The sequence below is a fragment of the Myotis myotis genome, unplaced genomic scaffold (assembly GCF_014108235.1).
Source record: "Myotis myotis isolate mMyoMyo1 unplaced genomic scaffold, mMyoMyo1.p scaffold_m19_p_4, whole genome shotgun sequence".
NCBI lineage: Eukaryota > Metazoa > Chordata > Mammalia > Chiroptera > Vespertilionidae > Myotis > Myotis myotis.
In genome coordinates, this window is record NW_023416346.1 from 25,938,015 (window position 1) to 26,010,103 (window position 72,089).

General features: G+C 40.4%; 1 pseudogene; it reads right to left on the reverse strand.

The window, feature by feature from the left end:
- Window positions 1-28,845: 28,845 nt before the first annotated feature.
- Window positions 28,846-37,145, reverse strand: LOC118654393 (annotated as a pseudogene).
- Between the last annotated feature and the right edge of the window lie 34,944 nt (window positions 37,146-72,089).

Here is a 72,089-nt window from a genome sequence, read left to right on the forward strand (position 1 = left end):
CAGCTGAGGCCTCAGAGCTGGAGCCGAGCCTCAGAGCTAAAGCCAGTTCTCAGCTCTAGTGACAGCCATAGAAGGTAAATAAATCCCAGAATAAAAGAAAAAAGAAAAAAAGGAGAGGTTGGGAGCTTCAGTCACCTGCCAGCCTGAAAATGGCCCTCAGCCCCTCACCCAGACCAGCCAGGTACCCCAGTGGGGACCCCCACCCTGAAGGGGGTGTGACCAGCTGCAAACAGCCATCATCCCCTCATTCAGCCTGGCCAGGCACCCCAGTGGGGACCCCCACCCTGAAGGGTGTGTGACCAGCTGAAAACAGCCATCATCCCCTCATCCAGGCTGGCCAGGCACCCAAGTGGGACCCCCACCCTGATCCAGGTCACCATTCAGGGCAAACCAGCCGGCCCCCACCCGTGCACCAGGCTTCTATCCTGTATAGTAAAAGGGTAATATGCCTCCCAGCACTGGGATCAGCAGAGCCACGAGGCCTCCTGTCACCGGGATCAGTGGAGCCTCCCAGCACCAGGATCAGCAGAGCAGTGAGGCCTCACTGCCCCGGTGTCAAGCGGAGCCGTGAGGCCTCCCAGCACTGGGATCAGCAGAGCAGTGAGGCCTCCTGGCCCCTGGAATAGCGTGACAGGGGGCAGCGCCCAAACCCCCTGATCACCCTGTGGCTCTGTGTGTGACAGGAGGTGGGGCCACAACCTCCCTATCCGCCCTGCCCTGTTCATGACAGGGGAAGGCACCCCAACCCCCTGATCGGCCCTGCTCTGTGTGTGACAGGGGGAGCTCCCCAACCCCCTGATGGGCCCTACCCTGAGCGTGACTGAGGGTGGCATCGCAACCTCCCGATCTGCTCTGCTCTGTGCATGACAGGGGGCGGCGTCCCAACTCCCCAATCGGCCCTGCTCTGAGCCCGACCAGGGGCTGCACCTAGGGATTGGGCCTTCCCTCTGCCACCCGAGAGCGGGCCTAAGCCAGCAGGTCGTTATCTCCCAAGGAGTCCCAGACTGTGAGAGGGCACAAGTGGGGCTGAGGGACACCTCCCCCCTGCCAGTGCACAAATTTTTGTGCACCAGGCCTCTAGTCTTTATTATAATTGAGAGTATTACAGATGTTCTCCTATTTTCTCCCATTGCCTCCCTCCACCCATTTCCCACCCCAGGCCGTCACCACCCTATTGTTTTTGTCCATAATGCATATATGCATATGTTCTTTGGTTAATCTCTCCCCCTGCCTTTCCCCTGAGATTCCTCAGTCTGTTCCATGTTTCCATACCTCTGGTTCTATTTTATTCATCAGTTAATTTTGTTCATTAGATTCCTTATTTGTTTATTTTTTTTGAGATTCAATTGTTGATAGATATGTCTTTATTGCCATTTTATATTCATATTTTTATTTATTTTCTTCTTCTTCTTCTTCTTCTTCTTCTTCTTCTTCTTCTTCTTCTTCTTCTTCATCTCTTCTTCTTCATCTCTTCTTCTTCTTTTCCTTGTTCTTCTTCTCTTCTTTTCTTCTTCTCCTTCTTCTTCTTCAAGAATACCCTTCCACATTTCATGTAATACTGGTTTGGTCATGATGAACTCCTTTAGCTTTTTCTTGTCTGTGAAGCTCTTTATCTGACCTTTAGTTCTAAATGATAGCTTTTATGGGTAGAGTAATCTTGGCTGTAGGTCCTTGCTTTTCATTACTTTACATATTTCCTGCCACCCCTTTCTGGCCTGCAAAGTTTCTGTTGAAAAGACAGCTGACAGTCACATGGGCACTCCCTTGTAGGTAACTAACTGCTTTTCCCTTGCTGCTTTTATGATTCTCTCTTTGTCTTAAACCTTTGGCATTTAAATTATTATGTGTCTTGGTGTGGGCCTCTTTGGGTTCATCTTGTTTGGGACTCTCTGTGCTTCCTAGACTTATAAGTCAATTTCTTTCACCAGGTAGGGGGAGTTTTCTGTCATTATTTCTTCAAATAGGTCTTCAATATCTTTCTCTCTCTCTTCTCCTTCTGGTACCCCCATGATGTGGATGTTGGTATGCTTGAAGTTGTCTGAGAAGCTTCTTACACTATATTCATATTTTTGGATTCTTTTTTCTTTTTGCCTTTCTTATTGGGTGTTTCTTGCTTCCTCAGATTCCAAATTGCTGATTTGATTCTTGGCATCCTCTACTGTTGAATCACTGTAAATTATTCTTCATTTCAGTTAGTGTATGCTTAATTTCTGACTAGTCCTTTCTCATGTATTTGATGTTCTCACTAAGATCCTTGAAATTCTCACTAAGACCCTTAAAGCTCTTATTAGGATCCTTGAGCATCCTTATAACCATTGTTTTGAACTCTGTATTTAGTAGTTTGCTTGTTTCCATTTCATTTAGGTCTTTTTCTGGAGATTTCTTCTGTTTTTCATTTGTGACATGTTTCTTTGTCTCCACATTTTGGCTGCTTCCCTGTGTTGTATCTATGTATTAGGTAGAGTTGCTGTGTCTGCTGAAATTGGTAGAATGGCTTTGTGTAGTAGGTGTTTGACACTATTATTTTGATAGATTAATTGCCTTCTCTTTGAGTGTGGGCTGTATTCAGTAACTTGTCTCGAGTAGAATATGGTGGGAGTGAGAGCCTGTAACTTCTGAAACTAGGTCATAAAAGGTCTCCTCTTTGCTCTTTCTTGGATCAGTCACTCTGAGGAAATCTAGCTGTCATGTGATGAGGTACTCAGCTCAATGGAGAGGCCCATATATTAAGGAATTAATACCTTTTGCCAATAGCCGACAATGGAACTGCGGCCTCCAGCCAATGGTTACATAAGTGAGCAAATTTGAATGCTGATGTTGTAGCTCCATTAAAGCCTTCAGATGACTACATCCTCAGCTGACACTTGGACTACAATCTCATGAGAGATTCTGACAGAACCACCCAGCTAAGCTACTCCTGGATTACTCACTTTCAGAAACTGAATGAGATAATAAGTGTTTATCATATTAAGATGCTAAGTTTCAGGGTGGTTTATTATACAGCAATAGATAAATATGAGAGTTTGATGTATATGGTAAAGGAAATGAATAAGGTAAGGATGGCTCACAAATTTCTGGCTTAAGCCACTGGGTAGTGTGATTTACTGAGAAGTGAAGAGAGGGTGAAGGGCAATTTTGAGGGATAGTGGCCAGAGAGTAAGATCAAAATTTCATTTTGCACAGGTTTTTGGACTGAATGGTGTCCCTCCTTAAAATTTATATGTTGAAGTCCTAACCCCCATGTGGCTGTATTGTGAGATAGTGTCTTTGGGGGAGTAATTAGGTTAATAAGGTCAAATGGGTAGGGCCCTATTACAGTAGGACTGCTGTCCTTACAAAAAGAGGAAGAGACACCAGATCTCTCTCTCTCTCTCTCTCTCTCTCTCTCTCTCTCTCTCTCTCTCTCTCTCTCTCTCCATGCAGAGAAGAAGCCATGTAAAGACATAGCTAGGAGGTGGTAGTCTTCAACCAAAGGAGAGAGCTTTCAGAATACACCAACCCTGCTGGCACCATGATTTTGCACTTCCAGTCTCCAGAACTGTGAGGAAATAAATTTCTGTTACTTAAGCCACTAACTCTGAAGTAGTCTGTTATGGTTGCCTGGGTTGACTAATACAGACAGGTTTAGTTCGGGAAAGCAGAACATTTATGGTATGAATATGCAGTGGTCAGGGGAAAATAGACCTGGAACTCACAAGAGACATGTAACTGCAGGAGTCATCCGATCATTAGCATTTGGAGGTGGAGGATATATATAGAGAGAAACCAGAGAGAAAAAGAACACGGAGAAGAAAAAGAATGGGGGCTAAGATGAAAGTGGGGAGTGGGGATAGCACTAGTAATTGAATGACTCAATGAGGAAGATAGAGGGAAGACTTTGACAAAGCTGTTAGAAAGATAAAAGTCAACTGTAGCAGAAGTGAAGGAAGATTTTGATGCCAGAGAAGTTTATAAGTGCCAAATGCTCAGAAAATTTATGTGATAAGAGGATCAAGACAAGCTGCTAAGTTTTCTAATTAAGAGTTTCTTGCTAATGTTTGCAAGAGGGATTTACTTGGCTTCTGAAAAGCCAACTTACAGCTGATCATGGTAGCCACTGTGCTGTAACACTCATATCTAGGTTGTTTTTCCAATTTAAATTCTTTATTGTTGAAAGTATTACATATGCCTCCCCCCAATGACCTCTTCCCACTCACTCCTGCTCCCAACACAGGCTCACACCCCCAGACTGTCTGTGCCTATGGGTTATGCTTATATGTGTGCATACAAGTCCTTTGGTTGATCTCTTATCCCCGCTCCCACCGCCACTCCCACTCTCCCTTGCCTTCCCTTTGAGGTTTGATGGTCTTTTCAATGCTTCTATGTCTCTGAATCTATTTTTGTTCATCAGTTTATGTTGTTCATTATATTCCACAAATGAGTGAGATCATGTGATATTTCTTTCTCCAACTGGCTTATTTCACTTAGCATAATGCTCTCCAGGTCCATCCATGCTGTTGCAAATGGTAAGAGTTCTTTCTTTTTTACAGCAGCGTAGTATTTCATTCTGTAGATGTACCACTGTTTTTTTAATCCACTCATCTGCTGATGGGCACTTGGACTGTTTCCAAATATTAGCTATTATAAATTGTGCTGCTATGAACGTAGGGGTGCATATATTCTTTCTAATTGGTATTTCTGATTTCTTGAGATATATTCCTAGAAGTGGGAATACTGGGTCAAATGGGAGTTCCATTTTTTATTTTTTGAGAAAACTCCATACTGATTTTCAAGGTGGCATTCCCATCAGCAGTGCACAAGAGTTCCTTTTTCTCAACATCCTCGCCAGCACTGTCATTTGTTGATTGGTTGATCATAGCCATTCTGACAGGTGTGAGATGGTACCTCATTGTTGTTTTGATTTGCATCTCTTGGATGATTAGTGACTTCAAGCATGTTTTCACATGTCTTTTGGCCTTCTGTATGCCCATTTTCAAAAAGTGTCTATTTAGGTCCTTTGTCCATTTTTTGATTGGGTTGTTTATCTTCCTTTGGTTAAGATGTATGAGTTCCCTATAAATTTTGGAGATTAAACCCTTATTGAATGTTGGAACATTGGCAAATATGTTCTCCCATGCAGTGGGTTCTCTTGTTGGGTTGTGAATGGTTTCTTTTGCTGTGCAGAAGCTTTTAATTTTGATATATTCTATTTGTTTATTTTCTTCTTAGCTTCCATTGTCCTAGGAGCTGTATCAGTAAATATATTGCTACGACATATGTCTACTACTTTGCTGCCTATAGATTCTTCTAATATTTTTATGGTTTCCCATCAAATGTGTACGTATTTTACCCATTTTTATTTTTATTTATTTATTTATTTTTTATTGCTTAAAATATTACAAAGAGTATTACGTATGTCTCCTTCCCCCCCCCCCCACCTTGACAATCCCCTGGACCCCCTACCCCCCCAGTGTCTTATGTCCATTGGCTATGCTTATATGCATGCATACAAGTCCTTTGGTTTATCTGTTACCCACACCCCTCCTGCCCTCCCACCCTCGCCGGCCTTCCTGCTGTACTTTGACAGTCTGTTCGAGGCAGCTCTGCCTCTGTATCTATTTTTGTTCATAAGTTTATAATGGTCTTTATTGTCCAGAACTGAGTGAGATCATGTGGTATTTTTCCTTCATTGACTGGCTTATTTCACTTAGCATAATGCTCTCCAGTTCCATCTATGCTGTTGCAAATGGTAAGAGCTCCTTCTTTTTTACAGCAGCATAGTATTCCACCGTGTAGATGTACCACAGTTTTCTAAACCATTCATCTATTGATGGGCACTTAGGCTGTTTCCAAATCTTAGCTATGGTGAATTGTGCTGCTATGAACATACGGGTTCATATATCCTTTCTGGTTGGTGTTTCTGGTTTCTTGGGATATATTCCTAGAAGTGGGATCACAGGGTCAAATGGGAGTTCCATTTGTAGTTTTTTAAGGAAACTCCATAATGTCTTCCATAGTGGCTGCACCAGTCTGCATTCCCACCAGCAGTGCACAAGTGTTCCTTTTTCTCCACATCCTCTCCAGCACTTGTCGTTTGTTGATTTGTTGATGATAGCCAGTGTGACAGGTGTGAGATGGTACCTCATTGTTGTTTTGATTTGCATTTCTCGGATGATTAGTGACTTTGAGCATGTTTTCATATGTCTCTTGGCTTTCTGAATGTCCTCTTTTGAAAGGTGTCTATTTAGATCCTTTGCCCATTTTTTGATTGGATTGTTTATCTTCCTTTTGTTAAGTTGTATGAGTTCCCTATAAATTTTGGAGATTAGGCCCTTTTCAGATATGACATCGGCAAATATGTTTTCCCACGCAGTGGGTTTTCTTGTTGTTTTGTTGATGGTTTCTTTTGCTGTGCAGAAGCTTTTTATTTTGATGTAGTCCCATTTGTTTATTTTCTCTTTAGTTTCCAATGCCCTAGGAGCTGTATCGGTGAAGAAATTGCTTCGGCATATGTCTGAGATTTTGTTGCCTTTGGATTCTTCTAGTATTTGTATGGTTTCCCGTCGTATATTTAAGTCCTTTATCCATTTTGAGTTTATTCTTGTGTATGGTGTAAGTTGGTGGTCTAGTTTCATTTTCTTGCATGTATCTGTCCAATTTTCTCAACACCATTTATTGAAGAGACTATCTTGACTCCATTGTATGTTCTTGCCTCCTTTGTCAAATATTAATTGAGCGTATTGGTTGGGGCTGATTTCTGAGCTCTCTATTCTATTCCATTGATCTATATGTCTGTTCTTGTGCCAGTACCAGGCAGTTTTGAGAACAGTGGCTTTGTAATACAGCTTGATATCTGGTATTGAGATCCCACCTACTTTGTTCTTTCTCAGGATCGCTGCAGCTATTTGGGGTCGTTTTTTATTCCAGGTCAATATTTGGAGAGTACGTTCTAGGTCTGTGAAATATGCCATTGGTATTTTAATGGTAAGTGCGTTAAATTTATAGATTGCTTTGGACAGTATGGACATTTTAATGATGTTGATTCTACCAATCCAAGAACATGGTATGTTCTTCCATCTCTTTATGTCTTCCTCTATCTCTTTTTTCAACGTCCTGTAGTTTTCTGAGAAGAGGTCTTTTACCTCTTTAGTTAAGTTTATTCCTAGGTAGCTTAATTTTTTTGGTGTGATGGTAAATGGGATTGCTTTTGTAGTCTCTCTTTCTGCACATTCACTATTGGTGTATAGAAATGCCATAGATTTCTTGGCGTTAATTTTGTATCCTGCTACATTGCCGAATTCTTTTATTAAGTCTAATAGTTTATTGATGGAGTCTTTAAGGTTTTTTAAGTATAATATCATGTCATCTGCAAATAAGGACAGTTTTACTTCTTCTTTTCCAATTTGGATGCCTTTTATTTCTTCTTCTTGTCTAATTGCAATGGCTAATACTTCCAGTACTATGTCGAACAGGAGTGGTGAGAGTGGGCATCCCTGTCTTGTTCTTGTTCTTAGGGAAAATGGTGTTAGTTTTTGTCCAGTGAGTATGATGTTGGCTGTGGGTTTGTCATATATGGCTTTTATTATGTTGAGGTATGATCCTTCAATTCCCACCTTGCTGAGAGTTTTTATCAAAAATGGGCATTGAATTTCGTCAAATGCTTTTTCTGCATCAATTGATATGACTGTGGTTTTTTTCTTTCAATTTGTTTATGTGATGTATCACGTTTATTGATTTGTGGATATTGTACCATCCTTGCATCCCTGGGATAAATCCTACTTGGTCGTGGTGTATGATCTTTCTGATGTACTGCTGGATCTGATTTGCTAAGATTTTGTTGAGGATTTTCGCATCTATGTTCATGAGGGATATTGGCCTGTAATTCTCTTTCATTGTGTTGTCTTTACCTGGTTTTGGTATTAGGGTGATGCTGGCTTCATAGAATTAGCTTGGAAGTGTGTCTTCCTCTTGGATTTTTTGTAGTAGTCTGAGGAGGATAGGTTTTACTTCTTCCTTGAATGTTTGGTAAAACTCCCCTTTGAAACCATCTGGCCCTGGGCTTTTGTTTTGTTTTGACTGCTTCAATTTCTTCCATAGTTATTGGCCTATTGAGATTTTTAGATTCTTCCTGATTAAGTTTTGGAATGTTGTATTTTTCTAGGAATATGTCCATTTCCTCCAGGTTGTCTAGTTTGTTGGAGTAGAGTTGTCCATAGTATTTTTTAATAATCATTTGTATTTCTGTGGGATCTGTTGTTATTTCGCCTCTATCATTTCTGATTTTGTTGATTTGGGTCCTTTCTCTTTGTTTCTTGGTGAGCCTGGCTAGAGGTTTGTCAATCTTGTTTATCCTTTCAAAGAACCAGCTCTTTGTTTCATTGATTTTCTGTATTGTTTTTTTGGTCTCTATGTCATTTATTTCTGCTCTAATCTTTATTATCTCCTTCCTTCTGCTCACTCTGGGCTTTTCTTGTTGCTCTCTTTCTAATTCTTTGAGCTGTAGATTTAGATGATTTACTACCATTTTTTCTTGTTTGTTGAGATAGGCCTGTAGAGCTATAAACTTCCCTCTCAGTACTGCTTTCATTGCGTCCCAAAGGTTTTGGATTGTTGTGTTTTCATTGTCATTAGTTTCCAGGATGTTTTTAATTCCTTCTTTGATCTCATTGGTACCCCAATCAATATTTAATAACATGCTATTCAGCTTACAAGTGTTTGAGTATTTTGAGTTGTTTTTATTGTAGTTTATTTCTAATATTATGGCCTTGTGGTCTGAAAAGATGCTTGGTATGATTTCAATCTTCTTGAATTTGGGGAGACTTTGTTTGTGACCCAATATGTGGTCTATTTTTGAAGATGTCCCATGAGCACTTGAGAAGAACATATATTTTGTGGCTTTGGGGTGAAGTCTTCTGAAGATGTCAATTAAGTCCATCTGATCTAGTGAGTCATTTAGGATTGCTATTTCTTTGCTGAGTTTTTGTCTAGCGGATTTATCCAGTGATGTCAGTGGTGTATTAAAGTCCCCTACTATGATTGTATTGTTGTCGATCTCTCCCCTGATATCTTCCAAGAGTTTTCTTATGTATGTGGGTGCTCCTGCATTGGGTGCATATATGTTTATCAGGGTTATATCCTCTTGTTGTATTGATCCCTTTAGTATTATGAAGTGGCCTTCCTTATCTCTTGTTATGGCCTTCACTTTGAGGTCTATTTTGTCCAATATAAGTATTGCTACCCCAGCTTTTTTTTCATTTCCATTTGCCTGAAAGATATTTTTCCATCCCTTCACTTTCAGTCTTTGTGAGTCCTTTCTAATGAGGTGGGTCTCTTGTAGACAGAAAATATATGGGTCATGTTTTTTATTCATTCAGCCACTCGATGTCTTTTGATTGGACCATTTAGTCCATTTACGTTTAAAGTTATCATTGAAAGGTACTTGTTTGTAGCCATTTCTATTTTTTTGTGTGTGTGTGGCTGTTTTCTTTCTGGGCTTTTTAGTTCTTCTTTTTACACCAGTCCCTTTAGCATTTCTTGCATTGCTGGCTTGGTGGTGATAAACTCCCTTAGCCTTTTTTTTGTCTGTGAAGCTTCTTATTTCCCCTTCAGTTTTGAATGATAGCCTTGCTGGATAGAGTATTCTTGGATTCAGTCCTTTGCTTTGCATCACTTTGTAAATTTCTGTCCATTATTTTCTGGCCTGATGTGTTTCTGTTGAGAAATCATTTGATAATCTGATGGGGGATCCTTTGTAGGTAACTCTGTTTCTCTCTTGCAGCCTTTAAGATTCTGTCTTTGTCTTGTACATTTGCCATCATTATTATGATGTGTCTTGGTGTGGGTCTTTTCGGGTTCATCTTGCCTGGGACTCTCTGTACTTTTCAACTTTTTTCTTCCCCATATCTGGGAAGTTTTCTGACATTATTTCTTCAAATAGATTTTCTAATCCTTGCTGCTCTTCTTGTCCTTCTTGCAGCCCTATTATGCGTATGTTACTTCGTTTCATGTTGTCCCAAAGCTCCCTTAGGCTCTCCTCCTGCTTTTTAATTTTTTTCTCCAGTTGCTGTTCAGATTGAACTTGTTTCTCTGCCTTATCTTCTAATTCACTAATTCGGTCCTCTGCTTCTTCTAGTCTGCTGTTGAAACTTTCCATGGTGTTTTTGGTTGTAGCTATATCACTTTTCATTTCTTCCTGATTCTTGCATAGGTTGTTGATTTTCTCATCCATCCGGTGAATGAATTGTACAACCATTATCTGAATTCTTTTTCTGTCATGTTGCATGCTTCAACTTCATTAATGTCCTTTCTTGGTGACTCCTCATTGTCTTTCCTCTGGGTGTTGTTATGTCTCTTCATTCTGATTATCTCCCGATGGTTCAAACGTCGAGTAGCGTGGGCCTGGGCCGTGTGCAGTTGGAACCTCCCACCACGCTAGTGTCACTAAAGGCTTTGACACTAAGATGTGTGGTTGTTGTGGGTTGGTGGAAACCATGCTCGCTTAGAGTCAGTGTTGTCAGCGCTCAATGTGGCCTCGTATGCGCCCTTAGAATCAGGGACCCTGCCTGCACAGTGCTGAAACAGAGACCCCCCTGAAGCGTGTTGAAAACCAGAGCCCCCTAGCATGTGCCAGGAGTCAGAGTTCCCCAGAATCCAGTATCAGAGTCTCTGTTGCTTCGCGCGACCTTGCCTTGAGAATCAGGGTCCCTGTGTGCCCTTGCACCAGGAATTGGAGTCACTGGCTCTTAGTATGAATGCACAGGAAATCAGGATCTCAGGCGCAGGTGAAAAGAAACACAGTCAAGTCACTGGTGCTTGGTGCTGCCTCCTGCCCAGAGAATCGAGGTCCCTGGGCCTGTGATACGCGGGACAAATTCCCGGTGTTCACGAGATTGCTCCCAGCCCAGGGCTCAGAAGCCCGCAGTGCGCCTAGGCTCAGTTCCTGGGGTTCGCGAGCTTGCTCCCAGCCCAGGACTCCTGAACCCGGCCCTATGCGGGATCAGTTCCAAGGTGCTCGCGCACTTCCAGGCTAAAGTTCCTGGAGCGCTGAGGCCCCAGCAAGGGGTGGGTCTATCAGTTAGTTACTCTGGCGCTGCCTGCAAGCCTGCGGGAAGGGGGGATGGGCTCTGTTACTCACGGATCTGCCGCGAGGATTTCTGAACTTTTGGTGTCCGCAGGTCTGTAGCTGTGGTCACAGGTCTCTGTCCCCAGTGGCTGCAGGGTCCTGGTATGCCTCTGAGATCAGACTGGGTGGTGCTGAGGCCAGGATCCTAGTCTCAAGCAGCTCTGTTTCCCAAGATGGCGTGATCACCGTGCCTGTGCTGGCAGCCCAGGAGTGTCTGCGCAGGGAGCGGGACTCCGCCGCCTAAGACTGCCGGGTTTAGCAGCCCCTTAGAAGACCTGCAGAATCTAACTGTCCTTAGCTCATACACACACACCACAGGGGTCCACACACTCCTCTATCACTTCCTTGAGCTCTCACACTCTCTCCCTCCCTACCTTCCTGCTGGTCGCCATTTTCGAAGTCTCCCATTTTTAATTTATTTTTGTGTATGGTGTAAGTTGATGGTCTAGTATCAAATTTTGCATGTATCTGTCCAATTTTCCCAACACCATTTATTGAAGAGACTGCCTTGACTCCATTGTATGCTCTTGCCTCCTTTGTCAAATATTAATTGAGCATAATGGCTTGGGTCAACTTCTGGGTTCTCTGTTCTAGTCCATTCGTCTATATATCTGTTCTTGTGCCAGTAACAGGCAGTTTTGAGAATAGTGGCTTTGTAATATAGTTTGATATCTGGTATTGTGATCCCTCCAACTTTGTTCTTCTTTCTCAGGATTGCTGCACCTATTCAGGGTCTTTTTTATTCCATATAAATTTTTGGAGAGTTTGTTCTAGGTCTGTGAAATATACCATTGGTATTTTAATGGGGATTGAATTAAATCTATAGATTGCTTTGGGTAGTATGGATATTTTAATGATGTTGGTTCTACCAATCCATGAGCATGGTATATTCTTCCATTGGTTTATGTCTTCCTCTATCTCTTTTTACAACATCCTGTAGTTTTCTGAGTACAGGTCTTTTACCTCCTTAGTTAACTTTATTCCTAGGTATCTTCTCATATCTACTTTCAATAAAAAATGTGTTGCTTGGCAGTTGGGGATACTATCTGTGCATGGTCTTTAGCAGCTAGCTCCTTCAGAGATTGACTAAGCTTCAGAAAGTCACTTTACCAAGTCCATGCTTTTTTTCCAATTTGACACATGGACTGAATGATCTGTGTGGAAGCAAAGAAGTCCCACTATATCAGCCTAATTCAGGGCTACTCTGAAGGTCCATTACCCTCTGGAGAGCACTGTATCACCTCATCTTCCTCTGCCTAATCCTGCTTCTTCTCCCTACCTTTCACAGATGTTGATCCCAACGTAAGTCAATCATAAATATCCTAAATTCTAACTTTGTCTCAGATTCTGCTCTCTAGAGAACCCAACCTGAGACATCAGTTGAAGGAAAGAAGTAGTGGCTTCAAGTACTGCTCTCCCAAGGCCTCAAAGAGCCAAAGAAAGATGTTCCATAACCTAAGGGCAAGTATTTTGTCCTCTAAGTCTCTTTCTATACCAGGCAGAAAGTTGGATACACAGTAGGTGCTTTTGCCTTATCTGTAGAACTCCAGGAGGAAGACAATATTGGCAGTTAAATGACTAAGTCTTCAGATTTTTCCTTTCAAAAATTTAAAAGAAAATATAGGAACAGAAAGATCAGATTGATTTGCATCATTGCCTTCTCTCTGTCCCTAGCCCCCCCACCCTGCCCCCACAAACACACACACACACACACACACACACACACACACACACACCCCTTTCATTTCTCCTAGAAATAACTGATTACCTTTTAACTCTTCTCTGGTCAAGGTCAAACAGGAAAAGTCATTATACTTTCTGTCTATTTCCTCTATCCAAGAAAGTTCTAGGGAAAGGAAGCAAAACAAGGGGGCATGAATGGCTGGAAGCACTTTTGATTGCTCATTACAGAAATGGCCCTGTGAGCTACAGTCAAGCCAACCACTAAGCTTCAGACTTAAACAACTTTAAACCTATTCCTTAAATGACAGGAACTAAGTCAATAGTAACAAACATATGGCTAAGTTGAAATGTCTACAGTGGTCAGCAAACTGCGGCTCGGCAAACTGCAGCTTGCTAGCCACATGCGGCTCTTTGGCCCCTTGAGTGTGTCTCTTCCACAAAATACCGACTTCTGCGCATGGGCCACGAATTTTCAATCGCACTATACATGCGCGCCCATACGTGGTATTTTGTGAAAGAGCCACACTCAAGGGGCCAAAGAGCCGCATGTGGCTCGTGAGCCGCAGTTTGCTGACCACAGGTCTAGGAGAATCATGAGGCAGGTCCAGAAGGAAGCTATACCATTCTCAGTAGTCCTCCAACATGACAGATGCCACCTAACCAAGCCTCCTTTCTGGAGAAAACCAAGCAGTAAAGACTGCTTAATGAGGTGCTTTGTGATCACCAAAGAGGGAACTTTCCCACCAAGGCCCTGACTTCTTTTTTTATGCAATGATCTGATTGGAGGTCCATGGGAGCTGTATGCTTGTGTACAATAGATATGCAGGGAGACAGGTGGAGACTATGGGTGTCATGATTACCCAGCACCAAGCTGAAAAATGCAGGTACTGTGGCATTTTAGGAAGTGCAGATGCTGACTTCATTCTGCCCAAGCTCAAAGTAAAAGGCTCTGGCAAAACACAGAATTAAAGGGATGCATGCAGGAAAGAAAACAGGAAGTATTTTCCAGGACATTTACATTACCCAGATGAAATCATCAATCTCTGGAAGCTTATTAGATGAATGATAACAGGAAAAACACTGAGATATGAAAGGCTGTAAAACTAGTGTGCATTTGGTTTAAAACAATTTCCCAGGAAATGTTAGGGAAAAGGGGGGCATACTTCAAACACTGTCCCAGTGTAAGATGTTCTCAAAAATGTATCTGATGGTGTTTTGTATTTGAGGTTAGGAGGGTGTTATTTTAGAAAATACAGATGTGCAATGGGCATAAAAAGAGATGGGAAAGAAATCACAAAAGCTATAGAAAAAGGAATTTCAACACCTATAGGAATCTAAATAGACTTAACATACATTATCAGTACAACTGAAAAAATAATGCTCAATTTCCCAACAATTACCTTTAAATAAAAAAAGCTACACGCTATTTTCAAAATATGTTTTTATTGATTTCATAGAGAGGAAGGGAGAGGGAGAGATAGAAACAACATCAATGATGAGAGAGAATCATTGATTGGCTGCCTCCTGCACATCCCCTACTGAGGATTGAGCCCACAACTTGGGCATGTGCCCTGACCAGGAATCGAACCATCACCTCCTGGTTCATGTGTTGACACTCAACCACTGAACCACACTGGCCAGGCTACACACTATTTAAAAAAACAACAACACTTAAAGCATAAAAAGGTTCAAATCAAGTATATATTTTGCAGGAAAATATTCCTATGTACTAACCTCATATGATTTAATTTCCCCACATTATTTTTGTTCAGGTTCAATGTTATTTCTCAATCTGAAGAGCAAAGGAAATTGAAGATAGATCTGAATATGGATATGCATATGGATTTAGATTCACTTGCCCCTCGTATACAATGTGTATACCACTTCTCACAACCCCAGTTACTCCATATTTGTGTTGTCTGTCTACTTGAAGGTATTGCAATCTGGACTGTGTGCTGACTTAGTTGATGAATAATTGACTTAGATTCGGACTCTATAACTGTAGCAGGAAATTTGAAAGAAGTATACTCCAAAGATCTTCTTAGATTTCTGCTTCAAATTAATACCTCCTCCAAAATCTAGAAGTTTTCCTCTGAACTACTATGTTATTGTGTTTCAAGTAACCTTAAAATGGAATGCTCAAATGAATGCAATGAGAACAGATTCTAGCATGGACCTTATGCCACCTCAGAACCAAGATGTTCTTTCTTTGGTCTTCTAGTACCCTATTGCTTTGTGTTCTACCTCAAATAGTGTAAGGTCAAATTATTATAACTTCAATATCCTTGAGTCTCATTGGTCATTTTCAAATTATAGATAGAATTGTCAATTGTTCATCAACTAAGTCAGCACACAGTCCAGATTACAAGAACTTCAAGTAGACAGGCAACACAAATATGGAATAACTGGGGTTGTGAGAAGTGGCGTACTCATTGTATAAGAGAGGCAAGTGAGTAGGTTGGGGACCCATGGAAGGCTTTCTCCAAGAAGTGATGTCTGAGCTCCACCAAAGCCCAGCTTTTGCCATTGTCAATTGTAAACTCTCTGAGAGCAAGTACTGTCTGTCATTTTACCACTGTGTCCTCAGTACCTTAGAAGAGTACCTAATACTCAACAAATGATACTCAGGATATAAGTCTTTCTTTGAGTGTTACAAGGAAAGGAGTATGCTTAAACATGTTCTCTCCCGTTTTCATAGTGGAAAACATACTTGATATGGATATGTGCTTAATAAGTAAACAAATGGGAAAAATTGAGTATTTAGGGAAGGAGCCAATTCAGTTCCATAACTGTGCAGAATTACAGTTCAGTTCAATAAACTTTGAGTGCCAGACCTGGCACTGGGTGCTGGGCTCCAAGGATGGCTAAAACACAGGCTGTGTCTTTAGGGTACTCATTGACTCCTAGGGGTGACATTGCAGGATGACAGAGGAGTAATGATTATATATTTAGGTCATTTGGATATGAATGCATCTTTTTCCCTAAGCAGATAGAAGAATACTTTAGAGAGGCAGATGTGGGTTGGCAACTTCCAACTCCATGACAGCCTGGACATATTGAGAATAATTTTTCCCATTAGAAGAAACACCTAGTTATCAAGAAGCTCATATTACATGTATATTAAATACTTGTATTTTTAAGTTTTAGGAAAAATCTGCAGAAAATTTATAATCAGATTTCCAAGGATGCAAATCTCATGAAGATTCTTTGCTTTGGTTTGAAGTTTAAACATAACTAATGCTCAAGCAACCTTTGAAAGGAATGGAGGTCCCAGGGTGGCGATGAGGAATGAAGAATAGGGGGAGGAAGGGAAGATTTGCATATGTTGATTGGAACTTAGACTTTAAATATAGACTACTAATTCTTTTTTTAAATATTTTTATTGATTTCAGAGAGGAAGGGAGAGGGAGAGAAAGAAACATCAATGATGAGAGAGAATCATTGATCAGCTGCCTTGTGCACAACCCCACTAGGGACCAAGTCCGCAACCTGGGCCTGTACCCTTGACTGGAATCAAACCTAGGACCCTTCAGTCCGCAGGTCAATGCTCTGTCCACTGAGCCAAGCCAGCTAGGGCTAAACTACTAATTATAAAGTTATTTGTCTTAATATGGCATACACTATCATGAAAGAAAATCTAGAATTTAGAAAGAATCTAGCCAGAACCTAGACAAAAATAATCTAGGCAGGAGGGTGAACTTTTAAGTATACTGTATATGAGCCAAATCCAGTCTAGAGTTGTGTTTTGTTTAGTCACCACAGCATTTTTTTTTTAAAAAAGAAGTATTTGAATGCCTTTAGCTACAACAAGCACTCTCTGGTTTGCCACGGCTTCTACCATTCTTTATTGGCTTACATTAAATCACCCCATCCATTGATGATACCTGCCTGACCTCTGAGAAAGCATTTGGGTATATGACCACTGATTTAGTGACTTGTTGTTCCCATTCAACAGCTAGATGAGCAAATGCTTTAAATTGGCACTACAGATTCCCTAACTTTAGGGGAAATGTTAAGGGCAACAATAAGTTAGCAAATGTTAGCAAGGGAAGCTGAAATTATGTGGCTGCCTTGACATGTCTGGACTGGAATCTTGCCCAGCTCCCCATTGCTCTAAATTTTAGGCCTCTCACTTGCCAACACTGTCCCTTACCACTGCCAGAATGCTAAAAGTACTGGTGGACAAGGAATCCCACTCCATTCAAAACCTGCTCTGTAGTTGCTTCAAGAATGGAAAATGTTTTTCCTTCCTCATTTTCCATCTCAAGCAACTATAGAAGCAGAGCACTACAAAATCAGGAGAGAGACAGTACTGGCATTGCTTGGGGGACAGGAAAGAGAGACATAATCAAGACCAAAGAGTGTAATGGACAAGGGTAAAATAGAAATGAGGAAAAGAAAAGCAAGCAAGAGGGAGCCAAAAGAGAATTTAAGAGAGGTGTGGTGATTCTGAATGGAATATCAGATCTTCTTAAAGGTACCCCCCACCCACATTACAGACTCATAATATCAGCACCAGAAGAAGCCTGGAGTGACTGTCTGGCCTAACCCCCTTACTATACCAAGGAAGGAAAAGAAGTTAGGAGAGAAATGACTTGCTTAAGATCACACAGCAAGTGAGTGACCTACTGATCTGAATCTTGAACTAAGGTCTCCTGCAATTTCCCAAGTTCTTTCACTCATTATCAAGCAATGGCAAGATAGAGCTTCTTGGGAAAAACATTTAATCTTATCTGCCTTTCCCAAAGTCAATGTTTCCAAGGGATGGAGTGATAGAGAGGTCATTCATTCATTCATACATTCATTCAAGAATAAGTACATTCTATGTTTCAGGTACTGTACTTGACTCTGCAAATGCAAAGAGCAAGAAAACATGATCTGTTCTAGTGCTGCACACAGAGTAGGTATTTAGGAGCACTTTCTCAACTTTCTAGAGCAGCGGTTCTCAACCTGTGGGTCGCGACCCCCTTGGGGTCAAATGACCCTTTCACAGGGGTTGCCTAAGACCATCGTAAAACACATATATAATTACATATTTTTTGTGATTAATCACTATGCTTTAATTATGTTCAATTTGTAACAATGAAATTGGGGGTCACCACAACTTGAGGAACTGTATTAAAGGGTCACAGCATTAGGAAGGTTTGAGAACCACTGTTCTAGAGAGTGCTGCTGAATAGAAACAGAATTTGAGGCACAATTATGAGCTATACGTATACATTTAATTTTCTGGTAGCCCCATTAAAATAAGTAGAAAGAAACAGCTGAAATTAATTTTAATAATATATTTAACTCATCATTTCAACATGTAAAATATAAAGCATTATTAGTGAGATATTTAGCAATTTTTTTGTGCCAGATCTTTAAAATCTGGTGTACATTGTCCACTTATAGCACACCTCAATTTGGGCTACATTTTAAGAGCTCAATGGCCACATATGGCTAGTAACCACCATACTGGATGGTAGTGGGTCTAAGGTGAATGACAGCCTTGCTCTAAAACACCTAACTTTGATGAAAACCAGGCTAGTCTCTCTGAGGCTTCATAATCTATGAGCCCGTTCTGTGGCTGAAAAGTGAAGTGAAGGCTACAGAAGTTGGCAGGTTCTAGAACACAGTAGAACTTAAGCCTTCAAGGATTCATGCTTTTGCTTATTCAGGTGTGACATGTCTTAACCCACTTAGCCAGTGAGCAAATTCACATTCACATTCATAGCTCTACATGGCTTTGCTATTATCAATTTTAGAAATTTCATGCCAAAAAAGAGTGGATTAGCAAACTCAGTGGTGGCCCTACTCTTTGTGGTAGACAGATCTACTATATACTCTAGATAGAAACAAGAAACCCCAATTAAGCAACTACTTCAGGTGTTCAAATCAGTATAAAAATTGTTCATCAGATGAAAACCAAAACTTCATTCTTGGTTAAAAAAGGCTTGAGGAATACAAATCCATCAACAGAAAGGACAGTGGCATTCTTGAATCTGAGGGTTCCCAAAGGTTTCTACACTGAGTCCAGGAGAATTTTAAGGTTCTGCTCTAACTTAAATATTCTGGCCTAGTCCTAAGACCTCAACCTTTCCATTGGGAACAATGCCTTGATCTCTGGCTATTTTCCCCTTAAGATTTTCTACTTACAACGCATCTGGGTTTAGCCTGAGAGCCTCTCAGAGTCTACTGTTTCCACCTTGAAAGATCAAGTGTTCTCCGAACTGCTCTCAGGATGGATAATGCAAAAAGTTAGCATTACAAAGTCCTCAGCATTGCTTGCTGCATCATCCCTGCCTGCATGTCACTCTTTTAGAAAACATGATTTGAGAATCCTAGAATATGAGGATTAAATTCTAAGTAGATTCAGATTTCATTTTGTTCCCCAAATCACACAGTGTGTAACAGGAAGAAAACTTAGATATGATATAGTTGCATATCTACTTCTTTTTTTTTAATTTTAATCCTTATCGAAGGATATTTTTTCCATTGATTTCTAGAGTAGAAGAGAGGGAGGAGGGGGAGAGAGAAAGACACATTGATTGGTTGGCTACTGCACACATCCCCTACCATGCCCCAACCGGGGCTGAGGAACCTGCACTTGAGGTATGTGCCCCTAAGAGGGAATCCAACCTAAGACCCTTCAGTTGGCTGGGTTATGCTCTAACCACTGAAAAAAAAACATCCAGGGCCATTTCTACTTCTTTATATTGCAAATGAAGAAACTGAAACTCAAAAAAGGGGCAGTGACTTGCCTAAGAACTCACTGGAAGGTACTAGAACCAAAGGGCTTTCAGTTTCATATCCAGTGCTTTTTACAGCATTTCCAGTTGTCCCCTGGTTCTGAGAAGTCCTAATTGTTTCAAGATATCATGGACACACAGCAAACCTCAGGTCTTCATTCAATGGATACTCTGACCTTAACCTCATACCAATCAAGTCAAGATTTTAAAAGGTCTATTTTTCTAGGCCTGAGATATTTTACTTTTGGAAATTATATGGGCGTAAAGCTTACCAACATGTCCTCTCTTGTTATCTTTGTATTTGTTTTCAAGAAATAGACATTTTAAAAATCATTTTCTAGATCTCCATTGGAATCCCATTCCAATTAGATTATGTCCACCATTTCTGCACCTACCTACCTTTGTCACCTACAAATCTAGAAATAGGGTTTGACAGTGACAAGTGTGCCCTCTGCTGACTGGATGTCTACTCTGCAGTCATGTCCCATAATTCACACTTTTACATTTGGAGCTTTAGCTACATTGAACAGAAACAAGACATGAATGAGAGTTTCCTTATTTCTTATAACGACTCTGTAAATATTTTTGTCAAATCAATATATTTGATATTCTTCTGTTCTTATAATGAGAAATTATTGTTAAAGGTCTTTCCAAGTTCTGATTTTCTACAGATTCTGCCAGAAAAGTACATTTATAGCATTTATCATCCCCCACTCTAATCAATTAAGATGTATAAAAAGCACTTTCAAAATGTGAACTATGATTCAGAACAATAACAATCTTTTAAAATGGAACCTAAAAGGTGCCCCCTTCCTGGGAGTAGTAAAAGTAATTAAGAATATACTTTGAGGCCTTCCTAGATCCCCAGCTTTCCTGGGGTATGATTTAGGAAGTGTCACTTTTCTCACAGACCTCCTCCTGCCCTCCCTTGACCAGAATTGCCTTGGGAGCCTTGAGTCACTCATTCTCAAGCCTTTTCATCTGGAGGTCTCCCAGTACTCTCTTAGTATTGCTTCCTACTGGTCTCTCTCTCCTCTCTCTCTCTCCCTTCTTTCCTCCCTCCCTCCCTCCCTCCTTCCCTCCCTCCCTCCCGCCCTCCCTAAGATCCAGGGCGGCACCTCCAAAGAAATTTGATAGAGATAGACACTGGAATGTGTTTGCTACCTGGGAAGTGTAGATACTACTGAGGAACAAATGCCAACCCATTTGGAAATCTCAAGGAGTTCAATGTTAGAACTAAGACATTGATCTAGTTGAAGGTGGGGAATTTCGTGATTATTTGTATATTTTCTTAAACCACATAGGGGTTGGCACATATAGAGGGGTTCTGATTTAGCTGTAGTTTAATTCTCCATGAAGGGTCAGAAGATGTGAGGACAGGAAAGTTATCAGAGGGAGAGGGAGTGGGCAGGGGATGCCTCAGATTTGGGCAGAAGAAGAGACAAAAGGAAACCATAAGATCAAGAAGGTTAAATAAATCCAGGAGAAAGGAAGAACATGAGAGTAGCTGCAGAATGCTGAACAAAATCTGAGTTCTGATTTAGTCCAAAAGATCTTGTGTAAAGACAAGAAAGTTAGTGTCTTCCCCAGTCACTACCCTGACCCATGACTTTGCTATTCAATGGCAAATGGTAGCCACTTTTAACTCCTAGACAAGCAGCCTGTGGTCACTGCTTCTGAATCTAGTGAGGGAGATCACAAAACCTGGTTAGAAAGGACAACTGTTAGAATTCATATTGACAATAATTCAAGGCATGGGCTCAGATTTTTGAGGGGAAGGGTGTGAATCAGGATATGTTAGGAAATGGTGGACCAACTCTTACATACGATGGCTAACTCAGATTCTCTTTCTTATTTAATTAGAAACTGGAAAATATCGTTAAGAAAAAGTTTAGTATTATGGTTCTTTTTAAAAAATTATCTTTATTGTTGAAAATATTACAGATCCCCCCCACCTTTTTTTCCTATTAGTATCGTGGTTCTTGTTGAGAAAAACTTAGTCTTGGGCTGAAGAAAAAAGCAGGAGAGAAAGAGAGAGAGAGAGAGAGAGAGAGAGAGAGAGAGAGAGAGAGAGAGAGAGAGAGAGAGAGAAGTGAAACAGAGTTGGTGGCTGCTCTTCAGTTTGGGATGAGGAGTTGGTGGAAACTTGTCCCAGCCACTGCCCAATGGTGCTCAGGGACAGGCAGAGAGGTAGCACACCCCCACACACCACCACCACGACCAGGATGTACCACTCCTAAACCATTTTACTTTTGTTCCTTTTGTTAGAGGTTTCTTGGCTTTGGCTTCAAGTGGTGATCCAGGGGTGGGGATGGGACTTAAAGGTGCACCCTGGGAATGTATGTATATGTGAGCAGTCATACCAAGCTACTAAGAGATGGGGTTTGTCTTCTCAGTTTGTGGAGATCAGCTTTAATTGTGCTGAGCATAATGTGTCAACCAGATCAATTTTTTCACAGATATTCCTGGGGTGCCATTGGGAACTTCAGGTCCATGTTCTTCACCAGGAACATAAAGTGTGTCAGTCACCTGTACCAAGCACTCAAGACCTCCTGTTACTGTGCTTGGACTGGGCTTTAGTCAGTTTTTTTTAAGGCAGTCTGTTTCCCACTCAGCAGACTTGTTCCCCTTACTTTCCACCCAATCCACCAGCACCCTGACCCTCCCTCTCCCCCACCCAGTCTACCTGTAGTTCTGGGCTCCCAGAACCAGGATTTCTGAATAATGAGTGTATTGTGTGGCTTTTTATCTGTTGATTTAGTACAAGTGCACAATGAATGCGAAAAAATAAATAGAAGGATGGAACATATGCCTCTCCGTAGTGAAAAGTCTTTTCAAATAAATAAAAAGAGGCTGAGTTTTCACTGTTTCCTTTGAAGTGGAACTAATCATTTCAAGGATAGTTCACGTTGTCCTAACAACGAGGGTGAATGGCAAGAGTCCTTCTTTTTGTTAAAGATATGTTTTCTTTATTTCAGTCAAAACTGATGATGATACCCTTTTCACGCTCTGTCCTCCAGGATCGTAAATCTCCACTCCTAGATACCCAAATCTCATTTTCAGATGGCAAACCCCCGCGGGTGACCACTTCTCAGACTGGGCAGGCACACACCCAGCTTCCCTAGCCCCGTCCCCCTTTCCCCGCCCTGTGCCCTATCACCGCGGTTCCTGGGTGCTGAGGTCCAAGGGTCCAAGCTCAACACCATAGGAGGTGCTGCAGCGGGGCGGGGGTAGTGGACCTCCTAGACCGGATTGCAGCTGAACCCTGGGGTCTACTGCGTTTGGGAGGAAGAAAGTCCTGGGGTACACTGGCTGCCACTTCAAAATAAGCGGGATACCGTGAGTGACTCCTATACTTTCCAAGGCCAGTTCACCCTTCCCCTGGCCCCAGGAATGTGAAAAATGTTCACAAAAGCTGCATACTCCTCATCCGTGATTATCAGCTGCTGGTGCCCACTTCTGGGGAGAAAAGGTCACGCAAAAACCATCCTGACCGACCAAGCCGCTCAAATCATAGCCTTTCTTTCCCAACACGCGCGTCCCCCAACAATCCTTAAGCCTCTAGTGGCCTGGGCTCCCAGTCCACAAAGCGCCACTCTTTTCTTGACGCCCAGGTCCCTCCCAGTTGGCTTTTGTGCCAACTGGGGTTGAGGTTGGGGTTGGGAAGCTTGGATGGGGTTGAGGTTGGGTTTGGGAAGCTTGGATTCTCTGTCCAAGAAAGTGTAATTGTGGTCTTGGGCCAAGTTCACCAACTCTTTAGCCCAGAGGTGAAGAGAGGGGGCTCCGGAAATCCAGTCCCCTTGGATCCCAGAAATGCTAAGCCTGGGGCCGAGAGGCTAGCCGGGTTCGGTTATCCCGTACAGGAGGAGGTGGGCTAGCCCCTCTTCCATCCTTCTGCGTCCCCGAAAAAACGGGGGAAAGGGCTCCACCAAGGTAAAAGTAGAGTTGCTTTAGCCTGAACAACGAACGCGGTCAATTGAGAGCCCCTGCAAGGGTGGGCCTGCACCAGAAGAGCCCGGACAAACATGGTGAGCTCAGCTTCTTGGGAAGGAGCAGGCTGGGTACTAGGTGCCCAGTTCTGCCCAGGGACAAGGTGGTATTTTTGGCGGCCCAGCTCAAGCAGCTGCCACTCACTTCTCAGATGCTCTAGGTTGGGCATGGTGGGCTGGAAAGGTCGGAGGGGAAAGCGAGGGGGTGATTTCTTCGCCAAGTTTTACGCTGGCTTTTGCCTTTCGGGGAAGGAACGGGGCCGCGGTCGGACCTCAGCGTTGAACGTTTGCATTTAGCCTGGGTTTTAAACTCTCTGCCTCACCGGACAGAGAGAATTGACCTGCGTGCTGCGGCTGGTCTCTTCCACAGGCAGAGCTGGCTCAGGCCCACCCCTCTCCTTTCCACCTGTACTCACTCCCAGGTCCGCACAGCGTTCCACAGCAGGGCAGAGTCAGCTCCTCCCCCTGCCCCGATGTGGCTTGCGAGTGCTTTGGGACCCAGATTAGCAGCTCCCGGACCCTGGAGGAAGCAACTCGGGGAAAATACGTCAGCAGGGCAACTCCAAGAAACTTGGAGCCAGTTGTTAGCTCCGGTGCGGTCCTGATTATGTAAAGGAGCTCTTGCTTCTCTAAAACAAAACGAAACAAAAAAACCCCCACAGACTGTCCGCCTCCAACTCAGAGACATGGCCTGGTCATGCGGCTGGTTCTGCCCTGTCCCCCACGCCATCCAAACTAAGTTACGCAGAGGAATATTTGGAGGGCTCCAGGGGCACACGGGGAGGGTTTTTTTTTTTTTTTTTTTTTTTTTTTTTTTTTTAGAACTTCGCTTCTTTCTAAAAAACCCGGCGTGGCGGATGACCCAGAGTAGCCAACACATTGTTGGCAAGTTGCTGTCAAGTATCCTTCCAGTCTCAGTTTCTCCATCTGTTAGCGGGGAGTAATAATGCCCTTTGCTCGGAAAGAGGGAGCTAATTGTGAAACACACAGCGGGTGTTCAGAAAATGCTTATTCCCATTCTGCACCACGCAAGCCCCAGCCCCTTAACTTGCAGATTTGTCTGGTCAGAAAGGTTGAAAAGTAAACCCATGTGAACGCTGAATGCGGTTTCATTGCCCCTGCACACGAGAACCCCCGCCCCGCACGTGGGGCGCTGCGTACTAGCTACCTCAGCTCTCTCTCGGGCTGTGACTTGGGGGCTGGGACTGAGGAGGAGAGCCGCCTGGTGCGCCTCCTTCCCTCCCAGCCTTGGGGCCAAGAAAGGGGTTTAGAGGACAGCATCGAGCACTTCAGGAAGCCGGGACAAAACCTAGGGGCAGCTGCGCCTTATGCAACCTCTGGAACTCTGAGAACGCTGACGGCCCTCCCATTTGGCTTTTCCTTAGCCCAAGTTTTCAACAGCACTGCGCACATCTGTCTGCCGGGGCCCAGTCAGGGTGCGGCCGCCAGCGATTGGTCTGGCTCTGGCTGATTCAGGGCTCTCGCCAGGGCGTGAGGCGCGAGCGCCGCGGCTCCTTCCAGTCACCGCGCGGTCTGTGGAGGTAACATCTGTGCCAAACCCTCTAACCACCCTCCACCCGCGCCACACCACCTCAGTTTTTTTTTTTTTTAAGAGAAAAGGAAAACGAAAAATCAACCTTCCTTTCCCTCCACAATAGACACATCAGGGGGCCTTTTACTTGGCCAATCTCAGGAGTTTTATATGAACTTCATTAAATCAATTACTCGGTGAACACATCACAATTTATTTGCAATTAGTATCAAAATGCCTTACTTTTCTTAATAGGTCGGAGCAGATGTAGCTACAGAAGGGACAACACATTTTCGTGAAATCTATCTCTTGCAACATATTAAATCTTCTGATCAGAAGAGGAGAAACTCAAAGGCAGTTTAGAGGAGAGAGAAACCACTCTGGAGACAAATGCTGTCGGTGCAGGTGTTGGAGCAGCTTGCGTTATAATTGTAACTCGCGGAAAGGTTGTCTTTATTATCTGCAGTGATTGAACAAAAGTCACCATAATTAAACGTCTGGTTTTCTCTGATGACAGAGGTGCATGTCTGAAAGGTGCGGAGTACAGCGAAGGACTTCAGAAATGGTTAATAAGACCCGTTCTTTAAATAGTGGTTTTGTCTCATGGAGTGGGGGAGAGACAGAGAGAGAACAATTATCTAATTTTTATTGCCCCAAACCAGAGATTTATTGATTGTGACAACAGTTTTATTGTACACAGAGAGGGGGTTGCTGGAGGTTTATAGAAATTCATTTACCTTCGTTTGGAAGTAAAATCATATGCAACAGTCTCCCGTTGGAAGATTGGACCTCAGCTCCTGTTAATACCATTAGTGACACAAGATCAAATTTCAAATGAAGTCTTGTGACAATTACAGAAGGAAACAGATGCCCTTGCAAATTTAGGTCAAGTGTTCAAGATTCTGGTTTCATGGTCAAGGTTGTCTTAGGGGTAACCTTGAGGAGATGCTCATAAATCTGCCCTCTCTGAACTGGGGATGCGCCTTCCAGGGGCGAGGGTGATGCAGGGAAGGGGGGGGAGAACTTTTATTTAGGGGGTCCTCAGGTCATCGAAAACAGAAGAGACGCTGAAGGGTTGTAAAACTGGGCAAGTGTGCTGGGCTGGACAGTGTGTGGTGGGGGACACCAGCCACTCCTGGGCACTGCGGAAATGAACAACTGGCCGGAGTTGCAGAGACCTGGACTCCTGCGTCCTACTTGTAGTCCCCAGCAGGCATACTTGGAGGCTGTCTGTCCCTTAGCCTCAGAGCCTTTTAAAAACCCATCTGTAAAATGGGAATCATGGGCCTGCTCTTAATGGAAGGGTGGTGGCAAGGATTGAAGGTGATAACGAATGTAAAAGCCTCTAAATTTTCAAAGGGGAATTTATTATTCTGAAAGTGTAGCCCCCTTCATTTACATTTTAATCACTTGACCTTGTGTCTCTTCCCTTCTCCTGGTGGTAACCTTCCCAGAAAGCTGCAGGCTCTGGCTCTGGCAACACCAATGCCTTCCTTCAGGGTATAAAAACACGTCTTTTACTTGGGTCTTGATCCCAACCTGCATCTTTAAGCGTGACACTCGTCAGGGTTTACATCCCTCTGGTGGGTGTTTTCCATTTGATAACTCTTTTAAAGATGTAGAACCATATTTTATTTACTGCCTTCTATAAATTATTTACTAGCAGGCGAAGGTAATTCCATTAAAACTGCATAGTTTGTTTATACTAAATAGTTATCTTGAGACTCCTTGCTTGCCCTAAAGCTGGGAGGCTCCAGGGAGGTCGGGACAATTTGCACCGGCAAGAGATGCCCATGGAAAGGATAGGGATCCAATGAAAACGAAAATGGCCTTATTTCTCTTGGTGATTCATTAAAAATTAAATGCAATCTAATCGTTATTTGTGTTTGGTGTGAAGAGTCATACTGCCCCCACTACTTCCCCAACCCTCGTGTGGACTGGCTCACACATGGTAGTAAGATTTCTTGCAAGGAACTAACTCAAGGAGGTAGGCATAAATCAGATTTGGAGAAGATGGGGGATTCAGTGGCGTGGGGGGGGGGCGGAGGAGGGATGCACGAACTATTATTGGGATAAAGGGGTAGGGAGGAAAGGGGAAGTCGGGAGCTTCTTGGCAGGTTAGGTAGTGAAAGGGAACTAGCACTTCAAACTTTGTCTTTGGTCCCCTCCCCCAACAAGTGAATCCAGGCAGAAAAAAACAGCTGACTGCAGGCACCGGGCTTTATAGATTGTGTGTGTGTGTGTGTGTGTGTGTGTGTGTGTGTGTGTGTGTGTGTGTTCCTGCGCCCGCGGGGGAGAGAGGGGGGCGCAGGCATGTCTGTATCTCGCCAAGATTTTAGCACTGGCTCATTGAGTTACTTCTTTCTACTTTTCCTTTTGTGTTATGTGTATATAAAACAATTTATTTCTATCTCTCTACTTAAGGACCTCTCTGGAAATACCTAACATATCAGAAGATATATTGGCCTTAGGGAGAGGGGGTTTCTCGTACCAGCCATAAATGAAATTTTTGTTTGAACTCGCTGCCTTGAGTTATGTTGGCCTTGGAAAGGGAAGGGTTTTATCTATTGCTGATGAAGACTTTATAAAAGAAGGCTCTAGGTAGTAACTATGTTTTAGTACCCCACCTCATTTTGCAGATGGGGTTTTTAGAATGGTTATTAGTAGTGCAACACAGGGAGAGATAAACAAGACACCAGGACAAAAAAACAATTGTTTGAAGCAACTCAGAAGTGTTCTACAATAAATATAAAGCTTACTTATTTCATAGAGTATTATTTTCTCTTTTCTTTCAGCTAAAATAGACATGCAAAGTAGAAAAAAAATATATTGGTCTCAGTGAGTGAAAGACCTACTGCTGTTCATTACAGAGCTGAAGAACTGAAATTAACTTAAACATTCAGGACACATCTTGTATCCTCAATAGTTAGGTTCATGATAATTTAAAATTCAATGACATATTTTTAATATTCTTGGATTATATTTCTTGGTAACTTAGTTACCTTTATTAGTTTAAATCTTGTTTTATCAAAAAGGGGAAGGAAAATTATAATATGTATAAATATCTTAAGTGTGCAAACATGCATGAAGCATTTTGTGATAATGGGGATGCTGGTTAACCCTGTGAACACCAACCTGAATATACATTATATAACTGCATATTTCAATAGCCACATATATTTATTTTTTAAATGGAAGTACAATTTACATAACATGGAATTAACCATTTTTAAAGTGAGCAATTCAGTGGTATTTAGTAGAGTTACAATGTGCAATCACCACCACTATCAAGCTACAAAATAGGTTCATCAAGGATGGTGATGATGGTTGCACAGCAATATGAATTTATTTAATACCACTGATCTGTACACCTAAAAATGGCTAAGATCATACTTTTTAAAAACTAACTTATTACTAAATTTGATCCTGATTTAAGTTGCAGGCATTGCAGAAATTTTTAAATTAGTGCTTGTATTTCATGACAAGTATTTTCTGTATGCTACTATTTCCTTAAAATCTATTTCATCACATTCTACTCCATACATGTTATGACAGTTACAAAGAGCGGGGGTTGGGTAAACAACATAATCTGCTTATTTGTATTTGTCCTAGAAGCTAGAGACGCCTTGCTGTCAGTGCTCTGTTAGCCACTGTAATGTGCATATCTCTGTTCATATCTGTTATACCCAGTATAATTATAGCTGCCATAGGCACTATTGTTTTGATCACCACCATAGGCACTATTGTAATTTCCATATCCTTGATCATAATAGTAAATTCTTGGTTACAGTTTTGGCCCTGACCTCAACCTCAACCCCTACTACCACATCCACCAGCTGCAGCACTTCTTCCTCCCTTTGTTGTTGCTGTTGCTGCCAATATACCTCTTTGGGTTGGGCAACTTTGACTTTACACTTCCCAGAACCAAGCAGATGATATCTGCTTTCTAACAATTTCTTTACTGGTTCCTCATCCATATATGTAATAAAACAAAAACCTCTTTTTTCATTTGCTTTTGTATCCATGGGAAGTTCAATATTTTCAATTTCTCCAAAGGTTCCAAAATATTCTTTAATTTGTTCTTCAGAAGTATCTGGGCTCAATCCACACACAAAAACCTTTTCAGTGGCCCCTTCCCTTATAAAGCTTTGGCCCTTTGGGGGCTCTATCAATTTGCCATCCAGTCTGTGTTCCTTCAGTTCCAAAACCTTATCAACACTAGCAGCATTTTTGAAAAGCATGAATCCAAATCCTCGTGATCCAGTGACTAGATCTGCTTTAATTGTACAGTCTACAACTTCCCCAAATTGAGACAAATATTCAGTCAGATCTTTCTTGCTTGTATCCCAGCTCAAGCCTCCAATAAACATTTTACCATCATCCTGCTGATTTTTGCTCTGCTTGATCTTGGATCCCTCTGCAAATTCTTCTGTGTTGCTGTACCTCCTCCATGGTGGTGGAGTTGTGTGTGTGTCTTTTTTTTGGTGGGGGGGAGTAAGGGGGTGCTGGCACGCAGTTCAAGACACAACATAGGCTTTTTAAATGAGAGGGAGAATCCCTGTACCACACTTACAAACACTATGTTAGTCATTGTGGAAGGGTCACGAAATTGAGGCAAAAGTTAATCTTCAACCTTGCTATCATTAATAGAAAGATTAGAGTGGCATTTCTTTTGAAATGTAATTCATAAGGTTTAACACAGCAATAGTTATTGTCAACCTTTGGGAAAAGAGGGCCAAAATGAGTTTTTGTAAGAAATTTGTTTCTTAGCATCAAAACTATTCCCTGAATTCACAATTATGGAAAAACTTTGTGAATAATTTAGAATTGTCAAAGTCCCTTGCTCTCGTTTGTGCTGATGCATTTCTTTATTTCACAGGGTGAAAAGACATATGACTGTGACTAAAAAAAAAAATTAATCAAAATTGAAGCTACCATTCATGTAACTAGGGCCCCAGTGTTTGAAGCCATTAGAGAAGCTATTTTTTTATAATATGTTATGGAGAGGTCAGGACTAGCCCAGAGTTGTGAGCTCAGAAAAAAATTTTGAACTCCATCTGCCATCTTGGATTAATGTGCATTAAAGGAGTAAAGAATGTGTTGGTAGACAAAATCATGGGTGGTTAGTTCTATAGCTCAACAGTTTGCTACATTCTATTAAAGAATGATAGTTTTCAAAGGAGTTAGCTGATTTTGACCCACACTGATAAAACTATAAAAGACATACTTTACATTTTATCTTTGAACTAGCCCATTATGAAGGGAAAGTAAAAAATTGTAGCTAAAGCTGTTCCATTTCATCTGATACAGTCTCTCAAGGAAACATTTTTTTTTTGCCTTAAACATTCTTTCTACAGTAGGTTTTTTCAACCTTATCACTATAGACATTTTGGACTACATAGTTCTTTGTTGTGGAAAGCTATTCTGTACATTCTGGGATCTTTAGCAGCATCTTTGACCTCTACCCATTAGATGCCAGTAGCAAACCCTCTCACAGGCCTCTGCACCCTGAGTTGTTAACAACAAAAATGTTCCCAGAAATTGCCAAATATCCCCTTAGGGCCAAATCATCCATGGTTGAGAACCACTATTCTACAGTGTTATGTTTGATTTTTACACAAATTGCTTTTTTTTTGTTGAATTCTGTAAAACTTAAAATCTTATAGTCAGCAAGGACCTTGGAAATTCATTATTCACAAAATAGGGAGTCTGTTAAGAGCATAGACTTGAGTACAAATCCTATATACTAGTTATGTGACCATAGGAAAATCACTTAACCTTCCTAAGCCTCAGTTTTCTCCTCTGTAAAACTAGTATTAAAAGATTCATGTGAGGATGAAATAAGATCATGCACAGTCTGAGCTTAGCACAGTACCTTGTATATAGTAGGCAAGTAATATGCATGAGCTATAATTAGTTACTTCATGCATACTGTGAACCAAGTTATTTGTGAAGATCTCACCTTCATTGCAGGACACCTGTGCCACAGCTGGGTCAGATATATGTGGTAAAAGTTCAGCTTTCCTTATTAAAATAATCACCTATAAATCATGACATTTCTCCTAAGAAGTGTCACTAGACTATAGCTGTGCCCTTAGTCCTTGTTTCTGCCTCACTTTCCTGGGGGTCTCTTCCTTGGATTCCCCATGCCACTTTCATGCTCCTCCTTCCTAGTCCCCTAATTTAGGAATATATGTGTGTGTTTGCCATTACTGGGATTAAAGGATCAGAAATCAATGTTTTAGAAGTATATTTTTATGCTTCTTGTTTATGCTATAGTTTCAAGGAGCCTTACAAGTTTCCAGTCCCCCTTCTAATTACACTCTAATGTAGTCCTAAGAAGACAGGTATATTTATTCATTCATTTAACAAATTTTAGTGACATGAAGGCAATAAAACCAGGTACATATTATAATACAGTTGACTGGATTGGTGTGGGAGAGATCAGGGATGGGTTTTAATTAAATTGTGTCTGTACTGAGCTCTTAAAGAAGAGAATGTGCTTGTATACTGAAGACCTGGGGTAAGAACTTTTCAGGCAGAAGGAATAGCAACTGCAAATGCCTTGAGGCAGGACTGACCTGGGCATAAAAATAATAATGCTCACTATATTCCCCAGGCATTATTTGAAGAACTCTTGATTTGCAAACTCAATTCTCTCAATCCATTTTACAGATGGGAGAAATTGAGGTACAGAAACCTTAAGTTAGTTGCCCAAGATCGCAGAGTTAATAGGTGATCAAGCCATAATTCAAGTCCAGGCAGCCTAACTTCAGAGCCTAGGGTTTTAACCAATACACTACACTGCCTGGAGAGAGCATGGGTGAGCATGGGGTGAGAGGATATTGGAGAGGCAGATGGGGGCCAATCCATGTGGAGACTTTGTAGGTATTGGGAAGGAGTTTGGCTTTACTTTAAGAGCAGTGAGGAACCCCTGAAATATTTTGAGCAGAGGAGTGACATTATCTGGTTTACATTTTTACAAAATCACTCTGGCTTCTTGTTGAGAACAAACTGTAGGAGTAAAGGTTGGAGTCAGCAAGATCGACTAGGCAGTGGTTCTCAACCTTCTGGCCCTTTAAATACAGTTCCTCATGTTGTGACCCAACCATAAAATTATTTTCGTTGCTACTTCATAACTGAAATGTTGCTACTGTTATGAATCATAATGTAAATATCTGATATGCAGGATGGTCTTAGGGGACCTGTGAAAGGGTCATTCGACCACCAAAGGGGTCGCGACCCACAGGTTGAGAACCGCTGGAATAGAGATTATTGTAGTCATTGACGTGAGTGGCAGTGAAGGGAGAAATGGAGGGATTTAGTAAATATGTTGGAGGTAGAGTTAATGAGACTTCCTGGTGAACTAGACCAAAGGAGGTTAAGTGAAAAAAGAGAAATAAATCAAACATGACTGATATTTTTGGACTTCAGCAACTAGATGGATGATGGTACTTAGCCTTTTTACTGCTCTTTAACCATGTAGATTCTGGGTGCCATCCTGCCTTCCTGATATCTAGGAACCATTTAGCCTCTTGTTCTTTCCCAGGACAAATGTCAATGCTTTTGTTTTTCTCCAGAATGCTCAGAATGCCCCAGGTTCTTCCCACTTGATTGAAGTATTCAGTTGGAGCCAACACCTAGTTCAGAACTAGTTTGCATGGCAAATATAAGTAGTTAACAGCCTTGAGACAGTTTTCAGTTCATCCCTAAAGCATTCTGGAATGACTCCTTCAGGTAACTCCATTTCCTATGTATAGGCAGTGTGGCATAAAGAAAAGAAAGTATAGCTTGGCTGGTGTGGCTTAATAGTTGAACATGGACCTATGAATCAGCAGATCACGGTTTAATTCCAGGTCAGAGAATGTGCAGGGTTGCAGGCTTGATCCCCAGTAGGGGGCAGCCAATCAGTGATTCTTTCTCATCATTGTTGTTTCTATCTCTCCCTCTCCCTTCTGTTGGGGTCCAGCCCCAACAGGTCCAGGGGATCCCAAAGGTGTGGATGGAGTTGGCGGATGGACCAGCTTCCGGCACCCTTCCTCTATACTTTATATAGAAAGTATAGCATAGAGCAGTGATGGCGAACCTATGACACGCATGTCAGAGGTGACACGTGAACTCATTTTTTTGGTTGATTTTTCTTTGTTAAATGGCATTTAAACATATAAAATAAATATCAAAAATGTAAGTCTTTGTTTTACTATGGTTGCAAATACAAAAAAAATTCTATATGTGACAAGGCACCAGAGTTAAGTTAGGGTTTTTCAAAATGTTGACATGCTGAGCTCAAAAGGTTCGCCATCACTGGCATAGAGGATGAGATCACTGGCTTTGGAGTCACACACATATTCAAACTGCACCACCAGTGATTATCTATATGGCCTTAGGTAAGTTACCAAACCTCTCAAAGCTTTAATTTCCGCCGTAACCGGTTTGGCTCAGTGGATAGAGCGTCGGCCTGCGGACTGAAAGGTCCCAGGTTCGATTCCGGTCAAGGGCATGTACCTTGGTTGCAGGCACATCCCCAGTGGGGGGTGTGCAGGAGGCAGCTGATCGATGTTTCTAACTCTCTATCCCTCTCCCTTTCTCTCTGTAAAAAAAAATCAATAAAAAAAGCTTTAATTTCCAAATCTGTAAATTTGTATAGTATTTTCACATTGTTAAATGAAAGAATGTGTATAAAGTGCTATGTACTATAAGTACCCAGCACATCATGAATGTTGAGATTGATCTTTATTATTATACTATTATTTTTCACATATTAGTTTTAGTTCTGTCCTGGAAGCAATGTAATAAATATGCTTCCTCTTCCTGAAGGCAGCATTTAACATATGTAAAACAATTTCCACCTTTTTGAACCTACCCTTCTGAAATATGTCTAATTCTTTGATTTGTCCATGGGGGTGAAACATTTCCAGACCCCCCCTATGTCCTTAACTTACTCATAGAAATATTATGAAAATTAATGAGGTAATGCAACTTTGTGAACTATGGAAGAGCTAAATAAATATTTTTATTCCTTAGCACTGATATATAATAATAATTTATCCTAATTTGCATATGAAACTTTGGGGTACCAAAATCCAACTGTAACAAATTGTGAACTTCTAAATTTTAATCTTGTGTTATTGAAAGAAAAACAGGAAATGCGCTGTGAGCAAAGACAACCTCATTGCAGGAAACTAGTGCAAATGTTTAATTCCCAAGATAGATATGCTTTGGTTTTGAATATTCATTACTTAGCCTAGAATTCAACCTTGACATGCAGGATACAAACACCATATTTAATTCTAGATTTACAAATTTAACTCTCCTTTATAACATGGATAAAATAAAAAGAACATGGGATGCTTTTGCCGGGTTCTGTGCCAAATTATATATTTATCTTTAAAAAAATCAATATATACCACCAATTAAAAGATGAATATATAGGTTACATACATTAATTAAAATTATTCATAGATTAAGAACAAAAACAATCTAAGTTTTAGTAAAAAAATATAGCCATACTTTATGTGAATGTTGAAAAACTGTTGTAATTATCTTTGCTCAGGTTGACTTAAAATTGTGAAACAAAAATAGGTTTGGCAGTTTCTTTCATCAAGGTCTTAAAGTTTTAGAAATGTTTGAGGTTTGACTTCATCATCAGAGTTGATGAAATACCCTTTCTACTTTCTATAAAAAAGCTTCAACATTCTTTGTATTATTAAAATTGCTCCAAAAGAAATTTTTTGCTATTTAATAATTCTATAAAATAAATTTGGCAAATTACTAACAGCTGATGAATTGAGATTAAGGCTATATTTTTAAAACTTTTTGTAGTTTTAAAACTTTCAAAACTTAGGGAAACACATAAAAATGAAAGTGTTAATAAGCTATAATGATTTCAGTGCATATTAAACAATTAAAAGGTTAATACATGAATAAATAAAAATATGAGTGATTTGGCAAAATATAGATTAAATTTACTTTAAAATGTATGGATTCACAGTATAAAATTATGTGGAAAAATGAATTTTAAATTTTATTAAGATGGAGTTTTTACTTCTTTTATTTTAAATATGTATTTTTTAAATTGATCTTTACAGAGAAAGTGAGAGGGATAGAGAGACAGAAACATTGATAAGCTGCCTCCTGCATGCCCCCTACTGGGGATCCAGTCCGCAATCCCAGCATGTGGGGATGGAACCAGTAACTTCTTGGTCCATGGGTCGATGCTCAACCACTGAGCCACACCGGCCAGGCAGTTTTTACTCCTTTTAAACATACTTACTATCTCTCAGCTTCTGTAGTCATTCCTTCCCCAGATATTTGTTGAGTACCTTCACCATGGCTAGTAATTGTCTAGATTCTATGTGAGATACAAAGATCTATAAGATACGGCCTGTGCCTTCAAGGAATTTACAAGCTAGAGGTAGTATCATATTCTTCAAAAAGCTTTGAAAGTGTAAAAAGAAACTATAAGCTTATAAAGGACAGCAAGCAAATATATTCCAGAAGTCCATTTTGTAATATTGCTACTCTTCATTTTTCAGTTGACTTCTTTCTGTAAAGCAGAGAAGATTCCTATTAATGTCTCTTCATCCTCTTTGTCCTTTTCTTTTTGTGTTTCCTACTCTTCCATTTTTCTCCTTCTTTTTCTTCATTGTTCATATTATTATATTTTCATTTATATTTTAAGTGCTTGCAAACAGTTCTTGATACTTAAAGCTGTTTATTGGTTTTCTGCTTTTAAATGGCAGGAAGGACAGAAGTACAAACTATAATTGACCAAGGTATATTAGAAACAATTTTTAAATAAAAAATAAAAGTAACACTAGTTTCATATGATCAATGCTTTTTCCATTAAGTAATGTTTTATTACTAGTTCTAGTAAAACATTAATAAGCCTTTTAAAAATTTCATAATAAATAACTTCCTGTGTGAAAATAATGTATTTTTATTTTAATGGTTCCCACCTCTTGCTCTCCTGTGTCCCTGTCTTAACTCGGTTTTATGAGGGTACTGCAATTTAAAATCCTCAGAAATGTGGATTTAGAGGTGTGACTTTTTCATATTAGCAGCAATTACCATAGAGTATTATTATTTTTTTCTTTGGCCTGTCCCTTTTCACTGCTCTGGGTAGAGCCTTTTTGGTTGCAGAGAAAACTAAGTGATCCAATATCTGTGTTTGTATTTAACTACAGAAAGAAGGTCACTTTATGTCAGCAAAATGTGGGGATCCATGAACAACAGAAGCAAGAGGGATGGTGAAGGGTTTAGTCTGATTCAAGATTCAAAGCTGATGGGTTTTTTTAAAGGAGGAAGGGAGAGAATAGCAATAAGAAGTAAAGAGAGTACCTCCTTCACTTCCTTATAAGCCTTGGAGATCTTTCTGTTGACAAGTATAGATTTACTTTATTCCATTAATCTGCTACATCTTATTCTATAATGTGGATGGATCATAATTTATTTAACCTTTCCCACAGCTAATGAATACTTAGGTTATTTCTATTATTTTTAAAATATATTTTATTGATTTTTTACAGAGAGGAAGGGAGAGGGATAGAGAGATGGAAACATCGATGAGAGAGAAACATCCATCAGCTGCCTCCTGCACACCCCCTACTGGGGATGTGCCCTCAACCAAGGTACATGCCCTTGACCAGAATCGAACCTGGGACCCTTGAGTCTGCAGGCCAACACTCTATCCACTGAGCCAAACCAGCCAGGGCATATTTCTATTATTTTTGATATTACATACAGTCCCATGCATTTTTGACTAAGGATCTTATACAGAAACAATTTACTTTTTCCCCCAAGGAGGAAAAAGTGAAGCTTCTGTGTATTTCATTCTGTGGTTGAAGATCACAGAAGAATGTCAGAACTAAAATAGACGTTAGACATATTCCCCTCTCTTCTCAAATCTCTATTACCTCCTCTCCTATACTAATTTGCAGCTAATGACCTTGTTTCCTATTTTATTAAGAAAATAGAAGTAATCAGAAGAGATAATCCACAAGTTCTAATTGCCACTTATACATCTACCTGCAGCTTCTAGACTTGGTCTTCTGTTCAATAATTATAGATGAGTCATACGTGCTACTGGCTAAAGCAGTGATGGCGAACATTTTGAGCTCGGAGTGTCAGCATTTTGAAAAACCCCAACTTAACTCTGGTGCCGTGTCACATATAGAATTTTTTTTATATTTGCAACCATAGTAAAACAAAGACTTATATTTTTGATATTTATTTTATATATTTAAATGCCATTTAACAAAGAAAAATCAACCAAAAAAATGAGTTCACGTGTCACCTCTGACATGCGTGTCATAGGTTTGCCATCACTGGGCTAAAGCAACTGGCTCCTACATACATTCTATTCACCTTGCATACTCAAGAACATGGCCCTAACAATTCTCCCTCTCCCTTCTGTACATCAATTTTTCTCTCCCCAATGGATCACTCCTGTTAGCATTCAATTATGTTATTTCTCACATCTTAGAAAGAATACTCTTTCCTGAATTTGCTTCCTCCTGTAGATACTGCCCTAATTCTTTGTTCCTTTCTGCAGCAAAATTCTTCAAAATGTATATACTCATGGACTAAACTTATTCTTTTCTCATTCTGTTTTGAACTTGATTCACTCTGTTTTTTGTCCCCACTACTCCCAAAACTGGTCTTATGGGGGTCACAATTGAATTCTACCAATGACATATTTCTTGACCTATCATCAGCATGTGACACAGCAGTTAGTCATTTCTACCTACCTTGACACACTTTTTACACCTAACTTCCAGGATACTACTTGTAATGATATCCCCTCTCTCAGTTCTGACATTGGTAATATGTGTCTTTTTTCTATATAAAAAGATAAGTCTATATAACAGTTTATCAATTTTATTGATCTTCTCAATGAACCAGCTTTTGATTTCATTAATTTTCTCTGTTGTTTTCCTATTTTCTATTTCATTGATTTCTACTCTGATGTTTATGTTTGTTTTTTTTTTCCTTTCTTATACATACTTTGGGGTTTTCTATGATTTTTGTTTTCTAGTTTCTTAAAGTACAAAGTGAGGTCATTGGTTTCAGATAATTTTTCTTTTTTAATATAGGTTTGAAGTGCTATAGATTTTCCTTAAAGTACTGCTCTAAGTGGCATCTCATGATTCTAATTTGTTGTGTTTTCAGTATTATTCGAATTTCTCTTTTGGTTTTTTTCTTTTACTTATGGGTTATCTAGAGCTGCTTTTCTTTTCTTTTCTTTTTTTCTTTTCTTTTCTTCTCCTTTCTTTTTTTTTTTTTGTTTTGTTTTTTTTTTGTTTTTTTTTGTTTTTTTTTGTTTCCAAACAAATATTTGGGAATTTTCCACTTAGCTTTCTGTTACATATTTTCCATTTTAATTCTGTTGACTCAGAAAACAGACTATATTATTTGATTATTTTTAAACTTATTGATACTTGTTTTATAGCCAAAAATATGGTGTATCTTGATAAATGTTCCATGTGCACATGAAAAGAATGTGTATTCTGCTGTTTTTCTGTGGAGTATAATATAAATGACAATTAGGTCAATGTGGCTGATAGTGTTTTTCCAAACTAATATATGCTTGCTAAATTTTTGTTTACTTTTATATCAATTATTGAGAGTTATTTACATTTTTAGATTTTTAAATCTCTTCTTGCAGTTCTATCTTTCTCCAACTTTCTACTCCACATTCTTTTTTTAGAAAGTTACCTTGATTATTCTTTGTCTGCTGTCTACTTATATAAAAACCCTGGGTGTAACATCACGGCCAGAAGGGCGACCAACGGGAAGGAAGTCAGTCCTGCAGGGGTCGTCTTGGAAACGGCTGCGCCCTCCCCAGCTGTTTCCTGGAGGGCAAGGTTTCAGGCAGGAACCCACCCTCGGAGCAGAGCATGGAAGTGAAATGATTTGTAATGGATCTATTATTGAAGCTGCCTTTGGAAATACTATATCTAGAGATCAGTGGTTCTCAACCTTGGCTGCACATTAGAATCACCTGGGAATCTTTTTAAAATCCTGATTTCTGGGCCTCATCCTCCGGAAGTTCTGTTTCTTTGTTATGGGGTGGGGCCACAACATTAGTAACAAAGAAACAGAATTTCCGGAGGGTGAAGCCCAGGAATTAGGATTTTCAAAAGATTCCCAGGTGATTCTAATGTGCAGCCAAGGTTGAGAACCACTGCTATAGATAATATTAAAAATATATCTAAACGTGCAATTCTTTGTCCAAAAAATGAGCCTGTTCAAAAATTAAATGAAGAAAAATTTGGATATACTCGATGGAGATTTTCACACATATTTGAGTGATGATTCCATTGAATCCACAGATGATGCTGAAAAGGACAATTTTCCCATCGAATTTCTTAATAGTATTACTCCTTTGGGAATGCCGTATTATACATTAAAATTGAAAGTGGGTGCAATCATCATGCTATTGAGAAATCTCAATAGTAAATGGGGTCTTTGTAATGGTACCAGATTTATTATCAAAAGATTACAACCTAACATTATCGAAGCTGAAGTATTAACAGGATCTGCAGAGGGAGAGGTTGTTCTGATTCCAAGAATTAATTTGTCCCCATCTGACACTGGCCTCCCATTTAAATTGATTTGATGATGGTTTCCCATGATGCCAGCATTTGTGATGACTATTAATAAATCACAAGGACAAACTCTAGACAAAGTAAGCATATTCCTACCTGAACCTGTTTTCACACATGGTCAGTTATATGTTGCTTTCTCTTGAGTTTGAAGAGCATGTGAAGTTACATTTAAAGTTCTAAATACTTCATCACAAGGGAAATTAGTCAAGTTTTCACTCTTAATGTGGTGTACAGGGAGATATTAGAATAAGTTTAATCAGTTTATCAGTCATTGTTTGAATCACTATTGTTTTTATATCATGTTTTTGTTGTTTTCATATTATGTTTTTGTCTTTTTTGTATCATGCCTCTGTTGTTATATCCTTTTGTTACTGTTTATTTATTAATAAATTTATATATTAAATAAATAAATAAATAAATAAATTTATATATTATTTTCATATACATTTTACTAATTTCCTTTCATCTCTCACACTTCTATTATAGAGAAAGGGCAAATAGCAATATTAAAATATCTCCACTAATTAATTCCCTTTTTTAAAAAAAATATATTTTATTGATTTTTTACAGAGAGGAAGGGAGAGGGATAGAGAGTTAGAAATATCAATGAGAGAGAAACATTGATCAGCTGCCTCCTGCACATTCCCCACTGGGGATGTGCCCACAACCAAGGTACATGCCATTGACCGGAATCGAACCTGGGACCCTTGAGTCCACAGGCCGATGCTCTATCCACTGAGCCAAACCAGTTAGGGCAATTAATTCCCTTTTAATGTGCATGAATTTCATCCACCAGGCTACTAGTTCTTATCATATAAATTTTAGGTTAACGTATTGAGTTATATGAAAAACCCGTGTTTGGAATTAATTTAAAGTCATTTGTTTGGGCGAAACAATTAGTATCTTTACGATACCATATCTTTCTTATCCATGAATACGGTACAGTAAGTACTTACTTAATGTCATCAATAGGTTCTTGGAAACTGCAACTTTATGTAAAACCATGTATAATGAAACCAATTTCACCATCTGCTAATTGACATAAACAAAAGTTAAGTTCCTATGGAATATTTATAGTCACAAAGACATCTAAATAAAGACCCCAAAGACTTCTAATATTAAACATTGAAATAAATGTAAACTATACACACATTTAAGAAAGATGAATAAACAAGATGAATAAAAACAAGCATGTTTTCAACTTGCTTATACCTGTTCAGGATCACAAGTGGCAGGAGCTTATCCTGGCAGTCCAGGGTACAAGGTGGGAACCCACCCTGGAGAGGACCCCCTTCCATTGAAAGGTACATGCACACATGCACACTCACGCAGACTGGGACAATGTAGACATGCCAGCTTACCTCACATGCACACCTTTGGGAAGTGGGCGGAAAACGGAGGACCTGGAGAAAACCCATGCAGACATGGAGAATGTGCAAACTCCACACAGACAGAGGCCTTGAGTGGGAATAAATTTTTTCTCATCAAAGTTTTAACAAAAGGATCTTTAACAAAACAACACTATTTGAGGAACTTCTGAATGTTGCTTCTAAACTTGTTAGTTTTCTTTTTCTTGTAAAGGCCAAGTAAAGGAAATCCATTAATCAAATACATATTGAGTTCCATTTTGCATCAGGCACTGTTCTAGGCAATAAGGACCCACTGACAAGTAACCAAAAGTAGACATGGTTCCTATCCTCCAGGAGCATTATATTTGGGGATGTAGTGAACACACACACACACACACACACACACACAAAGTAATAAACACAAGAAAAAATGGTAATAAATTATCTAACCCTCCAACTCAAAGAGTTAGAAAGAGAACAATGAGAAAAGCCCAGCGTAAGCAGAAGGAAGGAAATAATAAAGATCAGAGCAGAAATAAACAACATAGAGACAAAAAAACACACAAACAAAACAAAAGATCAACAAAACCAAGGGCTGGTTCTTTGAAAGGATAAACAAGATTGATGAGCCTCTAGCCAGGCTCACCAAGAAGCAAAGGGGGAGGACCCAAATAAACAAAATCAGAAATGAACGAGACAAAGTAACAACTGATCCCACAGAAATACAAATGATTACCAAAAATACTATGAACACCTCTATTCCAACAAAATGGCCAACCTACACCAAATGGAAATGTTCTTAGAAAAATACAAGCTCCCAAAATTCAATCAGGAAGAATAAAAAAAACCTGAATAGGTTGATAACTACTAAAGAAATTGAAGCAGTGATCAAAAATCTTCTAGTAAACAAAAGCCCTGGTCTGAATGGCTTTACAGGGAAGTTCTAACAAGCATGCAAAGAAGAACTAAAACCTATCCTCCTCAGATTATTCCAAAAATTTCAAGAGGAAGTCACACTTTCAAGCTCTTTCTATGAAGCCAGCATTACCTTAATTCCAAAACCAGATAAAGACACCACAAAAAAGAGAACTACAGGCCAATATCCTTAATGAACATAGATGCTAAAATCCTCAACAAAATTCTAACAAATCAGATTCAGCATTACATTAGAAAGATCATACACCATGACCAAGTGGGATTTATTCCAGGGATGCAAGGATGGTACAATATCCATAAATCAATAAATGTGATACATCACATAAACAAATTGAGAGACAAAAATCACATAATCATATCAATCAATTCAGTAAAAGCATTTGACAAAATCCAACAACTTCTCTTGATAAAAACTCTCAGCAAAATGGGAATAGAGGGGTCATACCGGAACATAATAAAAGCCTTATATGACAAACCTACAGCCAACATCATACTCAATGGGCAAAAACTAAACTCATTTCCCCTAAGAATGGGAACAAGACTGGTATGCCCACTTTTTCCACTCCTGTCTGACATAGTACTGAAAGTGCTAGCCATAGCGATCAGACAAGAAGAAGAAATAAAAGGCATCCAAATTGGAAGAGAAGAAGTAAAACTGTCCTTATTCACAGATGACATGATACTATACATAGAAAACTCCAAAGATTCCATCAAAAAGCTACTAGACCAAAAAAATGAATTTGGCAATGTAGCAGGATACAAAATTAACACCCAGAAATCTATGGCCGGGAAACCAAGATGGTGACATAGGTAAACAGCGGAAATTGCTGTCTCGCACAACCACTTCAAAAATACAACTAAAGGACAAAACGGACATCACCCAGAACCACAGGAAGGCTGGTGGAGTGGAAATTCTACAGCTAGAAGGAAAGAGAAAAGCACACTGAGACTCAGAGGAGGTGCAAAAGTAAAGTGCAAAGGTACAGAGGTGCACATGGAAAGAGCTGGCAACTGAAGACATGGTTGTCTTTTTCAATTGGGAGGGAGTCTCAAGCTCCCGACTGCTCTGAGCTCCAGTTCCGGGTGAGTCTCTGGGGACCCAGACTCATACAGGGAGAAACTGGACTGTCTGGCATCAGTCGGAACTTGAGGGCGGCTTTCTCTCAGAGGTGCTTGCAGCGATTACCTCAGGACACTGAGACTCGGGGCATCTTAGGGTAGGACTGAGGATCAGCCATAGTTGTTTGCTCCACCCTGTTGATTCCCAGAGACCCTGCCCCACCCAAGCTGTGTCCAGAGGATTTGCATATGAAAGGCCTGGCCCTTTGCAATCTGAAAATTACCTAATAAACTGCAGGTGAGTCAGAGAGACCCAAAACTTCCAAAAGAAGGCCCCAAGCCCCACAACAGCTTGCATTGCTTCACAGATGGGCCTCATCTTGGCACCTCCAAACCCCAAACAAAGAAGAGGAATCTGCAGATCTCTCCATGGCTCCTGCTGGGTAGCCTCAGGCAGCTAAATTAGCACCTCCTTAGAGATCCAAGAGCCAGTGTACCCAGTGGTCAGAGTGGGACTATCTAGATTACAACTCCTCAGATCCATAAGGGACACACTCAGGGGGCAGACTCAGTGAGCACCAAAGCCCCACTAAAGCAAGTCTTGCCTTATAAGGGTGTCTCCAGCACAGAAGTTCTCCCACCATAGACACAGCTGATTCTCACAGCAAATTGGCCTAGGTCAATTCCTCTCAGTGATACCTACAACAATCAAGGCTTAACTACAACAAGACTGTGCACAACGCCCACAAAGGGGTGCACCAAGATTGTCCACCTCAGGTAATTGGGGAGGCTGAGCCACTGGGCCCTATAGGACACCTAGCACAGAAAACCACTCTATCAACACAGGGAAGCATAAAAAATGCAGAGACAAAGAAACAGGTCACAAATGACAGAAATGGAGGAAAGCAAACTACTAGATATAGAGTTCAAAACCACACTTATAAGGTTTTTCAAGAATTTTCTAGAAACCATTGATAAATTTAGTGAGACCCTCAAGAAATCTAGTGAGGCCCTCGAGGATATGAAAAAGGACCAACTAGAAATTAAGCATACACTGACTGAAATAAAGAATATTGTACAGAGTTCCAACAGCAGACTATTGGATCGCAAGAATCAAGTCAAAGATTTTAAATATGAAGAAGCAAAAAACACCCAACTGGAAAAACAAAAAGAAAAAAGAACCCAAAAATATGAAGATAGTGTAAGGAGCCTCTGGGACAACTTCAAGCATACCAACATCCGAATTATGGGTGTGCAAGAAGAAGAGAGAGAGCAAGATACTGAAAACCTATTTGAAGAAATAATGACAGAAAACTTCCCCTACCTGGTGAAAGAAATAGACTTACAAGTCCAGGAAGCACAGAGAACCCCAAACAAAAGGAATCCAAAGAGGATCACACCAAGACACATCATAATTAAAATGCCAAAAGCAAAAGACAGAGAATCTTAAAAGCAGCAAGAGAAAAACGGTCAGTTACCTACAAGGGAGTACCCATCTCAGCTGATTTCTCAACAGAAACTATGCCGGCCAGAAGGGAGTGGCAAGAAATATTCAAAGTGATGAATAGCAAGAACCTACAACCAAGATTACTTTACCCAGCAAAGCTGTCATTCAGAATTGAAGGTCAGATAAAGAGCTTCACAAATAAGAAAAAGTTAAAGGAGTCCATCACCACCAAACCAGTATTATATGAAATGCTGAAAGGTATCCTTTAAGAAGAGGAAGAAGAAGAAAAAGGTAAAGATACAAATTATGAACAACAAATATGCATCTATCAACAAGTGAATGTAAAAATCAAGTGAATAAATAATCTGATGAACAGAATAGACTGGTGAATATAATAGAATCAGGGCATAGAAAGGGAGTGGACTGACTATTCTAGGGGGGGAAAGGGGAATGGGCGGTGCGGGAAGAGACTGGACAAAAATCATGCACCTATGGATGAGGACAGTGGTGGGGTGGTAAGGGCTGATGGTGGGGTGAGAACTGGGTGGAGGGAAGCTATGGGGGGAAAAAAAGAGTAACTAATGTAATAATCTGAACAATAAAGATTTAATTAAAAAAACAAAACAAAAAAGCACACTTATTGAAATAACTCATTCTTTAAAAACTGAGGTAACTATAAGACAAATATTTTTGAAGGCTCTATGATTACAAAATATTCATGAATCTTTGAGAAGGATACACACACATAAGAAATTATATTAGTGATGGTCCTTTAACTGACCTACTAAGATGTTGTATCTTTCTTATCACGGAAGACGTTTGCTTTTTCATATCTGTGCTCAGTGACTGCTCATCAGATCAAGGCAAGTTATATTGCAAATAATCATAAGCTGGACTGTTTTTGTCTGTGGCTGAAGCTGAAACCATCCAATTAATACATGGTGTTCAGGGAAAATAGCTCATTTTAAAACAGGGTTCTAGGCAAAGGAAAGGACAGCCTTTTATTAACTTTGTCCCTTGTCTGTAGACATATTTATTGAATTTTCCTGGAACAGAAATAACAGAAGCTTAGGCATAAAGCTATGTGTGAAAAAAAAATAATCTCCAGCTGCCTTGAATATAAATGGCACTGTCATTTGATGGGAAACACTACAGCTTTAAAATTTTAAAATGACTCACAGATTTAGAAATCTTTCCTATAAAATATAGATATTTGATGATTAAAAGGAAGATGATGTGGAAATGATGATTATGTCTTGTTTTTGTCCTTGCACTCAGCTGTATATTTGACTTCGGTTTATGTCTTTACTGCTAGCCAACATTGTCAGTAAATTGTTGTTCTTTAATTTGTCTGTCTATAAAATGGAACAAATATTACTCTGTCACTATGAATTTAAATAAAATTTTAATATGGTTATCTGTCAAAAAAAAAAAAAAGAAATCTATGGCCATTTTATACACCAATAATGAACTCACAGAAAGAGAAATGAAAAAAAAAATCCCATTTACCATTGCACCAAAAAAATTAAGATACCTAGGAATAAATTTAACTAAGGAGGTAAAAGACCTATACTTGGAAAACTATAGGACATTGAAAAAAGAGATAGAGGAAAACATAAACAAATGGAATAATATACCATGTTCATGGATTGGTAGAATCAACATCATTAAAATGTCCATACTACCCAAAGCAATCTACAGATTCAATGCAATCCCCATTAAAATACCAACGGCATACTTCAAAGATTTAGAACAAACTCTCCAAAGATTCACCTGGAATAAAAGAAGACCCCGAATAGCCATACCTATCCTGAGAAAGAAGAACAAAGTTGGAGGGATCACAATACCAGAGATCAAGCTATATACCAAGCCAAAGTTCTCAAAGCTGCCTAGTACTGGCACAAGAACAGACATACAGAACAATGGAACAGAACAGAGAACCCAGTAATGGACCTAAGCCATTATACTTAATTAATATTTGACAAGGGAGGCAAGAACATACAATGGAGTCAAGACAGTCTCTTCAATAAATGGTGCTGGGAAATTTGGTCAGATACAATGTAAAAAAAAAAAAATGAAGCTAGATCACCAACTTACACCATACACAAAAATAAATTAAAAATCCATAAAATAGCCCTGACTGGTTTGGTTCAGTGGATAGAGCGTTGGCCTGTGGACTGAAGAGTCCCAGCTTCTATCCCAGTCAAGGGAACACAAAAAGAAAAAGAAAAAAATGCATACAATACTTAAATGTAAGATGGGAAACCACAAAAATCCTACAAGACTCCATAGGCAGCAAAATAGCAGACATACACTGAGTGGTCAGATTATTATGACTGGCCAGATTATTATGACCACCCCATCAGTACTTCGTTGGGCCACCTTTTGCCTTCAATACTACGGCAATTCTTCTTGGCATTGACTCCACGAGATGTTGAAAGGTGATGTGAGGAATCTGACACCATGCCTGATGAATAGCACTGTCCAGTTCTGTGAGACTTGATGGTTGTGGAACCAGCTGCCTGATGGCTCTTTTTAACTTCGTCCCACAAATGCTCAATTGGATTGGGATCTGGTGATTGTGGGGGCCACATAAGCAAGGTAAAGTCTCCCTCATGTTCTTGAAACCACTCCTGCACAGTACGAGCACCATGGCATGGCACATTGCCTTGTTGGAAGAAGCCAAATCCATTGGGATATGTTATCAACATGATAGGATGAACTTGATCAGCAATGATACTTAGGTATGTTGTGGTATTAAGACGTAATGATCTAGCCCTCTAGCAACTTCAGCGTGAAATTATAGCTAATTTTCCTACAAACGTCGGGTGGTCATAATAATCTGGCCACTCAGTGTATGTCATAGCAATATCTTTACTGACACAGTTCCTAGGGCAATGGAGCCTAAGGAGAAAATAAACAAATGGGACTACATCAAAATAAAAAGTTTCTGCTCAGGAAAAGAAACCATCAACAAAATAACAAGAAAGCCAACTCCATGGAAGATCATATTTGTCAATGATATTGCAGATAAGAATTTAATCTCCAACATTTAGAGAGAACTCATACAACTTAACAAAAGGGAGGTAAACAACCCAATAAAAAAAAGGGGGGGGCAAAGGACCTAAATAGACACTTTTTGAAAGAGAACATACAGAAGGCCCTGAGACATATGAAAACATGCTCAAAGTCACTAATCATCTGAGAGATGCAAATAAAAACAATAAGATACCACCTCACACCTGTCAGAACAGCTATCATCAACAAATCAACAAACAAGTGCTGGCAAGGATACAGGGAAAAAGGAACCCTTGTGCACTCCTGGTTAGAATGCAGACTGGTGCAGCCACTGTGGAAAACAGTATGGGTTTCCTAAAAAATGGAACTCCCATTTGACCCAGTGATCCCACTTCTAGGAATATGTCCCAGGAAACCAGGAACACCAATCATAAAGGATATATGCACCCCTATGTTCCTAGCAACACAATTTACAATAGCTAAGATTTGGAAACAGCCTAAGTGCCCATCAGCAGATGAGTGGATTAAAAAACAGTGGTACATCTACACAATGGAATTCTATGCTGCTATAAAAAAGAAGGAAGTTTTACCATTTGCAACAGCATGGATGGAACTGGGGAGCATTATGCTAAGCGAAATAAGTCAGTCAGAGAAAGATAAATATCACATGTTCTCAGTCATATGTGGGATATAATGATCAACATAATTTGATGAATAAGAATAGATCCAGAGACAAATGGCAGGGGAAGGGAAGGGGGTTAGAGAGCAACCAAAGGACTTGTATGCATGCATATTAGCATAACCAATTAGCAGACACTGGGGCGATGGAGGCTTGCCTGTGGTGGGAATGACTGCGGGGCGGGGGTCAATTGGGGAAAAAGGAGACATATGTAAACTTTAGACAATAAATAAATAAGAAAAAAATTAAAAGATTAAAAAAAGAAGTAATAAATAAATAGAAAAATTTCAGAGTAACATGTTCTCTGAAGAAAACAAAAAGGGTAATGTAATGCAGAAAGATGGTGGAAGAATTCATTAGATTTAAGTAGTCAGTAGAGCCTCTGAGAGGAGGTAACATTTGAGCAGTGAGTTAAAAGAAGAGGCCAGCCACAAGAAATCCAGGGATAGAGAAGTGCTGACAGAGAGTACATCAAAAGCAAAGGACCTGTTATGTAAATATAATAATGTCAATACTTCTAATAATAATAGCTAATGTTTGTTTACTCTGTCATTTGTCTTGTATCAGGGGCCATTTTAAGCACCTTATATTTATTATATCATTACTGGGGCCCCTGGGCATGGCCTGCAGGGATCGGGCTGAAACCGGCAGTCAAATGACACCTGTCACTCCTGCCGCTCCTGCCCACTGCCCCTGCTACAGGCTCAAGCTCAGTCAGGGGTGATTCAGAGAGGCTCTTGCTGCTGCAGTGGTGCTTGCCAGCCATGAGCCTTGCGTCTGGCGCCCATCAATCAGCTGAACAGCACTTCCACTGTGGGAGAGCACTGACCACCAGGGGGCAGCTCCTGCATTGAGCGTCTGCCCCCTGGTGGTCAATGCATGTCATACTGACTGTTCGACTGGTTGTTCGGTCACTTAGGCTTTTATATATATAGATTAATACATTCACAGTAACTATGAGGCAAATACTGTTATGGACCCTTTGTTAATATAAGAAAATGAAACAGAGAAAAATCAAATAAGTTGCTGAAATTTATACAGCTACTAAGTGCCTGAACAAGACTTTAGACCCAGGCAGCCAGGCTTTCAAGCCCATCCTCTTAACTACTATGCATTACTAATCTCTTTAAATACAAATCAGTGTGGCGAATTGTATGGGGTAAATTGTATGAATTCTGTGCTTGGACTTTAGGTGAGAAAGAGAGTGTTTTAATAAAACCTCTCTCGCCGAAACCAGTTTGGCTCAGTGGATAGAGCGTCAGCCTACGGACTGAGAGGTCCCAGGTTCGATTCCGGTCAAGGGCATGTACCTGGGTTGCGGGCATATCCCCAGTGGGAGATGTGCAGGAGGCAGCTGATCGATGATTCTCTCTCATCGATGTTTCTAACTCTCTATCTCTCTCCCTTCCTCTCTGTAAAAAATCAATAAAATATATTTAAAAAACCAAACAAAACAAAAAACCTCTCTCAGGTGATGCAGACACTTCAGAGACTGCATGCAAAAAAAATTGATAATACAGACTTTATATAATTTATTCAGAAATTTCATTAAACAAACATGCAACAACAACAAACAAGAACAACAACAAATTCTGGGTGGGGAGAGAATCTGATTTCCAGAATTGCGTCATTACCAGACAATGAATGAAAATCAGCTATTTTAAATATATTTAAGAACTAAAGAAACCATGTCTAAAGAACTGAAAGGTATGAGAAAGATGCCTCACTAAGTATCAATAAAGAAACATAAATTATATATTTAAAAAGAACCAAATGGAAATTCTAGAGCTTAAAAGAAGAATAAATAAAATGAAATATTCACTAGAAGAACTCATCCACAAATGTGATTAGTCAGAAGAACAAGGGAAATTAAGTCAATTGAAGTTATACATAGAAAAAAGAATGAAGAAAAATTAAGAGAGATGCAAAGAACACTTAAAGATCAACAGTAAGTGAACAAATAATCCAATTAAAAATGGTAAAAGGTCCTGGATGAAGGGTCACAGGTTCCATTTCCAGTCAAGGGCATGTACCTGGGTTTCAGGTTCAATCCCTGGCCCCAGTTGGAGCATATGCAGGAGGCAACAAATTGATATGTCTCTCTCACATTAATGATTCTCTCTCCCTTTCTCTCCCTCCCTCTCTCTAAAAGCCAATGAAAAAAAAATCCTCCAGTGAGGATTAAAGAAAAATGGGTAAAAGATCTTAATAGGCACCTCACCAAAGAAGATATACAAATCAAATAGCAAATAATCATCTGAAATGAGTCTCAACATTATTGAATTGAGTCATTAGTGAATTACAAATTAAAACAACAATGAAATAACATTATATACCTACTAGAGGCCCGATGCACGAAATTCATGCAAGGTGCTCAGCCCCCACCACCGCTGAGGTGGCTGCCTAGGCCCCTGCCACCACAGCGGCTACCTCTGCCTCAGCCCCAAACCGCTGTGGCTTCATCCGGAAGGTTGTCCAGAAGGACGTCTGGTCTAATTAGCATCTTACGCTTTTATTATTATAGATTAGAGTGACCAAAATACAAAACACTGACAACACTAAATGTTGATAAGGATGTAAAGCAACAAGAGCATTCATTCATTGCTAGTGGGAATGTAAATGGTAACGCCATTTTAGAAGACAGTTTGGTTGTTTCTAACAAAACTAAATATTCTTTTACCATGTGACACAACAATCACACTTCTTGATATTTACCCAAAGGAATTGAAACCTTATGTTGACACAAAAACCTGCATATAGATGTTTATAGTAGCTTTATTCATCATTTCCAAAACTTGGAAGCAACCAAGATATCCTTCAGTAGATGAATAATTAAATAACCATGGTACATCCACACAATGGAATATCATTCAGTACTAAAAAATGAGCCATCAAGCCATGAAAAGACATGGAAAAACCCTAATCTGAAAAGGCTACATACTATATGATTTTGACTATATGAGATCCTAAAAAAGGCAAAACTATGGAGACAGTAAAAAGATCAGTGGTTGCCAGGGGTTAGGTATAATGGAACATTATTTGGCAATGAAAAGGAATGAAGTATGATATATTCTAAAACATGGATATACTTTAAAAACATTATGCTAAGTGAAAGCAGCCAGACACAAAGGTCACATATTGTATGATTTGATGATATGAATTCTCTAGAAAAGCAAATCCATTGAGAGAGAAAAGAGATTGGTGGTTTCAAGGGACTAGAAGTAGGAAGGAATGGAGAGAGGCTGCTAAAGAAATGGTGTTTCTTTTTGGCAGTGATTTAAATGTTCTGGAATTAGTTGTGATAGTTGCACAACTCTGTTAATATACTAAAAACCACTGAATTGTATACTTTGAAAGGGTATCAATTTTATGGTATGTAAATTATATCTCAAAATATTTTATATAAAAACATACAAAGCCAGACTGCCTGGATTTGAATTTTGGCTATTGACACAATCATTCACCTAGCTAGCTTATGACTTAGTAACCATGGTAGATACTATAACCTGTTCCCAATTCTTCATTACATCAATAGTGGTATTGAACATTTACACCCTGTCATTGTATTTTGGTGAGTAACTTATACTTTTGAACCTCCTGACTTTGGGCTTGGTCATGTGCCCTTCTGTATCCAATAGGATGTTGGAGGACATGGTGCCAGTAGAATGTTTGAAATATGCTTGAGCAGTTGAACTTGCCCTCTTGCAATTGTGCCATTGCATAAGAACATGCCATTGATAATTAATAGCCTTACATTCTGGGCCCTAGAATGAGATACATGGAGCAGAGCTGACCCATTGACCTGCAAACTTGAAAGAAACAAATGTTTATTATTAAATGCCATTGAGATCTTGTGGTTGTTTGTTACACTGTCAAAGATGACAAATACATGAACAAATAATCCAAAGATTTTGATAGCTTACAATCACAGTGGTTTAATTTGCAGTCATGTTATGTATACTCTTCGGGTTAGTTTTGTTCTGCTCCATCTGTCTTCATTCTCAGATCTAATATAAAGGAATGGCTCTTCTCTCAAATACTGTTGGTCTCATGGATGAAGCAGAAAAGAACATGGTGAACACAGAGATGACTTCAAGGTTTTTGTTATTCAACTTATTTATGCATTCATTGGTTGATTCTTGTATGTGCCCTGATCAGGGATCGAACCCGAAACCTTGGCATATTGGGACAATGCTCTAAACAACTGAGCTACCCAGCCTGGGCCAAGGCTTTTGTTTAGACCATTTTACTTCTGTTCATATGTCATAGGATAAAGCAAGTGAGATGGCCCATTTCTGGAGAAGGGAAGAGGCACCAAAAGTAACATGGCTAAGGCTGATATGAACAAGGAGGAGCGCCTAACATTTTAAACATGAATATAATCATCTGCACTCTACAGTGACCTTGTGCATGTTATTTGACCTCTTTGCACCTTAGTTTTCTCATCGCTAATATGAGAATAATAACAGAACTTACCTAACAGGGTTATAATAAAGATTGTAAGACTTATTCTAGTAGAGCACTTAAAACAGTGCCTGGCTAGGTAGCAAATAATAAATGCTAGATAAATGTTTGTTAAATAAAAATAACTAAAGTTCTGCCTATATAATTGTTTCCTCTTGCCATAATGAAAATCATATATTCAGCCCTCTGTCATTACATGTCTAGAAAGAAAGGTACTTTACTTATAGGCATTGAAAAACAAGACATTTCTATTTTTAAAACTCTGTAATTTTAAAATTAAGCCTTAAAGAGTTGTGTCATTGCTTAAACTCCTTTAAAGACGTTCCTATTGTGTGCTTGCAGTCAGATTAGTTCTTTCTGGAAAGAAGAGAACAATTTCTGTGTGGTAGGAATAGGACAGCAGGTGGTGGTAGCATAAAACAGAAGAAAAGCTTCATGGATGAAAAAGGATGACAGCTAAAAGGTCCAAAAAGCTGTTCACAGCTGTGATGGAAAGAGCATTGCAGGAACCCAGGTGTATAAGCTGCTGTCTGAGTTGCCACTACCCTTGGAATAAAAGAATTTCTATTGACCTCATGCTTTTCCATTTTTTCCTACTATACCCCCAGTGCCAGTTGGGTGTTTTGATTGAAATGCTCTGCTCACTCAGCAGGCCTGTTAATCCCCCTCAGGAACACTGAACACACACCTGGGATTTGTTAAAATTGTTGAAAGTTGTTTTTTTTTTTTTTTTCTCAGTCACTGCTTCCTGACTTTAAAAAGGCAAGAGGTGATCTACACCTGAAAATAAATCAGGGAAAAAAAATTGTAACTGCAGACAAATGCAGCCTTTTCAGCACCTCGTCCAATTTATAACCAAATAACAACTACTCGGGTGAAAATTGGGAAAGGAAGGACCTAAATATTTTATCGTCTAGACCCTGCCCTGCCCAAAAGGGAACTTAGTAAATGTCTATGATACTACGCTTCTCGTTAACTGCTTTATACATCCTGTCTTTGTATATCCTGTTATCTTTAAGGTGCCTTCCAGTCCTGGACATTCTCTACTGGGTATGAATAGAATTTAAAGCTTTAATGTGAGAGTGGTTGGGAGTTCTCTAACTTTATCTGTCTCTAATCATTTATTCTATACAATCTTAAATTAGAATGGGGTGATCTGTTTCCACATTAGAATGAATTGACTCATTTTTCCAGCTTAGTCAGAAAGGCTCGCTCTATTTCTAAATGTCTGTAGACTAGATTCTTATGCCACAAACTCTACGGACTTCTCCTACCATACCTGACATTCATTCATTGAGCACTTTTACCATATGCCAAGCACATGCACTATTTCACTTCATATTCCCAATGAGTTAGTATTTCTCCATTTCAAAAATGAAGAAATGAAATTTCCAAAGGTAATGTAAATTTTTCAAAGTTATAATATGGTAGTGATTGAGTACACGGATTCTTAAATTAGATAGCCATGGTTTGAATTCTGACTTTGCTACTTACTAGATGTTTTAATTTGTTTAATTTATTTGCCCTTTCTGTCCCTAGTTTTCTCAACTTTGAAAGAAGATTATAATACCTACCTTTTAAGATTGTTGTGAGGATTAAATGAGTTTGTTTGGTTTTGGTTAATCCTTACCTGAGGATATCTCCCTCCATTGCTTTTCAGAGAGAGTGGAAGGGAGGGAGGGAGGGAGAGAGAAAGAGAGAGAGAGAGCGAGATCAATGTGAGAGAGACACATTGACTTGCCTCCTGCATGTGCCCTGACTGGGGGTAGGGAGGGAACTGCAACTGAATCCAGCAACATAAAAATGTTTGGAAACAGCAAGAATGCTCCTTCCTTTCCTAATTTTTACCCAAGTACAGGAAGTCCTAGTCCCTGTAATGAGGAATGCAAAGGAAATAAAAAGTTTTCAAGTAAAAAATGAATAAATAAAATCGTCCCTATTTGCAAATGGCAAAATTGTCTAGGTAGAACACTCTGAAGGAACACACAAAAAACTCCTAGAACTAAGTAACTTTAGCAAGGTTGCAGTATATAAGATCAACTTAGAAATAATAAAAAGCATTTCTATATATTAGCAATAAACATGGGGATTTGGAAATTTAAAATACAATGCAATTACAATCACTAAAAATAGTGAAATACTTAATAAAACATATACAGGATTTATATGATAAAAACTACACAATGCTGATGAAATAAATAAAATAAGATAAAAATAAATGGAGAAGCATATCATTTTTAAGGGTTGGAAAATTCAAAAGAGTAGAGATGTCAATTATCCCCCAAATTGATTTACAGATTGAATGCAATTCCTATCTAACTCCTGGTAAGAATTTCGTGGAAATATTCTAAAATGTATAGTAACAATAAACAAAATGAAAAGGTAACCTACAGATGGGGAAATATTTTCAAATCATATATCTGATAAGGAATTAATATTCAAAATATAAAGAACTCATAGAACTCAATAGCCAAAACCCCCAAATAATCCAATTAAAAATAAATGGAGGAAATGAATATACATTTTTCACAAAGAATACATACAAATGACCCATAGGTACATGAGAGGGTGCTCAACATCACTAATCATCAGAGAAATGCAAATTAAAACCACAATGATATGTCACCTCACACCTGTTAAAGTACCTATCAACAAAATGACAAGAGGTAACAAGTGTTGCCAAGAATGTGGAGTAATGGGAACCCATGCTCCCCGTTGATAGGAATGCAAATTGGTGCAGCCACCATGGAAAATAAATAAAATAAAATAAAATAAAATAAAATAAAATAAAATAAAATAAAATAAAATAAAAATAGAACTACGGTATGATCTAGCAATCCTACTTCTGGGTATATATAAAAAAGAATTGAAATCAGAATCTCATAGAGATACCTGCGCATCATGGTTATTGCAGCATTATTCACAATAGCCAAGATATAGAAACAACCTAAGTATCCATTGATGGATGAAGTGACTATAAATATGTTGTTCAGCCACGAGAAAGAAAGGCATCTTACCATTTGTGACAAGTGAAATAAGTCAGACAGAGAAAGACTAATAATTTTATTTGTATAAATTTCAAACACAAGCAAGCATAAACCTGATTGTTTAGGGACTCATATATAGGTTCAAAAATATAAAGAAAAGCAAGTTAGTGATTACTACAGCAATCAGGAGAATGGTTAACTCTGAAAGTAGCCGGGAATCAATTGATGGGGACAATGTTCTGTTTCTTGATGAGGATGGTGACTACATGGGTGTTGGACTTATATTTATTGTTTCGATCCTTACTACCAGAAGCATGGGAAATGCAGAATGTTAGGCTTTACCCCAGACTTGCATTTTAACAGATCCTCAGGTAAGTTCTGTGCATATTAAAATTTAAAAAGCACTGCTGTGAAGTTTACACGTTTTATGCACTTTTTCTGAAGGTGTTATATATCTCATAATTTAAATGATATGGTCTCTTTTTGTACATGGAAAGAATTTATTCAAGGAATTGGTTACACAGTTATAGAAGGGCAGGAGGCAGGGTTATCAGAGCCCACATTCTTAGGTTACTTAGAAGGATCTGGAGCCTTCCAGGAGACACAGCCATTGCTGGAGACATTAAAAAATATCTATTTTTTTTTCAGGTCCCATTAGGCTATCAACAATGCAGTTGTCTGTCACTGCTATGACTTGAGTCATACATACATACACCTATATATTTAAAAGCCTACCGTTCAACTGGTAGCTATGACATGCACTGACCACCAGGGGGCAGATGATCCGACCAGTAGGTTAGCTTGCTGCTGGGGTCAGGGCCCAGGGGTGGGCAAACTTTTTGACTCAAGGGCCACAATGGGTTCTTAAACTGGACTGGAGGGCCGGAACAAAAGCATGGATGGAGTGTTTGTGTGAACTAATATAAATTCAAAGTAAACATCATTACATAAAAGGGTACGGCCTTTTTTTTTTTTTTTTAGTTTTATTCATTTCAAATGGGCTGGATCCGGCCTGCGGGCCGTAGTTTGCCCACGGCTGGGTCAGGCCGATGGGGACTGGGCAAGTTGGGCCAGACATGCCCTGGAGCCCTCCTGAAGGTCCCCAATCATGCACCCTTGGGGTCCCTTGGCCTGGCCTGCACTTTCTCGCAATCCAGGACCCCTCAGGGGATGTCAGAGAGCTGGTTTTGGCTCAATCCCCACAGGCCAGGCCTAGGGACCCCACTGGTCCACGAATCCGTGCACTGGGCCTCTAGTCTACACTAATAAAAGACAAACATGTAAATTGACCATACCTTTGCTATGCCTTAAGCCACGCCCACCAGCCAATCAGAGCAACTATATGCAAATTAACCCAACCAAGATGGCGGCCAGCAGCCATGGAACTGGAGCAAGCAGGAGGCTTGGTTTCCCCAATGATGGAGGAAGCCAAGCTTCCTGCCTGCTGTGGCGGCTCTGAGCTCCACTCAAAGCAACAAAGTTTCAATTGTAGAAGGTAAATAAACCCCAGATACCTGCTTTCAGCTGGCCGTGGCCACAGAGCTGGAGCGAGCAAGAGGCTTCCTTCCCGCCCGCCCTGGCCAGCTCCGAGCTCCTCTTAAGGCAACAAAGTTTCAATTATAGAAGGTAAATAAGTCCCAGAATAAAAGAAAAAAAAAGAAAAAAGGAGAGGCTGGGAGCTTCCGTTGCCGGGGGGATTGGCCAGCCTGAAAACGACCCTTAGCCCCTCACTCAAACTGGCCAGGCACCCCAGTGGGGACCCCCCACCTTGAAGGGGGTGTGGCCAGCCTGCAAACAGCCATCAGCCCCTCACCCAGGCTGGCCAAACCTCCATGGGGTGAGGGTCCCCACTGGGGGGGGGGCTTGACCAGCCTGCAAACAGCCATCAGCCCCTCACCCAGGGTGGCCAGGCACCTCAATGGGGACCCCCACCCTGAAGGGGGTGTGACAAGCTGCAAACAGCCATCAGCTCCTCACCCAGGCTGGCCAGGCACCCCAGTGGGGACCCCCACCCTGATCTGGGACACCATTCAGGGCAAACCAGCCAGCCCCCACCCATGCACCAGGCCTCTATCCTATATAATAAAAGGGTAATGTGCAAACTGACCCTAACAGCAGAACAACTGGGAATGACTGGTCACTATGACACACACTGACCACCAGGGGGCAGACGCTCAATGCAGGAGCTGCCCCCTGGTGGTCAGTGTGCTCCCACAGGGGGAGCTCTGCTCAGCCACAAGCCAGGCTGATGGCTGCCAGTACAGTAGTGGTGGTGGGAGCCTCTCCCGCCTCCTCAGCAGCTCTAAGGATGTCAGACTGCAGCTTAAGCCTGCTCTCTGCTGGCAAGTGGACATCTCCCGAGGGCTCCCGGGCTGCCAGAGGTATGTCTGATTGCCAGCTTAGGCCCAATCCCCTGGGGAGCGGGTCTAAGCCAGCAGGTTGTCATCCCCTGAGGGGTCCCAGACTGCGAGAGGGCACAGGCCGGGCTGGGGGGACCACCCCCCCCCCGCTAGTGCACAAATTTTTGTGCACCGGGCCTCTAGTATGATAATAATGCTAATGCTAATAATGAGCATCTATTTGCCAGACACATACACATATCACTTCACTGAGTTTTAAAGCAACCTCAATGTAGGCTCTATAATTGTCCTCCTTTTACAAATAAGGAAACTGAGATATAGAGCAGTCAAGTGGCAAATCTGGGATTCAAGAAGCTTTTGTAAAGCTTCAAAGCCTGCATTCCAAAGCCCCACATTAAGATTAGTATATTGCGTCCAGGCTGAGTGGCCACTTGGTTGGACCATCCTCCTGTACACCAAAAGGTAGTGGGTCTAGGTCAGGGCACATACCTAGGTTGTGGGTTCCCATCGGAGCAGGTACAAGAGGCAACCAAGTGACTTTTCTCTTTGACATTATGTTTCTCTCTCTCTCTCTCTCTCTCTCTCTCTCTCTCTCTCTCTTTCTAAATTTAATTAAAAAGATATCCTCGAGTGAGGATTTAAAAAAAGATTAGTGAATCACTTGGTTGCTGCAGCAGGAAGGTGAGCTGTGGGCAGCTGCCTTGATCAAGGAGGGCTCAGACATCCTTGGGCTGCAGTGGTGGTTTTCACATGTAGCCATCAGGCAGGCCTTCCAGACTGCTCCATCTGTTTCCCTTTTCCTCTGTAAAACAGGCCTACAGCCTTCAACTATCTGCAAGGCACATTGGGATGTTGGGATGGACGTTGGGATACAGACTGCCTGGCCTGCAGAGGAGCGCTCCCTACTTCGCACCCAGCATGGGTTGGAAATACTCTCTCCTGAAAAGATGATAGAAGTCTTGGACTCTCTTGCATTGGTGTCACCCGAAGTTGGAGCCCTTCACAGTGTGAACCCTCCCAGGGATAGGCAGCTCTCACCCTGTCTGAAATTGGGCCATTTTCAGAAGGAAACTGGGGCTAGGCACACAAAGGGTCACTGGGAGCGCATGGTGAAAGGCATGGGCCTTGAACCTCTGGGGCTAGCCTCGCCCTCCCAGAGCCTGGGTGTAGCAGTCATGGTCTGGGCTCAAGGTTTCCACACAGCCTGGGCAATGTTCCTCCTTAATTGACAGAGGTTTTGTGCTTTAGCTCCTTCCCACTCTCAACAATAAATAGACCTAAACGCTGTAATTTTCTGATACCCACCCCCCACTCCAACCTTTTCCTACACAAACTCTTTTAATGTGAATCACAATATTACTAAAGGTATTAGACATTTAAAGATGCTTTGAAAATTACCTCGGGTTTACACTTAGTGCCTTTGGTGAACTGATAATCCATAGCAATTTTTTCTCTTCTCTTCTCTTCTCTTCTCTTCTCTTCTCTTCTCTTCTCTTCTCTTCTCTTCTCTTCTCTTCTCTTTCTTCTCTCCTCTCTTCCTCTTCTTTTCTTCCTTTCTTTCTTCATGCCTTCCTTCCTTCCACTCTTTCTCTTTTTTTCTTTTTCTTTCTTTCTTTCTTTCTTTCTTTCTTTCTTTCTTTCTTTCTTTCTTTCTTTCTTTCTTTCTTTCTATCTTTTCTTTCCTTCCTTCCTTCCTTTTTTTAAAGAGAAAGAGGATGGGGGAAAAAGAGAGAGATTTGTTGTTCCAGTTATTTATGCATTCATTGGTTGATTCTTGTATGTGCTCTGACCTGAATCAAACCCACCACCTTGGCATATCGGGACATGCTCTAACCAACTGAGCTACCTGGCCAGGGCAACATTATATTCAAAGTGTGAAATTATTTGTGATGTGATGGAAATGAGAAGACATTGTTCTTGGGTAAAAAAAATGCTTTTAAAAATCAGTACCATAGATGGTAACCTACTACAGGAAGCAATATTATTTTTCCAGTAATTCATTATTTATTACAGCTACAATAAAAGATGCATGAAATTAGGATTTAAAGTAAAATGAAATTCTTTTTTCAAACTTTACAAATCCAGCTGTTTGTTTTCTGCATTTGTGTGTACCTATTAGTTTTAATTACAATAATAATTTCCCTGAGTTCTTAAATTTACATTAGTTTTTAAAGTCTAGAGAAAACATTTTTTCATGTAATTTAATCATTTGTGCAAATGGCAGACAAGGAAAATATTGGTTTGAATTGTAATAACTGTAGTTCATGTTTTGAGCTCATTTGCACAATTGCTAGATTAATAATTATCATTTACGTAAGCAGATTAGGTCATCTGCACTCATTTACAATTATAATTCAGAAATGATTAGTTCCCAATTTCTTTAATCCCTTTATTAAAATTGTACATTAAAGAATTTTCTAATTAAGTCTATCATAAATAAATTTGGCTTACCACATATAATTACACCCACGCTATTGCATATGAATTTTCAATTAATTCATCTCTTTTCCAAAGTGTATGACAAAACAAGTTGATTTTCATAATATTGTTTTCAGCAATTGCTTAAAAGCTATCCTTATTAAAATTCACAAGGCCAAACATTATGAGGGATATAAAATAGTATATAAACGAAAGATGGAGAAGATGGCTGCCGACAGGAAGGCAGGCAGCAAGATAGTGTGTGAGTGAGAGAACGAAAGGAAAGAGTGTGGACGTGCGGGGAGTATCTATTTGTGAGTGAGGGACAGCTATATTCCAAGGGACTGTTGGGGACTGCCGAACTGGGCTCCTCTGAAAGGGCAGCCCCTACTGCTGCTGAAATCTCTCCTGGAGCAGCCAGCTCTGCCGCAAAGACCGCACCATCTTGAAGGGGAGAGTGGCTGTGATCGGAAGCCTAGCCTTACCTTCAACTGGGAAGAACTCGGATACCTCCCGGGACCCTACAACCACAACACCCAGGGAGCAGCTGTGAACCCACGAACACTGGGTCTGAAGCAGCACGAATACATGGATGCAGCATCTTCTCAGGAAAAGGTTAAATGTTGCCTAGAGAAAGGTGAGGTCTGCGATCCAGGCTGGAGGGAGAAACGTGTGCATCAGGATTAGAGTTTCAAAGGAAGTCTCTGCCCCACAAAATCTGTGGCCATTGGGGTCAGCGTAGCCCGCAAATGTGGAAGGGGTCCATAGGGCTGCTGGCAGAAGGGAATTCTAGAAATCAGCCCATAGCTGGGCTGGGAACAGAAAAGGCAGCTGGAAAATCTATCAGTAAACCAGCTGCACAGTGCCAACGAAAAAAGACATGTGCAGAGACGTGCACAGAGACGCACGCAGTGCTGGGGGAAAAAGACACAAGTCTGTGTGCTTTCTCTGGCTTTTTTGTTTGTTTTTACATCCTTGCTTTTGATTACTAAGCCCTGTACATAGGATCTCCCAATTAAAAACACTCTCAGAGACTGCAGGGGAAAGTTGTTTTTGTGGAACCTGGTGATCAGAGCTGGAAGAAACGATTAGAAAACCAGCTCTGGGGCTGTCCATTCCTCCAACCCAGTATTAAGTTCAGCAGGGAAAACAAAAACTAAATACTGGGTAGAGAAGACTTATAGCCCCAGATGTCAATACAGAAACACTGCCACCTAAGGGTTGAATCACAAATTGACTCTTGTGTAAATACAACTAAAAGCAGGCTGAGAAACAAAGAAATACCGCCTGCTTGAAAACAGGATTGTGGCTTAGGACACAGAGGAGCAGTGGAACACAGGGAACTACAATACTGTCCTGACTACCTGACAGAAAACAGGCATGCCAAACAGAACAGTAGAGGAAGTGAATGACCTTCACTACTGCACATTTTTATCTTTTACTTAAGAAACTAACTTTTTCTTTCTTTTTTTTCTCACTTGATTTTACCTTTTTAATTATTAGATTTTTATTTTTAATTAGTATTATTACTACTATTATCTTACATTTTTAAGTTTCATTTTATTTTTTCTTTTCTTTTTTATTTTATTTTATTTTATTTTATTTTATTTTATTTTGGGATTAGTGTCCTACATTCTATTTTTATTTTTCCTTTAGCATCATTTTACTCTATCTCAACTTCACCTTTATGCCAACACTCTCTTCCACACTTTCCCCCTTTTGTTGTCCTGTTTCTCATACCCTATTCCTGCTTTAGATTTTTCCATATTTTTCTTTTTATCCTCTGTTAAAAATTCATCCTACTTATATATCTAACTAGAGGCCCAGTACATGCAATTCATGCACTGGGAGGAGGGGTGTCCCTCAGCCCAGCTTTCACCCTCTCCAATATGGGACCCCTCGTGGGTTTAGGCCTGATTCCTCTCACAATCTGAGACTGCTGGCTCCCAATGGCTCACCTGCCTGCCTGCCTAATTGCCCCTAACTGCTTCTGCATGCCAGGCTGATCACCCCCTAACTACTCCCCTGCCAGCTTGATCAATGCCTAACTGCTCCGCTGCCAGCCCAATTTCCCCCCCTGCCCTGCTGGCCTGATCACCCCCAACTGCCTTCCCCTGCTGGCCTGGTCTACCCCAACAGCCCTCCCCTGCAAGCCTGGTCCCCATCAACTGTCCTCCCTTGCCAGCCTGGTCACACCTAACTGCCCTCCTCTGCAGGCCTGGTCCCCCTCAATTGCCCTCCCCTACAGGTCTGGTTGCCCCCAACTGCCCTCTCCTACAGGATTGGTCGACCCCAACTGCCCCCCCCTGCAGGCCTGGTTGCCCCCAACTGCCCTCCCCTGCTGGCCTGATCACCCACAACTGCCCTTTCCTGCCGGCCATCTTGTGGTGGCCATCTTGTGACCACATGCATACAAAAGAAAAGGAGGCAACACCAGAAAAGGAAGTAAATAAAATGGAGGCAAGCAACATGTCAGAGAAAGAAATCAGAGAAATGGTCATAAGGTTGCTGAAAAGGTTGGAAGACAAATTCAACAATATGTGTAAGAACCAAGAGGAAATGAAGAACCACAAAGAAATGAAAAATGACATCACTGCAATAAAGAACTCAATAGAAAACATCAACAGTAGCCTAGAAGAAGCAAAGGACCAGATCAGTGAGCTAGAAGAAAGGTAGGAAAAAATACCCAAGCAGAGCAGCATCTGGAAAAATAACTTTAAAAACAGGAGAAGAGCCTAAGGGAACTTTGGGACAACATGAAACAAAATAACTTCTGCATAATAGAGGTGCAAGAAGGAGAGGAAACTGAGCAAGGAGTAGAAAACCTGTTTGAAGAAATATTGACAGAAAACGTCCCTGATATAGGGAAGAAAAACTCACACAAGTCAAAGAAACTCACAGAGTCCCAAACAAAATGAACCCCAAAAGACTGATGCCAAGGCACATTATAATTAAATTGGCAAACACAAACAACAAAGTAAAAATCGTAAACGCAGCCAGAGAGAGACAGAAAGTTACCTACAAAGGATCCCCCATCAGACTAGTGATTGATTTCTCAACAAGAACACATCAGGCCAGAAGGGAATTGAATGAAATATACAAAATCATGCAAAGCAAGGGTCTGAATCCAAGAATACTGTACCCAGCAAGGCTATCAATCAAAATTGAGGGTGAAATCAGGAGCTTCACAGACAAAAAAGGACTAAGGGAGTTTATTATCACCAAACTAGCAATGTAAGAAAGGCTAAAGGGTCTGCTGTAAAAAGAAGAAATATAGGGTGTGAAGAAGGAGCACAGGCATAAAGAATAAAAAATGGGGACAAACAAGTACCTATCAATAATAACTTTAAATGTAAATGGATTAAATGCCCCAATCAAAAGGCATAGGGTAGCTTAGTGGATAAGAAAACATGACCCATATATCTGCTGTCTACAGGAAACCCACCTCAGAACAAAGGACTCACAAACACAGATGGTGAATGGAAATGAAAAAAAAAAAAAAAAGCTGGGGTAGCAATACTTATATCTGACAAATTAGACCTCAAAGTGAAGGTCATAACAACAGATAAGGAAGGCCACTTCATAATACTAAATGGAGCAATTCAATAAGAAGATATAGCTCTAGTAAACATATCTACACCCAATACAGGAGCACCCAAATACATAAAAAACTTCTGGAGGATATCAAGGGAGAGATTGAAAGCAATACAGTCATAGTAGGGGATTTTAATACCCCACTAACACCACTGGACAAATCCTCTAAACAAAAATTAGCAAAGAAACATCAATCCTAAATGATGCACTAGATCAGATGGAATTAATTGACCTCTTCAGAACATTTCACCCCAAAGCCACAGATTATATATTCTTCAAGTGCACATGGGTAATTTTCAAAGAAAGGCCATATATTGGGACACAGGCAAAGTCTCTTCAAATTCAAGAAGATAGAAATCATATCAATCATCTTCTCAGATCACAATGGCATAAAACTAGAAATCAACTAAAATAAATACATCACATAAACAGAGAGACAAAAATTACATAATCTTATCAATCAATGCAGAAAAAGCATTTGACAAAATCAACAACATTTTTTGATAAAAACTCTCATCAAAGTGGGAATAGAGGGATCATACCTCAACATAATAAAAGCCCTATATGACAAACCTACAGGCAACATCATACTCAATGGGAAAAAACTAAACTCCTTTCTCCTTAGAACAGGAACAAGACAAGGATGCTCAGTTTCACTACTCCTGTTCAACATAGTACTAGAATTACTAGCCATCGTGATTAGACAAGAAGAATAAATAAAAGGTATCCACATTGGAAGAGAAGAAGTAAAACTGTCCTTATTCACAGGTGACATGATACTATACATAGAAAACCCCAAAGACTCCATACAAAAACTACTAGACCTAGTAAATGAATTTGGCAATGTTGCAGGATACAAAACTAACACCCAGAAATCTATGGATTTTTCATACTCCAATAATGAACTCACAGAAAGGGAAATGAAAGAAACAATCCCATTTACCATTGCACCAAAAAAATTACGATACCCAGGAATAAACTTAACTATGGACGTAAAAGACCTGTACTCGGAAAGCTACAGGACATTTTAAAAAAAAAGAGATAGGGGAAGACACAAACAAATGGAAGAACATACCTTGTTCATGGATTGGTAGAATCAACATCATTAAAATGTCCATAACTACCTAAAGCAATCTATAGATTCAATGCAATACCTATTAAAATACATATTAAAATGGCATATTTCGAAGATCTAGAACAAACTCTCCAAAAATTCATCTGGAATAAAATAAGACCCCAAATAGCCACAGCTATCCTGAGAAAAAAGAACAAAGTTGGAGAGATCATAATACCAGAGATCAAGCTATATTATCAAGCCATAGTTCTCAAAACTGCCTGGTACTGGCACAAGAACAGACATAGACCAATGGAACAGAATAGAGAACCAGAAATTGACCGAAGCCATTATACTCAATTAATATTTGACAAAGGAGGCAAGAGCATACAATGGAGTCAAAACAGTCTCTTTAATAAATGGTGCTGGGAAATTTGGTCAGATACATGCAAAAAAAAAAAAAAAAAAGAAAGAAACTAGATCATCAACTTACACCATACACAAAAACAAACTCAAAATGGCTAAAGGACTTGAATGTAAAATGGGAAACCATAAAAATCCTACAAGACTCTGTAGGCAGCAAAATTGCAGACATGTGTCGCAGCAATATATTTACAGTCAGATCCTAGGGCAGTGATGGTGAACTTTTTGAGCTCGGCGTGTCAGCATTTTGAAAAACCCTAATTTAACTCTGGTGCCGTGTCACATGTAGAAATTTTTTGATATTTGCAACCATAGTAAAACAAAGACTTATATTTTTTATATTTATTTTATATATTTAAATGCCATTTTTTTACACTTGACAGGATGATTTATTATAACACCACTTATATATTTCAAATGGACAACAAAGTAATATCACTTACAGCATCTTAAGATAAACTGCCTTTGAACAGGAACTTCCTTTCCAGTACTTTGATGTCTACAAGACGTATCTAGAAAGGTTACTACTGTGGAAAATGAAGACTGATTAAATCAAATGGGGGAAGGGTGGGCCTGTTGTTTTCTTTTTGATTAGTTGTAAGACTGTCCTTCAGGTGGCTGAGGGAGTGACACATTATCACTAGTCATCATTAGGTGCCGAAGCTTGTGCAGGACATGTTTGATACTATATGAACGATGCCATTTCTCTAGCACTAATACGGTCCTTGGGTCAACCACTACAGTAGAACTATTAACTCCATTCATATTAATTTTTGTTACAAATCTTACAATTGGGGGTACTTAAGGGTATTTAGGTCCACATTCTATTTAACAAAGAAAAATCAACCAAAAAAATGAGTTCGCGTGTCACCTCTGACACGCGTGTCATAGGTTCGCCATCACTGTTTAGGGCAATGAGGACTAAGGAGAAAATAAACAAATTAGACTATATAAAAATAAAAAGCTTCTGCACGGCAAAAGAAACCATTAACAAAACAAGAAAGCTCACTGCATGAGAGAACATATTTGCCAATGTTATCTCCAATAAGGCTTTAATCTCTAAGATTTATAGGGAACTCATACAACTTAACAAAAGGAAGATAATCCAATCAAAAAATTGGCAAAGGACCTAAATAGACACTTTTTTAAAGAGGACTTTCAGAAAGCCAAGAGACATATGAAAACATGCTCAAATTCACTAATCATCTGAGAGATGCAAATCAAAACAACAATGAATGGCTGTCAGAATGGCTATCATCAACAAATCAACAAAGGACAAGTGCTGGAGAGGATGTGGAGAAAAAGGAATCCTCCTTCATTGTTGTGGGAATGCAGACTGGTGCAGCCATTGTGCAAAACAGTATGTCACTTCCTCAAAAATTTAAAAATGAAACTTCCATTTGACCCAGTAATACCACTTCTAAGAATATATCCTAAGAAAACAGAAACACCAATCAGAAAGGATATATGCACCCCTATGTTCATAGCAGCACAATTTACAATAGCAAAGATTTGGAAACAGCCTAAATGCCCATGAGCAGATGAGTGGATTAGAAAACTATGGTATATCTACACAATGGAATATTACACTGCTATAAAAAAGAAGGAATTCTTACCATTTGCATGGATGGAACTGGAAAGTATTATGCTAAGTGAAATAAGCCAGTCAGTGAAAGAAAAATAGCACATGATCTCACTCATTTATGGATAATTAAGAACATTATAACCTGATGGACAAAAAGTTAGATACAGAGGCAGAGAAGCTTCTAACAGACTGTCGAATTACAGTGGGAAGGCTGGGGAGGGTTGGGGGTGGAGGTAAGAGATCAACCAAAGGACTTTTATGCATGCATATAAGCATAACCAATGGACTCAAGACACTGGGGAGCTGGGGTGAGGGCATGTGTCAGGGTGTGGGGAAGGTGGGGGGAAGGTCAATGGGGAAAAAACGAGACATATGTACTACTATTTGTAATACTTTAAACAATAAAATAAAATTAAAAAATAGCATATGAAACTATTCTATAAAACAGGTATCACACCAGGTGTAACTCGAATGTTCCTTGCTCTTTACTGTGAGGTATCGTTTATGGGGAAAAATTTGACTTAAAATCATAGATTTTTCAATACCATCAAGTACCAGAAAAATATTTTAAATTTGCATATAGTTTAAAAGACATTGGTTTTTAAAAAATTATAAACATAATGTATATTTATTGTATATAGCATTTCTAAAATTCAGAAAAGTATAAAGAAGGGCAGAGGTCATATATAATTTCACCACCCAGAGATAATCATTGTTATCACTTTGGTTTTTATCTTTCAAGAATTTTTAATGGCCCTAGCTGGTTTGGCTCAGTAGATAGAGCGTCGGCCTCTGGACCAAATTGGTCCTGGGTTTAATTCCAGTCAAGGGCATGTACCTTGGTTGAAGGCTCCTTTCCAGTGCGGGCCCTGGTCAGGGCTCATGCAGGAGGCAACCAATCGATGTCTTTCTCTCACATTGATGTTTCTCTCTTTCTCTCTCTCTTTCACTCTCCCTAAAAATCAATGGAAAAAAATCTCAGGTGAGGATTAACAACAACAAAAAATTTCAATGGATTTTTATCTATGTATCCATTTGTGTGTATGCTATGCAGTAATAAAATTGGAGTTGTATTATACATACTGTTCAAATTCTTAGTTTTTATGGTTCCACTGAAAAGAACATTTCCTTCCATTTTTTCTTTACCTTAGAACTGATTGACATTTGTATTTATTATAAAAGTTCTATATTTTGAAGAACACAGGTTCTTGTAAACAAAGATAATTGAAATATAACTCTCACTTACTAGCTGTATGACCTTGGAAAAAATACTTAGCCACTCAGGGAGAATGATGGTGTGCCTACATCAGAGCGTTGTTGGGAGGATCAAATGGATTAATTAGAGAGAATATAGAACAGTGCCTGGCACATCGTAAGTGCAATGTAAATATTGGCCATACAAATTACTTTACTGGTTTTCCAGTGGTCAAATAATTGTTTTGCTGCTAGGGAATCCAAATCTTGGAGGTTTGTTTTTTTTCTGTTAGTGATATTATTACTGTTTGAGAGTAATACCATCTTCTTAGGTGGTACATGTATATACCATATGAAGACCAGCCTAGGGTATGGAGAATTGGAGGTAGGGGAGGAGAGACAAATAGGAAAACAATTTAGAGACAGTGTAGAAATGGTAAGAATTGAAGGCTACTATTTTAGTTAAAGAGGTATTAACAATGTACTTTCTCATGGTGTCAGAGCTACCCAGTTTAACATTTTTATGAATGTTTTCAAGGTACGAGTGTATATTTAAATGTCTGTGTTTGCATATAACATTTAGTTCTACTAGTAGTGAAAAGCTAAATTGATGGACATAAATTGGAGGGAGACCTTCCTAATTAGTGGGCAAAAACGAGAAAGTAAGCTTTTTAAATGTACTTTATTGAGGTATAATTTAAATATAATAAACTGCACCCATTTAGATGAGTTTTGATAAGTATGTTCAGCTGAGTAACCACTATCAAAATTATCTTTAACCCCATCCCACTTCAAGACTCAGAGAATCATTGATCTTCTTTCTATCATCTAATTTTACTGTGTATCTTCTAGAATTTCATATAAATGGAAGCATATAGTATGCATTCTTTTGTGTCTGGCTTCTTTCATTTAGCATAATGTCCTTGAGGTTCATCCATGTTGTAGCATGCATCAGTTGTTTACTGTTTTTAATTGATGAATGGCATCTCATTACATTGAATACAGCACAATTTATTTATTCACTCACCTGCTTATGAGCTAAAAATTAGTGGTGTGCTGAAATTGACTCATACTGGCTTTCAGGAGCTGATGATTCACACTCCTTCTCAACTCCATGTTCAATGCCACCAGGCTGAGAGCTTGAAATGAACCATGGTGGGAGTATTTACACCAAGGAAATTGACAAAACAGGACTTTTTTTTTTCTACCAAGGAGCCAGTTTTATCAATACTACACTGGTTATCTATCAATATATATAAAGATCCAGGGTCTGTAACAACCGAAGGCTCGATCAAACACTGGAAGTCAGTGCTGGGTTGCCATGGTGACCCAGCACTGACTGCCGAGGGGGCTGCAGATCAGGCCCAGAGAGAGGCCTGCAGAGAGAGAGGCAGGGTCTGATCCGCAGCCTCTGTGGAAGCTGTTGATCAGTTGTTGCCTCGCTCTTTCTCTCTGGGCTTCCACAGCAGCCGTGTCTCTGTTTCTCTCTGGGCCTCTGGAGGGGCCAGGCTGCTAATCAGCCCTGCCTCTTTTATCAGGCCCAGAGATAGGCCCGAAGACACTGACTGGCATAGAAACCGACCAATCAGAACCTAATCCGGATGAGCTGTGAAGGCAGAATCTAAGGTGGGGGCTGAGGAGGGGTTTTAAGGGCATCACCTGTTCAAAGTAAGGTGTAAAAAAGCAATTCAATTTTTTAATGACCACATCAGCAGTATAGTGCATATGGCTGGCTATCAGTCCAGATATAGGGATTATGTGTTTTTGTCTGCCAAGAGCATCTCCTCTTGCTGAAAAAGGCTTTTCCCCCTATTTAAGCAATCCTAGCCTATATAATCTATCTATACTAATAAAAGGGTAATATGCTAATTAGACCAGGTAGACCTGCCATCTTCCAGACAAAGTCATGGTGATGGGGGCCTAGGCAGAGGCCATTAGGGGCAATCAGGCCGGCAGGGGAGGGCAGTTGGGGGCGAGATCAAGCTGGCAGGAGAGGGCCATTGGGGGTGAGATCAGGCCGGTAGGGGAGGGCAGTTAGGGGCAATGAGGCAGGCAGAGACAGTTAGGGGTGATCAGGCCTGCAGGAGAGAGCCATTGGGGTCAACCAGGGTGGCAGGGGAGGGCAGTTGGGGGCAAGATCAGGCCAGCAGGGGAGGGCAGTTGGGGGCAATTGGGCCAACAGGGGAGCAGTTAGGTGTCGATCAGGCTGACAAGGGAGTGGTTAGGGGGCAATCAGGCAGGCAGACAGCCAGGTAAGCAGTTGGGAGCCAGTAGTCCCGGATTGTGAGAGGGATGTCTGACTGCCGGTTTAGGCCCGGTCCCACAGGCAGTTGGACATCCCCTGAGGGGTCCCAGATTGGAGAGGGTGCAGGCTGGGCTGAGGGACACCCCCAAGTGCACGAATTTCATGCACTGGGCCTCTAGTATATATATATAAAAGGCTAAGTGACTGACTGTACTTCTGTCCAACCACTCAACCAACTGGCCAGTACATATGAAGGGTACTGGCGATTTAAAAATAAACGTTGACTAGTGCATATGTGATACATATAAAGCTCTTGCTGGCACCAATTGCACACATGTTTTAATTTTATAATACTACTAGGGGCCCAGTGCACAAATTTGTGCATCTTGAAAAGAACTGTGGGCCGTGAGGCTGCAGCATCCTCTGCACCCCTGCTCAGCCCCTCCCACCACGGCCCCCTAGTCCCCTGTCTACTTGGCAGCCCCGCTCCTACCACTGGGCACCGGTAACAGGTGCGAGTGGTGGCTCCAGTGCTGGCTGTGGGTGCAAGCTGGGCTGGCACTGGCAGCAGGTGCGAGTGCTGGGCAGGACCACAGTGCACAGGAACAAAGAATTATCAGTAACCACCAGAGACTCACCCCGATGACAGTGACCAGAGCCCTGCCTTGGTCTGGCACCCCTGCTCACCTGCTCCACCATCCTGCTGAGGCCAATGCACACCATGTTCTGCACACTCCCCCTGGTGGACAGTGCATGTCATAGCAACCAGTTGTTCAGTTGTTTGGTTGTTCTGGTTGTTCGACCGTTTGAACTATTTGCATATTAGCCTTTATTATATAGGATATCCTATCTAATAAAAGAGAAACATGGTAATTGGCGTATGACCGCTACCCTTCCCATTGGCTAATCAGCGAGATATGCAAATTAACTGCCAGCCAAGATGGCGGCCGGCAGCCAGGCAGCTTGAAACTAACATGAGGCTTGCTTGCTTCAGTGACGGAGGAAACCAACGTTCCCTGCCTGCCTTGCCGGCCTCTGAGCCTGCATTTTAAAAAACATTGTAACAAATATAGAAGCTAAACAAAACCCCAGAAACCTGCTTTGAGCGCGCCGGGATCTCAGAGCTGGAATTGATACAGAGTTTCGATTATAGAACCTAAACAAACCAGATATCTGCTTTCAGCAGCGGATGCCTAAGAGCTGGAGCCTCAGAGCTAAAGCTGGCCCAGAATAAAAAAGAAGAAAAGAAAAAAAGGAGCAGTTGGGAGCTTCAGTCCCAGCCTGAAAACAGCCCTCAGCCCCTCACCCAGACTGGCCAGGCACCCCAGTGGGGACCCCCACCCTGAAGGGTGTGTGACCAGCTGCAAACAGCCATCATCCCCTCACCCAGGCTGGCCAGGCACCCCAGTGGGGACCCCCACCCTGATCCAGGACACCCTTCAGGGCAAACCAGCCGGCCCCCACGCGTGCACCAGGACTCTATCCTATATAGTAAAAGGGTAATATGTCTCCCAGCACCGGGATCAGTGGAGCTGCGAGGCCTCTCGGCACCGGGATCAGCATGACAGGGGGCAGCACCCAAACCCCCTGATCGCCCTGCAGCTCTGTGTGTGACAGGGGGCGGGGCCACAAC